The following is a 71824-nucleotide window of genomic DNA, read 5'->3' on the forward strand; positions in this document are numbered from 1 at the left end:
ATTTGGCAAACCCTACGCCTTTGGAAGTGGCTACAGTTAGCGTGTCGCAAATTAAAGAGAGGTCCATTAGGTAAACAAAGAAAGGGAATGAATTGAAATGAAATTGGGAAGGGGAAAGTTTTAGGGATTTAGGGAATAATTGAATTGAAGGTGTGGAACGGGGAAGGGAAATTGGAATCGAATTTGGGAATTTTGTGGAGGGAAGCTAAAGACAATGATGAACCAAAAAAAAAATCAAAATGGCAACGTGTTTTCGTTTTACAAGGCGGCTTGGACAGGTGTTGTCGATATGTGGCAATGGTTGACTTATGATTACTCTTACCAATTTACCAAATAAAATGAATTAATTATGCAATATTTCACTTTAATAATTACAATTCTTATTGTAAGATTTTATAAAAAGATTTCTATCAAGCACCTGGTCGTTGTAATCTCTATTGGTGAAAATAATCTGAGATAAAATCATTGCCGTGACTCAAATTGTAATTTTCTCTTTTTTCATAAAAATTAGTAAATTAATCTTTGTACGTTAATTAAAGGGCAATTTGGTCATTTTGTTAAAATTTTCATTCATTTGTACTATTAAAAATTGACATGACTAATGAAATAACTAGAAAGTGACACGTGATATGCCTCGTGTACCTTATGTTGATGTATAATGACCATTTTTAACTGTAGAACGGGATAGAATTTTTAACAAAATGACCAACTTACTCTTTAATCTATAGGGCCAATTTATCTATTTATTTAATAGAGGAGACAAAACCCATGATACTTTTACCAATAAAGAACACTTTCATCTTGTGAAAATGATGAAAGGCTTCTTACTCTAGAACTACCATATCTTTGTACTATAATAGTATTCATGCATCTCACAAACAACACAAGATTAAATATAATAACATTTGTTGAAAGCTTGTTAGCAATATTTAGTTCTTGTCTAACACGTAGAAACTTGAATGAAATTAAGCATATATTTAGATATTTTAAAGGAATAATTGTCATGGGTTGTTTTATTCAAATAATTTAAATTCTCAATTAGTTGACTATGCAAATGTTGGATATTTATCATATCCGCATAAAAGTCTTTCAAACAAAATATTTGTTTACGATCGGGTACAACCATATCATGATGCTCAACAAAACAATTATTAAATCATGCAAAAGAATTGTAATGCATGAAGGTTGAGAGTGTGTTTGACCAAAGTTAGATATGTAATTTAACTCTACAAGAAAAATTGTCAATTTTCTTATACAAAAATAATGTAATATGTATAGCTCAATTGAAGGATGATTATATTGAGAAGAATGAAACATATTTCACCAAATTTGTTCTTTACTCATAATCTTGAAAAAAATGATATAGAAGTTCAATAAATTTATTTCGATGATAATTTGATAGATCTTTTAACTAAAGCATGGTTAAGTGCAACATTTGAATGGCTAATCTACAAAACTCAAATATGTTTAACTCACATATTTGATGTGATATCGACATTAAAAGAGTTTAAAGCACAATGTACTATTTTCCTTTAATCAAAGTTTTACCTTTTTTTTTTATTTTTTTTTGTAAAAGTTTCTAAAAAAACTTATTTATAATAAGAGATTATATACTATTTTTCTTTCAATAAATTTTTATCCCACAAAATTTTTACTAATAAGGGCATCCTACTGAGAATGTAGAAAATATTTAATGTTGTTTTAGGGAAAAATACCATTAAAGGCCTGTTTTTTTTTAAATTTACCGAAATGGGCCCGGTATTTTATTATTTATCGGAATAGGCACTTTTCCCCGAAAATGCGTCCCCGTCAGCGCGATGTCAGGGGATGTGTCAGCAAAACGAGTCCCTGGGGGCGCCCTTTACTTGCGTGGACACAAAGCGCGCTGACGAGGACGCGCTTTGTTGCCACGTAGGCAAAGTGCGCCCCCGGGGACGCGTTTTGTTGACACGTATCGTGCCCCTGGGGACACGTTTTCCCAAGACGTGAACGATTAACGGTCATTTTTGACCGTTGCCCCCAACGATAAAAAAACCTATAAAACCCCCACCCTTTCATTTTTCTTCACAAACTAATCCTCTCTCAATTATTTTCTCAATTTTCTCTCAAATTGCTCTCAATTTCCTTTCAAATTTCTCTCAAATCCATATTTAATTTTATTTTGCTCTCAATTCCATCTTATATTTTTCTTAAATCCCTATTTTTAATTATTTTAAAAAAATTTAAATTTTTAAATTCTTTTAAATTGTAAAACTTTGTACGAATTTAGCAATGGCCGGAGAATTGATTCGTCTTGATAACCAGCACATATCCGTCGAACAAATAAAAATGGTAAGTGTTAAATTTATTTTTTAAATATTATTTAAGATTTTTTATTTATGCATTTTTAGATAATTATTAATTTATTAATTGTTATTAAAGTCTGTAGATCAGATATTGGAATGCTATATTCGGAATATGCATGGTCCTCCATCACCGTTGGTAGAGAATTACCTACGGGAAGCGGGTTTTTGGCACGTGGCGACGGTAGGCCAGGGATGCAAGTTGGACCCGAAACTTATTAATGCGTTGATCGAGAGGTGGAGACCCGAGACGCACACATTCCGTCTTCCATGTGGAGAGTGCACTATCACTTTGGAAGATGTAAATCTGCAATTGGGATTGCCGGTGGACGGGTACCCAATCACCAGGTCTGTTCAATCTGGCGATTGGGAGCGGTGTGCTACGAGCTTTTAGGCACTATTCTGGAGAAAATTAACGGTGGTTGGATCGAGATGGGTTGGCTACGAGACATATTCTCGAAGCCGGATGATGATTCAACTGAAGTAGAAAGAATTCGATATGCTCGGGCATACATTCTTCAAATAATTAGAGGTTATCTGATGTCGGACTTGTCACGGAACCTCGTACATCTAATATGGCTGCTGAAACTCGTAGATTTTAGAGCAGCTGGTGAATTGAGTTGGGGGTCTGTCGTCTTGGCAACATTATATTGGGAGATGTGCGGGGCGACGCGACCGAGTAAAGCGAAAATCGGAGGTTGCCTGTCACTACTACAGTCACGGGCACGGTTTCGCTTTCCATTTTTACGTCCTCGAGTGGACCACTCATATACATTCCCACTCATAACGAGGTAAATTTTATATTAGATTTTTTTCAATTATTATGTAGATTTTTAGAAATAATAGTATGCTAAAAATTTTTTTTAATTAGGGGGAACCATCCGGCAAGTTATGCTCGATTACCTACCTCTCTTGAAGATATACGACTTCTATTAGAACAACAGTCGGAAGCACATGTTAGTATTAAATAAAATTTATATTTCCATCATGAGCTAGTCGATTGGTATTTAGTATTTAGTATTATGTATATAACTAATATTTCTATCATGTTTATATAGTTTCAATAGACACCATGCGAGGATCCAGTAATTTGGGCAGTAATTCCGGATGAGTTCTTACAAAATCCAAACGCTTGGTACGCGAAAGTCGCGTTGATCAGCTATGCGACCGTGGAGATGCACCAGTCAGACAGAGTGTTACGACAATTTGAATGTAGACAACCGATTTCCGTGGCACCTGAAGTGTTTGATGATCACCACAAAATCAACCTATGGCAACTGCATACGGATTGGCCGAGATTCTGGTCCCACTATATCGAAATGTGGGAGGATCGGTGTGAGTATATACCTACTAGGGAACCGATCATCGTTCCGGAGTTAGCGTGCGTGCCGGAATACATGTCATGGTTTAGGATCCATGGCAAGCCGTATTTACTGTCGGCAGAGGAGAGACAGCGACAATTGCGTGTCCAAAGGGAACGACGTGGGCCTTTAAATCCAAGACGAATGGACGACGACGCAGGCCCATCAACGAGGCCCAGAAATTCTCCCGGGTCATCATCAGCGTCCATAACTTCATCAGGCCCAGCACCGATACAGTCACCCGACCTACCAATTCAACCGACGATACCTACGGCACAATCTTTTCAGATGATGTCAGGTGCATATCCTAGCCCTTTAATGTATCTTAACCCTTATATGTTTCCTTTTTCGAGTCCCATAGTAGGTTGGAGTCAATGACCCGGTTCATCTATATTTTCTATTATGCCGAGTGGACCGCCGATGTATAGGCCAGCATCGCACGAAGGATCGCAAGAGGGGTCGTCGGGGAGCTCTTCTTTTTACCAATCCCCATCATCGTATGGGTTTCAAACACCGTTGCCGTTGGTGATGCAAACACCTCCACATTCACTATTCTATCCAGGTGGCTCATCGTTCCAACACTGACAACCGGAGGAACCAAAATCCTCGCCGGAGCAATCACAACCCCCACTGGAAGCTGGACAAAGGAGGAATCCAGCGCGTAACTGTCAACTACCGCCATGTGGCACTAAATCCGGCGGGCACGGAGATTGATTTGTATTTTAATATATTTGCACAAACATTTTGAATATTTTGATATTATTTGATGCAATAAAATAGAAATTTATTTAAGGTATTACTTAAAAACCCTAAACTAATTTATTAAAAATTTATAAATTTATAATTTATAATTAAATTTATAATTTATTTGACAAACCTTAACAAAAACCCTAACCCTCAACTTAAAAACCCTAAACTAATTTATTAAAAATTTATAAATTTATAAATTATAATTAAATTTTGATATTAATTGACAAACCCTAACAAAAACCCTAACCCTAACCCTAACACTTTAACTTAAAAACCCTAAACCCTTAACTTAAAAACCCTAACCCTTAACTTAAAAACCCTAACTCTAACCCTAACCCTAATATGATATAATTTAATAAATTTTACTAACACACTATAGCGTTTTTACAAAATGTTTCGATTGGTACAAAAAATATAATTTTACTAACAAAGTATTGCGTTTTTACAAAATGTTTTGATTGGTACAAAAAAATATAATTTGTTTACAATGACATTCAACTATTGCGATTTGGGCATGATCGACTTGTATGGCCCGGATTCCTACATCATCTGCACAACTTCTGTTGACTGACTGTTTCTTGGATATCCATATTGTTACGTATTCTAGTCGAGCAAGGTCGACTATTTGGTTTGCAACGCAATTCTCTATCTGGTAACAGCTTAAAAGGAACAAGAGATACGAGCGGCCACTTACGTTCATCTGGGACTGGTGGGAAAACGTGTCTCCAGACGTTGTACATGTTTTCTAATTTATACACTTCGTCCACATAGCTTATTGGATCCAGACGAAAATTCTGACAAGCTACAATAACATGAACACATGGATAACGAAGTGCATCAAACATCTCAAAGTCGCAAGTCCTGTTTCACAAGTGTACACGATATTGCCCGCCAACAACACCTTGGTGCAGTCTGTCAAACTCTGTCACGCGAAACCATAAGTTGTCTTGATCGTGACACTCTGTATGCATGGTGTTCGCTCGCTCTTTGGCCTTGTTAATTTCTTGTACTACCTTACTGCACTATACATGGCCTCCCTACATCTGGTCTGCATAACTCGCTGCTCACTTTGGAAATAGCGCCGCCAAATGAAAATATGTCTCTCGCATAACCGATGTTATCTGTAGATGGCACGTTCCTTTTAGAACATAATTTATGCATGCAGCCAGGTTTGAGGTCATATGACCATATCGTAGGCCGTCGTCGTATGCTTGTGCCCACTGTTCGAAACGTATGTTACAAAGGTAGTCCGCCCATTCTCCGTTAATTGAACGTAAAATTGTCAACATCTCGTGAAAACGGTCTTTATTTATTTCATACCCTGCCAATATAAGTTCATAGCGAATATTACATACCACTTCTTCATTTACAAATAATTCAAATTAACAAACAAAATAACACAGATAGAGACTAAATACCCATGTTGGTCACTTGTCGACGTTCGCTCTTAGATGGATATTGCCTGTAGTAGTTTGAAGCAACGGGCCTTAGGCAATATCGATGGTGTGTGTGCTACCATAAGCTTCCTTGTCGATCAAATGCAGCTAGTATACCTGTACCCCGATCTGAAATAACACAGATATCAGGTTGAGGGCACACATGCCTCCTTAACCTAGATAGAAAGAAATCTCAATCATCAGATGACTCCCCCGGTGTTATTACAAACGCAATTGGAAGAATTCCCCCATCGCCATCCTGTGCCACTGCAAGCAATAGCCGATGAGTATACCTACCAAACATAAAGGTACAGTCAATTTGTACCAGTGGCTTGCAGTATAAAAATGCGTCTCAACATTGCTTAAAGGTCCAAAACAGATGTTTGAACACTTGGCATCCACGTAGCAATCGGCCGTTGTAGTACGCATGTTCCGTTTTAAGGTCTGTGATGGCACCTGGGGCGTATCTCTCTAGCACTTTACACCACCACCATATTTTATTATATGAGGTATCCCATGTAATAGCCCGATTTTAGGCTTAGTCGGAACAGTGGTTTCGGGACCACAAATCCGACGAAAAAAAAATGTAATGGCTTGAATTTTCAGAGGTGTCGGAACGGTGATTCGAGATCACTAAATTCGACAAATGGGTAGAAAATATTATTAATTTAGTAAGTATAAGTTAAATATGAAGTTAGGAAAATTTTGAAATAGTGAATAGTGCACTAGAAATAAATATTAAAATAATTAGAATCGAAATGAGGTATCAAGACCTCGGGGATTTTCAACTGAGCCATAAATATTTTTATAAATATTTATGGAGTGTTAAAAAGTTAGTATTAAAGTTTCGTTAAGAAATTTTAAAGTTCCGATAATTAATTGAACAAAAAGGACTAAATTGTAACAAATGCAAAATTTTGGGAAATGATTAAATAGCTTAAATGATAAAAGGAAGAGGGCTTAAAAGGCAAATAGACCCAAGGTCTATTTGGGCTGGACGGCAGAGGCATGAAATCAGCAAGAAAGTAAGGAGAATTAAGGGCAAAATTGGAAAATTGCAAAATTTGCTTAATAAAGTTAGGACCCAAGTGGAATTATCTAGATTTCTCTTCATTTTTCTGAATTCTCATAAGCTAAAACACCATGGAAGGGCTTCTTCAAGCTGGTTGTTCATATTTTTACTACAAGTAAGTTCAATTCTTGACTATTTCTTGAAATTTTTGTATTTTTATGACTTTTACAACTAGGCTCACTTGTTAAATTCATTAGTTTTTGATTTTATGAAAGAAGTTGAAAGTTTATATGAATATGTGCTGAAAGTATATGATGATTTAGCATGGAATTAGAGCTTTAAATTGTACTTATGCTGATTTTATCGAAAGAATTGAATAGAAAGTGAATGTTTGGGACCTAATAGTAAAAGAGTTTTAAGATAGAGTTATATGTGGAAATTCTGAATTTCAATAGTTGTGTAACAACTTCTAATGTCTAGGTAAAGTATTAATTGAGAAAATTAGATTAATTGAGGGGTTAATTGAGAAAGGACCGAATTGTATAAACTGTGAAATTTGGGGCAAAATGGAAATCTACATTTTGCACTAAAGCAGTTTTGGACAGCAGCAGTAGTGTAACTTTGAAAAATCACAAAAAATTGTAGAGATTGAATTAGAGTATGAATAAAATATGAAATTAAATCTTATTAAGTCTAGTTTCTTATAAAAGAAACGGTGTGAGCAATGGAATTGTAAATCATGAGATATAATAGATTTTGTGAGACAAGATCAGAATGAATTCAGGTTCCCTGTTCTGACTTTGGAAAATCATTAAAATTGTACAAAATGATTATGAGTTATAATTTATATGATTATAATCCTTAATGAGTATATTTTAGAAAAACAAACGAAAACATCATCTGAATTCTGTACAATGAGATAATTAATTTTAGTGAAGAGTGGTCGAAACTGTCAGACAGCGAAACAGGGAAACTTTAAAGAATAAACTGTATTATTTGGCTCAACCAAAATTCTAAAAATTTTATGCTATGAATATATGTGAGTGTAGTTTTAGGGAAAATTAACGGATCTTAATTTGGAGCTCTGTAGCTCCAGGCAAAAATAATTTAGTGACTCTGACTCGGATAAACAACTTTGAATATACATGTTAGTGAATATTGAAATTATGGTTAATGTTGTTTAAATGTGTTATACACATTAAGGATGTGGAATGGAGAGGAGGAGGAGGAAAATTGGGAAATATATAAATGATTCGTGTATAAATGGTCATATGTTTGATTATAAGCGATAAACGATGAAATATGAATGATGCTTATTTTTGTGCATTATTGGTCATGGTTTAAGCTCATGTGTGAAAATAAAGTTTCATAGTATGTGTGTATGGTATATTTAGTATATGATTTGGCATGAAATAATACCATGAATTAACACATGTTGGTAAGCCTGATATATGAATAAATGATCAAATTGAGCGGAACGCCGGATTTGAGTACTTCTGATCAAGTGACAAAGTGATAAGTGGTAGCTTTAGCTACACTTATCTGATCAAGTGACAAGTGGAAAGTGATAAGAAATAGCTTCGGCTATACTTATCTGATCAAGTGACAAAGTGATAAGTGATAGCTTCGGCTATACTTATCTGATCAAGTGACAAAGTGATAAGTGATAGCTTCACTACACTTATCCGATCAAGTGACAGTGGAAAGTGATAAGTGATAGCTTGGCTACACTTATCCGATCAAGTGACAAGTGAAAAGTGATAAGTGATAGCTTCGCTATACTTATCGATCAAGAGACAAAGTGATAAGTGATAGCTTTAGCTACACTTATCGATCAAGAGACAAAGTGATAAGTGGCTACACTTATCGATCAAGAGACAAAGTGATAAGTGGCTACACTTATCCGATCAAGAAACAAAGTGATAGGTGGCTACACTTATCCGATCGGGACAAGTGATAAGTGATCATACGTAAGACCATAGTTATACTATGGCAAAGTGAAAGTGAAGTACTCAATTTTCCGTGACTGTTCCTAATTTGATTAAGGATGGTAAGTGACAAATGGGCCCAAAAGAATTAAAGTAAATGGATAAGTGGTAGTGTATTTATATCAGACGATGTTGTTATTCAAACTAAAGTGATATTTTCATTGCTAAATTGAGAATTTCATAAATGTGTTATTGAATGTTATAATCAATAAACATTGAGTTAAATGGTAAATACGTATTAGTTTTGAATTTGATGTCATTGAATTGTACGTGAATTAAATGGAAATTGCTAGTGATATGATTTAAATTATGAGCATGAGAAATTGCGAATTGAATGAAATGGAAATGAAGCATTAAATTGCATGAGTATGTATCGGGTCTCGCAGGCCCTAATTATTATGATTATAATATTTTGAGGATATATTGTGAAAAGTTATAGAAACATGTTAATTATTTTGAAAGTTTTAATTTTGATGAAATTTTATAACTCGGTTAAATACGTTTACAAGTGTATGTGTTTTGGTAATGCCTCGAACCCTATTCCGGTGTTGGATACGGGTAAGGGGTGTTACATCCCACCCACTATGCATCTTCTCCAATGCCTTCTGCTTAGCTATCCAAGCATTGCGATAAGAGGGCATGTACCCCATTTGGATACGAATATTGGAAATTAACACCGGCACTGAAGTCCTGGGATCTGCATTCACTATGGGCAGGATCAAGCTAGCTAACATAGCTGAATCCATCTTGGGATGATCTTGTGGAACACCTATAATGGGAGTACATTAAATAATGCAACATTACATAATAACAGTATTATTCAGAAACCGTCAATACTGTACCTATAGCACATGTATGTGGACCTTTGTACTTTTTTATCTCCCACATCCCTGTCATTTTCCTTAACGAGGAGTAGGTTTCCATAAATATGTGCCGTCTTGCATGGCATACTTCGCCTCAAACTTATCAGATTTGGATTTAACGACGTGGTAGTTAACGCCGTTTTTGATGCTATGTTGTTTCAAAGCACCAATAAAACTATCCTTGTTGGAAAACTGATTACTAACTTCAAATTCACCCAAATCTAGCCCCGAACTTGTACGATCACGCAACCGGTATGGTAGATCTGGAAACTCCAATGCATCATCTGCAAACAGATCGACATTATGCATGTGGGCTGGAGGTGAGTATGCTCTGAATCGTGGATTTTCTTCTTCATCTAAACTCCTTTTAGCATCTTCAGGTTCTGTTGGAATAGGCTTCGGTTCAAAAAATAAGCCAACTTCTGCACCCTCGGGCTCGGGCTCTCGAGGTGGATCCACTTCGGAGTCATCTTCTAACCCACCATCATCTGCAGCGTATGAGGTCCCCTCACCGGTGGATGTCGTAGGGAGTACATCATCCCTTCTTCTGGGTATTTCATAACGTCCCCAATTGGATGTAGATTGCCAATCACTAGAACTTGATGTCGTTCCCCAGTACATATTTCCAGTATCAAACATCGAGCCACTGACGTACATGTCCCATCCACCGACAGAGTGTCTTGTAGGGGATGTACATTCCACACCGCTACCAAACATGGGCTGTTCCGTGTTTTGTAACCCGCTAACCGAGTGTCGGCCAGGGGTCATGTATACATCTCGAACACCGGTCGTAAGTACATCATTTGGCGATGTAAATTGTACATATAACTCAATATAAGGTGCTCCACTAGCAAGATGAGTCTGCACCATTGCCTCCAAGCTACGATCACCTTTCATGTCGAACGAGTTATATGTCACCGGATCAACAGAAGAACAAAATCGATACGTAATAGACAGAAATTTTATTGGCGTCGTTCCGAAAATTTTACGCCTAATTCTTTTACGAAGTTCTGTCAAATCTATGTTTTGGTTAAAAACCAATTGCACCGTATTCTCCAAAAAAAAAACAACACCATTCTCGGTGTGGCAAACCTCACCATCATAGTAAATAACAACACTAATACGTTCACTCATATTTAATTTCTAACCTTCTTAGCCTCTCAAATTTTTTTTTTACTTTGTAACTTATGCAATCTGAGAACATTTTTTGCCTCATTTATAGCCTCACCCCAAACATGCTACTGTAGCAAAAGCGCGTCCACGAGGGCGCGATTTCATAAATTCTTCTGATAAAGCATCCTACTTGAAGTGTTTTTATACTATTCGCTCAGAAACGTCAACTCGAAATTATTTTTCAGGACCTACTGTAGAAAAAACGCGTCCACGTGGGCGCGATTTCAGAAATTCTTCTAATAAAGCATCCTACTTGAAGCGTTTTTTATACTATTCACTCAGAAACGTCAACTTGAAATTATTTTTTAGAACCAACTGTAGCAAAAGCGCGTCCACGTGGGCGCGATTTTAGAAATTCTTCTGATAAAGCATCCTGCTTGAAGCGTCTTTTATACTATTTGCTCAGAAACGTCAACTCGAAATTTTTTTTTAGGACCAACTGTAGCAAAAGCGCGTCCATGTGGGCGCGATTTTAGAAATTCTTCTGATAAAGCATCTTGCTTGAAGCGTTTTTTATACTATTCGCTCAAAAACGTCAACTCGAAATTATTTTTTCAGGACCAACTGTAGCAAAAGTGCGTCTATGTGGGCTCGATTTTAGAAATTCTTCTGATAAAGCATCCTATTTTGATTTTATCTTAAAAAGCCATAAACACGAAACTTAATATAATTTTTAAAAAATTATAATTATTTTAATTAAGAAACCCTAATCCCTAATCCCTTATTTGTTTAATTTTTCTCTAAAACCCTAAAAACCTTAAACCCTAACCCTAAAAACCCCAAACCTAACGTGGAGAAACTGCAAAAATGCGTCCCCAGGGGCGCGCTACGTGGCAACAAAACGCGTCCCCAGGGGCGCGCTTTGCCTACGTGGCAGCAAAGCACGTCCTCGTCAGTGCGCTTTATGTCCACGCAAGCAAAGCGCGCCCCCAGTGACGTGTTTTGCTGACACGTCCCCTGACATCGCGCTGACAGAGACGCGTTTTCAGGGAAAAGGGCCTATTTCGATAAATAATAAAATACCCGACACATTTCGGTAAATTTAAAAAAAAACGTGCTTTTTTTGGTCTTTTGCCCATTGTTTTAACTCCTAGAACCCTAAAGAATAACGTAAATGCCCTTCCAACTCTTAAATCTCTAGTGAAATTTACACTGACATTTGATATTTTATTCATTTCTATTAGTAACCTATCATTTTTTTTAAATATTAAAAGTTTAAAAAAAAGTTAAAAATTCTAAAAAAAATTAAAAGAATATATGAAAAGTTAAAATTAAATCAAAATTATAATTTTAAGCACCTAAAAAGTAAATCACCTGTTCAAAATTATTACTCTAGAGTATTTTAGTTTTCTCTTATTTTGCTTTGAAAGAGTTTTCAAATATATTTAATTTCAAATTAAATTAATTACATTGTAACAAGATTTTCATTTGACATATTTAATTTATTTTAATTTAACTCGAACAATTTCACTCGATTCAATTTGAAAAAGATTCAAATTGAATTAGGATGATAAAATAAGATCCATCAACTCGACTAACTCGAATTTTTTTACTCATTTCGATTAAAAGGTCACCGCTATTCGAGAGTATAATACATACTTTAGTCCACTTATGAATTTTCAAAACTAAAACAATTAATAAAATACCTTAAAAAACAATTAATAAAATAATTTCTTTTAAATAAAATCGTTTTAATTTTTTCTAAGTCGACCCAATAATGACGATACACGACAATCCTGTAAAATAAATTATTGGTTAGGTAACATATAAATCAATCCCTTTAAAAATCATATCATGTAAAAATAAAAAACTTTAAAATAAAAAACCATGCCATGTGTCTAGCAAAGGAGGTTAGGGGATTTTCTTGAATATATGATTTGGAATGATTTGGATGAGCGATTGAGTGCGGTACGATTCGTTTAGCTTACTTTTTGTCTCACATTACAGTATCAATACAGTATTTAATCTCATCACTACCGCTATTTTTACACTAATCGCAGATAAACGTACCACCCATCCAAACTCATAGGATAGATTTTAGATAAATCAATGTTAGTCCATTTTATTGAGAAAATTTTAAAATTTAATTCGAAAGAAGCTGTGAATTCAATTAATTTTTATAATATAATAGTATTGCAAATTTTGAGTAAAAATAATTTAATTTAAAATCGTGGAAATTTTTTATTAAATAAATCAGCGAAATCAAATCAAACAAATTCAATTAATTTGATGTTTATCTTAAATAATTTCAAATCCAATCTTTAACTTTAGTTTTTATAGTTTGAGATTATTTTATTGTTAAAATTTTAATTTTAAATCTAGGCACTTATTAGTTTGATAGGACATTTGAGTAATTTAAAATCAACACTTTGATTTAGCTTAAATGCCTTGGTTATTAACACTCGCGAATCTTTGCTCCTCGTCTGGACCTTAGTCTCTGTAAGGGACTAATTGAAACCACTCACTTCTTTCTAAAAGACACAAATCTCCTTCTCCCAAAGATAGTGTATCCGCTTAGCGGATGCTTTTGAAAGACACTCGCTTTTTAGGTACGAATACTCCTTAAGTGTGAACATCCTTTGAAGACCACTAAGCCCCATGTGAGCATAACAACCTCAATTGCCATAACAAAACACATTGTGCACGTATTCTCTAATGGCAAACCCTCTATATTAGCCTGTCATATCGCACTAGCCGACAAAAGGATCTCTCCTACAAATAACCTCTCTAGGTGAATTGACCTCCTTAACATCACTACTACCTCCTCCTCATATTCTATCTTGTTGTACACCGTATCAACAAATGGAATCATGAAAAACAAGGTTTGATTGTAACACCCCTTACCCGAGACCGTTGCCGGAGTCGAGCACGAGGCATTACCTAACTTAACTTACTAGTTTGGAGCATAAAAATTTGCTTTTTAAAAAAAAATTAATTCACTTACGTTCATTCAATATGTCCCTAAAAAGGAATCTCAAGACCCTAAATCATGCAATAGAAACAGTTCGAGTCCAAACCGGGAACATTAATAATTTTTCAAATACTAAAACAAATTAAAACAATTCATTTCATTATTCACAATAAAACTGTCCACCTGCGCAACAGTCACTAATTTAATTATAAATCAAGTTACAAAACTCGAAATTTATATCCGTAAATTTTATCTGAAACAAGACTCATATATATTCTTACTATAAAATTTTCAGAATTTTTAGTTTAACCAATTAGTACAGTTTATTCTTTAAATTCTCCCATATTTCAATATTCGACAGCTCTGACCCCTCTTCACTAAAAATTAATTATCTCATTGTACAGAATTCAGATAATATTCTTGTTTGTTTCTATTGAAAATAGACTCACTAACGAATCTATACATATAAATTATAACTCCAAATTATTTCTGTACAATTTTAATTATTTTCTAAAGTCAGAATAGGAGATTTCAAAAGCTATTTTGACACTGTCTCACTAAAATTAAAATATCTAAAATATACAACTCTTTTGCTTACTCTATTTCTTTCATGTGAAAATAGACTCATTCATATTTAATTTCATATCTCACTCAACTTCTAATTCAATTTCCACCATTTTTAGTGATTTTCAAAATCACATCAATGCTGCTGTCCAAAAACTGTTCCATTGCAAATTTTTACTCTTTTATAATTTCTTTGCATTAACTATCATTTAAGCATACACAATACCAAAGCACATTCTTATGTAGCCAATTCAATAATTAATCATTATCGAATATTTACTTGCTACTTCTTAGCCATATCATAAGAATACACACAACCTGACCAACTCCCTATACATGCCATATAAATCAAAAAGATGTTTAACAAAATCTACCAGAGTAAATCTGGATAGTGTGATCGTTGATGTAAATCCGATCCTCCGAAAATATATATATACGTCAATCTACAATAAACAATAAACACACATAAGTAAGCTTACAGAAAGCTTAGTAAGTTCATAGGCTCATAATAAAATCTTACCAAAATTTCACTAACAACATTAATAAACAAATAAAAATTCAACATTTCCGACCAACCACAATCTCAAAAAATGAATCTATCTAATCGAGCTCAATATCAGATGTCAACTTTTATTCCGACATTTAGCTTCAATTACACTTACAAATACTTGTCAAATTAAGGATCGTCTTACAGAATTGAGTACATCATTTGCCCGGTGCCACAATTTGCTTGAATATTTCACAAGGCTATAACTCAGTATGATTTTCTTCACGGAAATACCATACCTACTTTTCACAACTCATTATGGTTTTCTTTACCGAAATACCATACATACTTTTCACAACATCAGTATGGTTTTCTTCATTGAAATACCATACCTACTTTTCACAACTTAGTATGGTTTTCTTCAATGGAATACCATACCTACATTACACACTTTGCCATGGATCCACCATGGACTTATTCGTCAATTCATCACTGGTTACTGAACGTATGCACTCAATCCTACATATCCTTTAATTTGAACTAACAATATCATTTTATTCTCATTTTTACCATAATCATAATTCAACAACAATATACAGATTGATACATTATATCATTCTCACATTAACAATTAATCATAAAAGTTCAACTGTATGAACTTTCCTGGGCCAATTCGTAGAAGTTGTAAAAGTTCAGAAACTAGTTCGATACTTTCTCTTTTCTGCGTTTATCTTCGGATTCCCGATCTATAATATAAAATTTTCCATTCATTAGCATATAATTCAATACTAATTTACTTCACAATTTATGCCTTTCAATTTTCGAAATTACACTTTTACCCCCAAAATTTACAATTTTTACAATTTGGTCCCTACTCAATTAACCCTTCAATTGATCTAATTTTTCTCAATTAACACCTTATCCAACCATTTTAGACTACTATAAAGCCTTTGACATTCATAATTTCAGTACAAAACCCCAATTCCTAACTCTTTCACATTTAGGTCTTAAAAATCATTTTATGCTAAAATCACTTAATAAAATCATAACATAATGAAATTAAAACTTAAAATATATATTAATTCATCATAAAATTCCATAACTTATTCATAGTAACTTACAAAATCACCCATGGAATCAAAAACTAATGAATTCAATAGTTGGACCTAGTTGTAAAAGTCACAAAACATAAAAATTTTAAAGAAAAACCAAGAATTGAACTCACATGACATAAAAATATGAGAAAAAAACTTGTTTTCAGACCTCCTATGGCGTTTTTTCTGATAAATTATGAAGAAATCTCTAAATTTTTCACTTTTATCTTTGTTTTATATATTTAATTTGTAAAATTTCTAATTTTGCCATTGTTTTTCCTTACTTTCTTGCTGATTTTTCTTGCCCAACCGTCCAGCCCATATAATTTGGGCCTAATTGCTTTTTAAATCCCTCCTTATTAGTCACATAAGCTATTTAATTACAATTTAACAAATTTTGCACTATTTTCAATTTAGTTCTTTTTAAGTAATTGACTATCCAAAAGTTAAAATTTTCTAACGAAACTTTTATACTAACTCAATGACACTCCATAAATATTTATAAAAATATTTATGGCTTGGTTTATGAACTCGAGGTCTCGATACCTCATTTTAGACCCAATTTACCTATTAAATTCTTTTTAAATCACAAAATTCAATAAATCACAAAATTCACTAATTCAAAAATTCTTCTAAATTCACACTTGACCCATAATTATTAGTTTATTAAATTTTAAAACTCATTGGTCGGATTTAGTGATCTCGAATCACTATTTCCGACACCACTGAAAATTAGACTGTTACATTGATAATAAGCAAATTCAACATGGGGTGAAATAAAGTTTCATATGAATAATCTTAGTTTAGTCGACATTGTTATTGATGCAATAATCGGGAAGATGTGAATTTAAATGCGTATAAAATGAGTTTGAGAAAAGATTTAGGATTACACACTGATGTTGATGAAGTGTAAAATTTAGTCATGGCATTTGTAATTGTTAGCAATAGAGGGTGAGTTAATTGGCAGATTATACTTATGTCCTGCTGGGGCTTCAATATCTTAATTATAATTTATTTAAATAAATGAAAATATTTCGGTCAAGTATTGGACACGTGTTATTTTCTGTAATTTATTTATTTTATTTTAGGAAGAAAGCCCGTATCCTTCCTTATCCATCGGAAATAAATTGGGCCAACCCATTTGATTATTTCAAACACCCAAAACCCTAACAAACTTTTTCACCTTCCTTATAAAAAGCCGCCTCCACCTTTCCCCTCAAAACTCCTCGATTTTTCCATTTCACAGAAGCCAGAAAACAGCAATGGTGTCTTTGAAGCTGCAGAAGCGGCTTGCCGCTAGCGTCCTCAAGTGCGGTCGCGGCAAGGTCTGGCTCGATCCTAATGAAATCAACGAAATCTCCATGGCCAACTCCAGTATGTTTACTTTCGCCCTATTTAATTCATTTTCCACTAATAGAATCCTAATCTCTTAGTCACAATGGTGTAGTAGTTTGTAGATCCTTGCAGTTATTGTTCTTCATAGATTGGTTAGGGTTTGCTAGATTCCTCAGAAAGCTTATAGAAAGAAATGATTGATTTTAGATCTAATTCTACTTATTATTAGTTACGAGCTTGGTATTACTTTCTTCGGCTATTTATTTACGTCGAATTTCGGAGTTTAGTCCATTTCTGTTCCAATTAGTCTTAAATTGAATTGGTTGCAATTTTGGCGTTTCACCGTGTTCTCTGTCTTGCTGGGAAGCAGCTTCATGATTGTCTATTCCATGTAAATCAAGCTGTTAGCTGTTTTTTCTTCCTGGGTTTCTATTACTTTGTTTATATGATTTGGTCACTGTTTGCAGGGCAGAACGTTAGGAAACTTGTGAAGGATGGGTTCATCATCAGGAAGCCTACTAAGATTCACTCCCGCTCTCGCGCACGTAGGATGAAGGAGGCCAAGAGAAAGGGAAGACACTCTGGATATGGTATGATTAATATGCTATTTAGTAGCCTGTATTTAGCGTTTTGGATTGGTGATTGGTTTTCCTTGTTCCTTGAATTTCACTGTAAGCAAGGCATAATTCTAAAAGCTTTCAGGTAAGAGGAAGGGTACCAGGGAGGCAAGGTTGCCAACAAAGATTCTTTGGATGAGGAGAATGCGGGTACTGAGGCGATTGCTTCGTAAGTACAGGGAGTCCAAGAAGATTGACAAGCACATTTACCATGACATGTATATGAAGGTCAAGGGTAATGTGTTTAAGAACAAGCGTGTCTTGATGGAGAGTATCCACAAATCTAAGGCTGAGAAGGCGAGAGAGAAGACCATTGCTGATCAGTTTGAGGCCAAGCGTGCTAAGAACAAGGCCAGCAGGGAGAGAAAGTTGGCCAGAAGAGAGGAACGCCTTGCACAGGTAACTTAAACATTCTTCTTGATTCATACATTGATTTTGTGATGGGAAAAATAACCTTATGTCCTGAATGTTTGAAGTTTGATGTCGTGTTCACTGTGTTGTTGCTTTCCTGTTTTCCGGCATGGAAATGATCTTGCACCAAACTTTTTTCTTGATGAAAGAATTGGCAAAAACCATCCATATTTGAACTTGGCAGCTTTGACAGGCCAAGCTATATATTGATGTCTCTTACTGCTGCCGATGTTGATGTCACTTAATGCATCACCAAAAACACTGCATGATTTTCGTACCATATCTAGAAGATTGACTAGGCTTTTTTAAATACTGGTCTGGCCGGTTCAACTAGTTTAAGTGTGAACCAATCCGTCTGTTGGTTCAATCACATAAGTTAAACCTGGAAATTTATAGAACGGGCCAGAATCAACTTAGCATGATGATATCTGCTTCTTCTACTTTGTTATTTGTGATTTAATATTGATTTCTTGATGATACAGGGACCTGGTGTGAAGGCAACACCCACAGCGGCACCCCAACAAGCCGAGTAAGATGCATGATGATTTTCTTGCTCTATCTTATGTTATTCGGACTTTTTTCTTTCCTTGAAAGTGTACCTTTCAAACACTTATCCACAACAACATAACATGCAGTTATGATCTTTTAAATATATAAAAAAAACCCTCAGAATATTCATAGATTTTATCTGTGTAAACAGGGTCTAAATTTGGATTTTTTTTGATATTTGCAGGGGAGTTAAGAAGACGAAGAAGTGAATAAATAAGGAATATGGCTAGACTTCATATGTTAATGGCTTTTGTTTTCTTTATAGGAGTTTGTTTGCGAAACTCTGGTTCCATTTATGTTGACACATATAACTATAAATTAGGGAATTTTGGAAACCCGGGTGCTGTTTTATTTAATCAGGATGCTTATGATATTGAGTGTATTATTATTATTCAATTACGATGCATGTGGTATGAATTAGAAAATATAGCTCGTAAAATTTGCTTGTAAAATGTCGTATATACGCGGTTTAAGTCTTGGTGACAGTATTTACATAAGGTTGAATTCATCAAATTCACGTTATTGACTTACCAAATCAAGAATGTATAATGTTGTGGTGGTTAGCATGAATTTACAAAAATAAAATTTGAATATTTTATGAAAATAATCAATTGAATTGAATTAATTTTGGTCATTGTTTTTTTAATATATTTAATTTTATTGAGAGTTTTACTATTTTAATTGTTATTTGCTTCACAGTATATCACATTATCGTTTCCTTCTTCGGTTTATTGGATGTATATTTAATATTTGATTAATTAAAATCTAATTAATTGATAATGAAACTTTCAAATATCTTTTAATTTATATTTGATTGAAATGACATTAATTTCGTGATAGATTAATTGCACTAATTCTTTACTTGGCCCGAGTCTTTTGTGGCTTTACACCATTACGACTTTTATCTTTCAGGCAATACTTCTGGACCGTAACGCTGTAAACGCATTCTCCAAGCTTGACGCTTGTTTTTGGGAGTATACTATCTAATAGAAAAGTCCAACTCTTCCTAAATTTTTGTTTGATAAAAATATACTTTGTCAAGGTGGAAATTGCTGACAATTTGTTGCTTTGCGAGGGGTGAAGTATACAATCCCTTGTCAGCGTTCTATGTTTGAAATATCTGTAGCCTCGCCATTTCTTGCTGGGTGGATCACTCGAGTGTTTCCGCCGACCTCAAAGCTAACTGGGATACAAGTAACGGCTGCCGGTTAGAACCTGCTAGATCACTCTGCACCACCTTCCCTACCAGAGTCCCCGGGCAGCAGTCATTGGCGTGTCGCGAATCTTCGTTTCTCACCGACCACATTAATAGCCTCATTGAAAGTTTTACCACCCGTGGTAACGTATTCTAGAAATCACAAGACATTGGGTTATGCGACTTATCATGACTAGACACATTACTCATTAATTAAAAAAATTTCGAATTTCGCACTCTTTCACCGAAACCAATAATTTAGTGCGAATAAAATGTATGACACAATCCTTCTCCCAATGAACTATGAATGCGCATAAGGTGTGCAACTGGTCCTCATCTCATTTGGATAATGCAAACCATACCTTTTCCTTGCGGAAGGTCATTTTATAATCTTCCCTTTTGATTGGGGGATAATTGTTGTATATAACTTGTCAAGAGAGATTTCACCTGTCATGATTAAGGTCATTTTACCTACTATAATATCTTGTTAACCATGGCCTTTGCTAGCATGTAACATGCTTGATACGTGGAGCCTCTCCAATCTATCCCGTCTATACATATGTCAAGCCTCCTCTATGCATAAATAACACATAAGACTATCAAATCCATTCAAGCATAAACGCGACTTAATTACCATATACATCAATTAAATCGCTACTTCTATCTTGACCTAAAGAAACAAACCAAGATAAGACCTACATGCATTGAAACTTGAATATCATAGATGACCAACCTATCTATGAATACCCCTCCATTGTTAAAGGAGAACTCCTCATGCCAAAATTTTGCCACCCATTATAGTGGCTCTTTGCACGACCATCCTCTCATTAATATGTGAATCACCATTCATTTCCTTTTCTTACATCTTTGCTTCAAAAAAAAAAAAAAATCTTTTTCAAAAGTTTAACCCATCGCTTAATATCAATCAACATTTCATTTCAATGGAAGTTTTTTATGCTTACTTTCCATCAATTTTGTACTATTAAGAAAAATCTAATTAAAATTGTAAGAACAAACTTTTTATTAAGAGATTGTTACATTCTTTTTTAAAAAAATATTTATATTGCAGAGTGAATATTCGTTAAAATAAAAAATTGATATACTTTAGTAATCATTAGGAATAAAATTTTATTTCGCTAATACTTTTATATCTATAGATATAACCTCTAAAAAAAACGTAAATATGTGTGATCTTTTATTTTTATTTTATAACAAAATGCAAATCATTTTGTGTTTTCTCAGTTAATATATTTTATTTTGTTAATTTTTGAATTAAAAAAATGAACATAATATCAAATATTGACCGGAAATATTAAACCAGTGTTGAAATAAGTCGTCTTGCTTCCATCTCCTTGTCTAAAAGTTCCACTTTGGCCCTCTCACCCAATAAAAAAAAAATTGCTTCCATTAAATAAAAATCAAAGGAAAAATTGAATTCAAAGAAACCAATTCAAATCCTATTCTCTCGCTTTCTTCTCAAGTCTTTTATTCCACTTCCATCTTTAATTCATTTGATCCAACGAAAAGGAATTCGATCTTTAATTTATCCATCAATTTCATGGAGTCGGAGCAGTCGATGCTTGTAGGTGGAGCCCGGTACTACCAGATGCAATCGGAGCCGTTATCATCCACGATATCATCGTCCGCTGAGTCAACTCGGATTTTCGACGAGTTACCAAAAGCTACCATCGTCTCTGTCTCCAGACCCGATGCCGGGGATATCAGCCCCATGCTCTTATCTTACACCATCGAATTCCGATACAAACAAGTAAGTTCTTTTTTCAATCAAATTTTTCTACAATTATTTTCAATAGTTTAAATTCCAATTACATGTTTTGCCCTTACCTTCTTTTCTTTCCTGGTCATACTAATTTCTTCATTTTGATTCTTCAGTTTAAGTGGCGGTTAATGAAGAAAGCTTCGCAGGTTTTTTACTTGCATTTTGCCTTGAAGAGACGGTTGTTTATTGAAGAAATTCACGAGAAGCAAGAGCAGGTGTGTACATTAAGAAACGACTACGTTTGTTTGTGTTTAGCTAGTTAATAGCTCTTTGCTTCGGAGAAAAAAAGTTTAGGATTTGAATGTGGTTTTCACGCTGAATATTATTACATTAAAGGTTAAAGAATGGCTTCAAAATCTAGGAATAGGAGAACATGCGCCGGTTGTGCAAGATGATGATGAACCGGATGATGATGCTCTTCTTTTACAGCAAGATGAAAGTGTTAAAAACAGGTGTTTGTTATCACAACTTTTCCTAGAAAATAAAAGAAAATTTAACTCCCAGCACTTATGAGTGCCTTCTTTTCTATATTTATAATCAGGGATGTTCCATCAAGTGCTGCTCTTCCAGTTATTAGACCAGCCTTGGGAAAGCAGTCTTCAATGTCCGACAGAGCAAAGGTTGCTATGCAAGAATATTTGAATCATTTTCTTGGAAATATGGATATTGTTAACTCTAGAGAGGTATGCATTTCCAAATATGCTTATACCCTGATGCATTTGTGGCAACCATTCTTTCATTTTACATTTATCTTTATTCTTCATAGGCATTAGACCTTCCCTTAATAGACTCTACTCTGCCTAGAAAATATACCATGTAATGACCTCTTGTGTTTGTGTTGACAAAATGGATAACCAAATTAAACTTAGCTTTCCTTTTTTCGTGCAACAATCATGAAGTAGATGAAGCCTCCTAACTGCTGTTTCAGTAAACTGTCAGTTGACAAAATGGACTATGTAGCTATAGCCAGAGTTCTTAGTTCATCTGTCTCTGATTTACACTTAGAATTTGGAATGTGGTTGCTAACTACCATTTGTTGAAAGTTTTGAGTTTCGTTGCTTTATTTCAGTGTTGTTAAGGGCAAGGTGCAGTCTAGGCATTAGAACGATTATATTGCTTTTGGCATAAGGCACAAAAAAATTAGCTTGCCCGAGTAAAGTAAGATGCAATATGTGTATGTGTATGTGTACGTGTACGTGTACATATGTGTATGCATATATATAAAAAAAGCTTAATATCGTAATTCTGACAATACTTTAAAGAGCCGAACATACAAAATTTCTTTTTCTTTCATTGGTCAATATGCATGATTTCCTATGGTCTCTTGCATGTTCTTGAATATTCAAACATTGAAAAGTAAGGAGTTTGTTATTTCCCCCTTTTATACTATTACAGGTACAGCTAATGAAAAATTTTAAAATTAAAGATATTAAAGAGAACTTCAACCAGAAAAGCCTCTTATTTTTTCCCCTGTTGTCTTACCAAAAATAAAGCATACCTAGGTATGTCAGCTGTGTGCCCGATCAAATGTGTCTCGCCTGAAATAAAGGACTTTTGTGTGCTAAGGCACAACATTTTGGCACCCACTTTATTCCCCTCTTTATTGTTTGTGTCAGTATCTCTCTCAATTTTCTTGTAGGTTTGCAAGTTTTTGGAGGTTTCAAAGTTGTCATTTTCTCCAGAGTATGGTCCTAAGCTGAAGGAAGACTATGTAATGGCAAAGCATCTACCAAAACTTGCCAAGGATGATGACTCTGATAAATGCTGTGCATGCCACTGGTTCAATTGCTGTAATGACAACTGGCAAAAGGTAATGCGATCTCATTTTTTGAAATCTTGGTTTATATTCAAATTAAAATGCACTTGTTTCAAAACATGCATTACACGTGCATGAGGTGCAGCAAGCGCTAATTGCCTTTCCTCTGTCTAAATATTCCTTTGATAGGAGGTAAACTGGCATGTCAGTGTGAAAGTTTTGTGCTTAAGCTAGATATATCACTCAGTCTGCTGTGCTTTCTGCTTAGTGATGTAGAATATGTATAGGAATCTCCTAATGTTTCTTAATGGGTGTGATGCATTAAATTCAAATAAGATAATATGATTTGAGAAGAGGGTTTCGAGGATGGGTTAATTGTTCTCATATATTGATTATGCTTGAGAGCATTGGCACTGTTGTATATTACCTTGCTAAGATGTTCAGATTTGTGCCTTAATCCTGCCATATAACAACCGTCAGGTTGGACCATAAAGTCACACTCCTTTGGTATCATTTTGGCATTTTCAAAATTTAGCTTATTCAATTGTCCATCTTTTTTCCGTTCTTATGTCTAATAATTATTTTACAGGTGTGGGCTGTACTGAAACCTGGATTCTTGGCCTTGCTAGCAGATCCGCTCGATACTAAACCTTTAGATATAATTGTTTTCGATGTATTACCTGCCTTGGCTGGTAACACTGAGGGCCGGGCATCATTAGCAGCTGAAGTAAAGGAACGTAATCCTTTACGCCATGCTTTTAAGGTCAGTAGAGTACTTGCTGTTCACTTGGTGGAAAGTTTTTCCTGCCAATGGGCATATTAATATATTTAACATTTTAGTAGTTATGTGTAAATTTAAGACACTGTTTTTCACAATCAATAACCTTTTATTGTTATTAACATTTTCTTGTTGTGAATTGTGATTTGGATAAAGATCCCTCACAACAACAAAAAAACAATTCTTCGCTTAGAAATCCTATAGTGCTATTCTGCCATCCTAGGATATACTTAATCCTAAAATTCTAATCATTAACCTTTAGTGACATCACATTAAGCATCAATCATTTAGTATCGAGATGTTTGTGGGTTTTTTGCATTGAAGATTATCTTGAGGGTGTAAGTTTTTCTCCTCTACAAATTAAAAATGAACTATTTATCCCTATAATGGTGGGATAAGGTGTATCTCTGATGAATATATCTAGAGAAGTCACTTTCTAACAGATAATTGGAAACTTCAAAAGGTCACATGTGGTAGCCGGAGCGTAAGGTTAAGAACTAAAAGTAGTGGTAAAGCTAAAGATTGGGTTGCTGCAATTAATGATGCCGGGCTTAGGCCCCCTGAGGGCTGGTGTCATCCTCATCGCTTTGGCTCTTTTGCTCCTCAAAGGGGTTTGACAGAAGATGGTAGTCAGGCTCAATGGTTTGTGGATGGTAGGGCAGCTTTTGATGCTATAGCTTCATCAATTGAGGATGCTAAATCAGAGGTCTGTCCTTTTACTCTTGCAGGTTGACATGAGTTGTAGTCAAAATGATTTCTTTAGCATACCAAAACCTATTGTATGATCCTAAAATTTATGCAGATATTTATTTGTGGCTGGTGGCTTTGCCCAGAATTGTATCTACGCCGTCCTTTTCACGAGCAGGCATCCTCCCGGCTTGATGCTTTGCTGGAAGCCAAAGCTAAGCAAGGGGTTCAGGTATCATAATCTTCCATTTATTTATGTATTTATTAAAAGGTCATTTGTTACTAAGAAGTCAATCCAAACCTTTTTCTTTTGTAAATTAAAATGGACATATTATCTTGATGGCTGTTTATTTGAATTACGACTCCTATACCAAGTTGCATGTGTGTTAACCATGTGTTACTTCTTTTCTTCCATTAACTTTTGTCTGTCAGTGAGCTCATTCAGCGTTTGATAGTTGAAGACTTTTGATTTCATTTAGAGCCCCTTTAATGTTTACAAACCTGATTTAATTTTACATGTTCAATTTTGTTCTTTTAAAACAAAGTAATATCTTCTTGTACTATATAGATCTATGTACAATCCTAGTATGAAGATGTTGAATGTTTAGCTTATTACTTTTTTAATTATTAACTTAATAATATGTCTTTGCCTGCAGATATACATCCTTCTCTACAAAGAACTTGCTCTTGCTTTGAAAATCAATAGCGTCTATAGCAAGAGAAAGCTTCTTAGCATTCATGAGAATGTGAGGGTATTGCGTTATCCTGACCACTTCTCTACTGGTGTCTATCTATGGTATGGATTAATTGGAAAATCGAGTGTGTACATAAATTCAAGTTGTGAAAACATTAATATATCGGATTTTTTTTAGAATCTAATATGTGTTTCTTTTACCTACAGGTCCCACCATGAAAAAATAGTGATTGTTGATTACCAAATTTGTTTTATTGGTGGACTTGATTTATGCTTTGGTCGCTATGACACACATGAACACAAGGTGGGAGATAATCCTCCCTCAGTATGGCCCGGAAAAGACTACTACAATCCAAGGTAAGCTTTATTTTGAGCAAAGATTCATTTTGGCCTTTCATGAATATCAAATGTTATTGGTTATTTTATACTTGGTTTATACACCATTCTATTGGTGCTGTTATACCATGGAAGACATCATTACAAGTATATGGTTGGATATTTTTGGCTGATTTTTCACACTATCGTAACTTAGAAATGGCTACCTGCCTCTACTTAAAGTATCTACCACTAGCAAGGTTTTTGGTTTCTGCCGCAACAGATGTTCCCCAACAGTTTGCTGAATTTTTTTGGTTCAAATGGGGTTACTTTTAAAGATTGTTCAAGTAGATCATGACTTCCAAAACCTCCAATAGTTTGTAACCACCTATTTTATCCCCTATCCCCTTCTTCCCAATAATATTCTTCAAAAGAAAAGGTTAAATATTCAAGGGAATGAGTAATTATGAGCTGATGTGTAGCTGTTTCAGTCTAACTGATTTTCAATCCCATTTTCATCAGGGAATCTGAACCAAATTCATGGGAAGATACAGTGAAAGACGAGTTGGATCGAGGAAAATATCCTCGAATGCCTTGGCATGACGTACATTGTGCACTTTGGGGACCATCTTGTCGAGATGTAGCACGACATTTTGTTCAGCGGTGGAACTATGCCAAGGTTATATTTATGTAGAATTATTGTAGTGAACAATAGAAATTGCAATACTTTGTTACTTAACAAAGGTATGCTGAATTTATTTATTTATTTATATATATAGAGAAATAAAGCTCCATATGAGGAAGCAATTCCACTACTTATGCCTCAGCAACATATGGTGATTCCACATTATATGGGAAGAAGCAAGGAGATTGAGTTTGAGAGTAAGAATGTTGAGGAAAATAATAAAGGCATCAAAAGACGGGATTCCTTTTCTTCTGGATCATCTTTACAAGACATTCCTCTACTTTTGTCTCAAGAGGCCAAGGAGTTGGATAGCTGTACTTTGTCTCCAAAATCAAATGGGTTGGACACTACTGCCAGTAAAAGTGTTTCTTTTGCTTTCGGAAAGTCCAAAATAGAACCAGCAGTTGCAGACACACCTATGAAAGGCTTTGTTGATGACCTTGGCTCCTTGGATCTTTATAATGAAAAATCTTCGGATGTAAAATGGCAGCCTGAAGCTGAACTTTCAGACTCAGATTGGTGGGAAATGCAAGAACGGGCTGCTCAAGGTGGTTTTGTGGATGAAGCTGGACAGGTTGGACCGCGAACTTCATGTCGGTGTCAGGTTGGTTGTATTCTCATCGAGACTTTTAAGAAGTTTTGCATCTGCCTCATAGTATTTGTTTGCTTTTCTATATTTTGGATATCTCAATTTCATTGTCTTATTTCCCAACTAGTCCTATGCACTATATGGGTGAAAAATTAAAAATAATATAAAAATTACTCAACTAATTATTATTATTTAAAAAAAATCATGATTATTGATAAAAATATTTATATATATAAAAGTTATTGATATAAAAAATTGAATGAAAAAGTAGGGTGGTTTTTATTTCCTTTTAAAATTAAATTACTTATTTAACCTTATCATTGTATTACTTTTCTAATAAAACTTTGTTTTATTTGGCTTTTCCTAACTGAGTTGCTGGTTTAATCGTGATACCAATCTCAGATTTTAAATTAGTATAGATAGATGCACAGAGTATTTCATTGAATTTCATGTCATATACTTTAATAAGCAGCATATTCCTGTCGCAAGAGAAGAAAAAATATAATGAATTTTTTCATTTGAAGAGACTTTCGGCTTATAAGAAGCATCAATCATTGTTGATATATGATTTTCAGATTATAAGGAGTGTCAGTCAGTGGTCCGCTGGAACCAGCCAAATAGAAGAGAGCATTCACTGTGGTTATTGCTCCCTCATTGACAAAGCAGAACACTTTGTTTATATAGAGGTATATGCTGATATTTTAATTTCTTTACTGCAGTTCACTAGGAATCTACTGATTTGACGGCTTATTTTCCTTACTGTTGTTCCATATTTGCACGACCTTTCCCAGAACCAGTTTTTCATATCAGGCCTCTCAGGAGATGAAATTATTCGGAATCGTGTCTTAGAAGCATTATACCGGCGTATTATGCAAGCATACAATGACAAGAAGTGTTTTAGGGTTATTATTGTCATACCCCTGCTTCCTGGTTTCCAGGTTTTCAGTTTTGGCCGATACTCTTTTAATTTGAAGATTATATAATTGAATTATGTTTGAACTCATTTTAAAACTTAACAGGGAGGTCTTGATGATGCTGGTGCAGCATCTGTGAGAGCCATAATGCATTGGCAGTATCGTACCATTTGCAGAGGACAGAATTCAATACTGCATAATCTTTATGATCTTCTTGGACCTAAAGCTCATGATTACATATCTTTCTATGGTCTTAGAGCACACGGTAAACTTTTTGATGGCGGTCCTGTGGCTACCAGTCCGGTATGTTTTTATCTTCAACTGTCATTTGCCAGTTCTGCTTAATTCTTTTTACAGGCATATCATGTCATAGCAACTTAACAATGAAAGTTCAAAATGTATCATAATCATGTTTGCTGATTTATTTGTTGCCTTCCATTTCCTCAGGTATATGTGCATAGTAAAGTTATGATAATTGATGACCGTGCTGCCTTAATTGGATCTGCTAATATTAACGATAGAAGTTTACTCGGCTCAAGAGATTCAGAGGTATCTCAATATTCTGTAATGTTTTTAAAATGTTGTCTGAAAATATTAAGCTAGTTGGGGGTTGAAATGTTAATGGAGATAAATGACAAAATATAGTGTAATGGAGAAAACAGTTCGCTTGAAATTTGGTATTAACATATTTAAAGGGGATCAGTAATAGAGCAGGTAAGATCTAAAACATGAAGTTGCGGTATGTCTTTTTATATTTGATAAAAGAGTGATGGTTTATGGGAAATGGAACACTTCTGCACTTATTGTCCCCAACTGGGATATAACATATCTGTATCACTTCTTCAACAAGATTAATGTCACGATTAATGTTTCAGATTGGCGTGCTTATTGAAGACAAAGAATTTGTTGATTCATGGATGGGAGGAAATCCTTGGAAGGCTGGAAAATTTGCTTTGAGCCTTCGCCTTGCATTGTGGTCCGAACATCTTGGTCTTCACCGAGGAGAGGTTTGTGAGCCATCATTCAATGTTTCATTATTTTACATTCAAGATTATGCTCGTTGAATTGGTCTCGGGGATCAGTCATATATATTTTATAGTATCTTGTATCATTCAGCTGATCAACACGTTGGTCCTTTTCCTTTTCATGCTCCTTAGATAAATCAAATAATTGACCCCATTATCGATTCGAGTTACAAAGATATATGGGTTGGGACTGCAAAGGTAAGAACCGGAATTCCATTAATTTTCAATACTTTTTCATTTTATATTCTTAAATGTTCCAATTAAAAGAAATCAAAGAATTTCTGGTGGTTATGGAAATCAGCCAGGTAAGTAGGGTTAGCCAGCCTAATGAGACTAGATGGCTCACATGGTTTTAATATGGATTACAAACTCCGAATAACAAACAAGGAATCATTTATGTCACAGATGAATACGACAATCTACCAGGATGTGTTCTCCTGTGTCCCAAGTGATCTCATACATTCCCGGTATGACTACATCTCTTTCTTATGAACCTTAATTCTTTTTTTTTTCGGCTAATCCTAATAACGACACGAATGGCATGTACCATAAAATGCAGGCTTGCGCTCCGACAAAGCATTGTGTATTGGAAAGAAAGACTCGGTCACACTACAATCGATTTAGGAATAGCCCCTACAAAATTAGAATCATATCACAACGGAGAGGTTAAACAAGTAGACCCCCTGGAAAGATTAAAATCGGTAAGAGGACATCTTGTTTCGTTCCCCTTGGATTTCATGTGCAAAGAAGATTTACGACCTGTATTTAATGAGAGTGAATATTATGCATCTCCCCAAGTTTTTCATTGAGTGAGGGAGAGGATATACAAAAAGCCTCAAATTCTTTTTTCTTACTATACAGAAGACAGGCAAAAAAGAGAGACTGATTATACATTTGTAAAACCTCCTTAAGGAAATATGCATCTGAATCATTCTTTGTGTAAAAAGTCTTAAATACCAAACAATGCCTAATTGAACCAAAGCTTTCCTCTACATACCTGTTCATGGCTTCTTGTAAATTTTCAAGTTGAGCCGGATATGAGACTAGTTTGTTATTTACTTTTTATTTTAATCTCAAAATAGAAACAAATCCTTCCTATTTTTCTTTCACATTAAGATTTGAGGAAATCAAACTAAACCATGTTTATTATTATTATTATTGTGGATAAAGCTGTTCGGGGTGGGTTCAACTTTGAATATTTACAAGTCTATCCATTTACAAAAGTAAAATTTCAATAATCCATAAATAAATAAAATTTAAAAAGCCAATAAGTTGATCCACTTTCTCTAATGATTGATTTATTTTTGAAGGATTAAAATTTCAAACGTTTTACACCAAAATTGTTAAAATTAGACTTGGGAAAGGGCTTTCACTTTATACATTCTAATAAAGATTAATGTCAAGCTGAATGCAACTTTATAAAACCATAAAAAAATCGACCACTCTATCTATCCACCTTCTGTATAATTTTTCTTTTGGTTAGTATTAACACTTTACTTAGCAGTAAATTGGTTATAGGGTTACAATCAAGCGTCTTGCTCTATGCTCCCAATATTCCCACGGCAGCCATGTGTTTGGTGGCTTTGTTGTGGCTAAAAAACATACATTTCTTTAATACACATCATTGTTTAGTTGATCTTTTTATTCCTTTAACCAAGCTTTCGTATTCAAAGTTCTATATCCCTAACTGCTCCTTCTCAGCCATTTCCATTAAACAAAATATCTTTTCTTTTTAGTTGTAAAATATATAGATATTTTAATTTGAGATAAGAAAAAGATATTATTTATTAAAGACAATGGCAGGCGTGAAATCGATTATAAAAATTTATATTTAAGTCTTCAATTAAGATTAATCTTAATTCAATAATTGAATAACCTATGCTTCTAACCCTCGGCAAAACAGTAACAGTATTCTTTAATCTTTTATGTTAAATTGCTTCTGAAATGTCCAAGCTACCCATTTCCTGTGCATTATTCAGCAACCAAACCAATGGCACTTTTGTCCTTTTCGGAGCCTACCCATGTTGGTATCAAAATTTACATTACGTACGTACCAATAAGAGTTGCAATAGTTTGACGCAATAATAAAAATGGAGTATAAGCAACTTCACTGCTTGATATCATCCCCAAGGATCATCAGTCAAGTTCCGACAAAGTGACTAGAGATTCTTGCCATCGACATTGGTGTTACAAAGGAACTGTGAGATTTCAATCATATAGCTGACAGATTTATTGATCCAATATAACATATATATATACACTTAGTTTGATCATTTTCTTTTCTTTGAAGTATATAGAAGAAGAGATGATGTTTTTCCCATCGTTTCTCGATGGATTGGCGAGGACGGTTTCAATGAAGAAAGGGAAGAATACTTGTAGTACGGAGGATGATATCGGACGAGAAGTGGCGGAAACCTTGGCCAAGGATGCCAAGAAGAACGATTTGATGTTGAGTTCCTCTGCTACTTTTAAGTCCAACAAATCAAACAAATTTGCCTCAATCTGTTCCAAGAGAGGACAAAAGGGGATCAACCAAGATTGTACAATAGTCTGGGAGGTATCTTAAAACTCATTCCATGCGATGTTATGATCGTTATTTTACGATTTCAGTTATTTTCACCATTGATATTCAATGTTCATACTTAGTTGTTTTTTGATTCTTGATGTAGGAATTTGGATGCCAAGAGGACATGATTTTCTGTGGTATTTTTGATGGTCATGGTCCATGGGGTCATATTATAGCCAAAAGGGTCAAACAATCAGTGCCTCCTTCTTTGCTTTGCAACTGGCAAAAGGCCCTTGCCTTAACCTCACTTGGCCAAGAACTCAACACCGAACCGAACCGAAGTACTCGTAATCATCAGTTTGATATTTGGAAACAATCTTGCTTGAAAACATATGCTGACATTGATCAAGAGCTTAAACACCACCCTGGGATTGATTCATTCCATAGTGGAACAACAGCTTTGACAATCATTAAACAGGTAGATGTTAAATTTCCGGCTTCATTTACGATTTTCCGAAGGTTCGAGTAGAATTTTTTATTGATATGTTGATGATTAGGGTGAACATCTTGTTATAGCAAATGTTGGCGATTCAAGGGCAGTGTTAGCAACCATATCAGATGATGGCAATTTGATCCCATTTCAGCTCACTATTGATTTCAAGCCTAACATTCCCGGTTAGAACTCTGCATATTTCTCCCTATATGTAAATTATGGGTAGTTTATTGATTAATAATGATGAATGTAACAGAGGAAGCTGAAAGAATAAGACAGTCACAAGGGCGAGTGAGCTGTTTAAGAGATGAACCAGGGGTTTACAGGGTGTGGATGCCAAAAGGGGACGCCCAAGGGCTAGCTGTTTCAAGAGCCATCGGTGACCACTGTGTGAAAGAGTTTGGGCTAATTTCAGTGCCTGATGTGACACAAAGGAATATCACAAACAAAGACCAGTTTGTCATTTTAGCAACAGATGGGGTAAAATAAATCCCTTTTGGTTTATGCCTTTGTCGCTGCGATTAGATTAATTTAATGTTGTGGTGGTGATTATTAGGTGTGGGATGTTATATCCAATGAAGAAGCAGTGGAGATTGTTTGTTCCACAGATGATAGGGAGAAGTCAGCGAAAAGGTTGGTCCAATGTGCGATGAGAGCATGGAGATCTAAGAAAAGAGGGATAGCAATGGATGATATTTCAGCCATTTGCCTCTTCTTTCACCCCAAGCTGTTTCAAGAGGTCAACCCCTTCAAGGCCTCCAAATAGAAGCTTGCTGAACTGCTAGGTTTTGCTTTGCTTCTTGCCATTGGCTATCTGTTTTTGGTGATTCAATAGACCCATTTCAGTACTGCTGAATATATGATAGAATGTAATTCTGTAAACCCCTTCAGATACTTTGACTTCAACACATAAAATGCCATAGAAAAAATGAAAAAATTGAAGCATACTACTGCCAAACAGAATAAAGAATCCCAAAAAGTTCCATTTTCTTTCCAAACAAACCATTACAGATTTGACAGTAGAGAGAGACATCAATTGATTGATTCACGAGTTGAACCAGATAACATAAAACCAATTTAACCAACGATTTATCATTTGATATACAAGCAGGGTATTGGTATTTGACGACTAAGATTCCGTGTGGTATTTGCCCAAGATATGAAGTTTCTATGGAGAAAACTTTGATGGAGTTGCTGAGAGCCTAGCCACAAGGGCTTGGCTTCCAAAAATTGGCGGGTATATTCCACCTAAGTAGGGTGGAATCCACTCGCCTTAAATAGGTGTGTTCGATGTACCAGGTGTTGGCACGACCCGCCGTCTCTATACGATCATTGACGAGTCATCCTCCACCCTGACAGGACGGGTGAAGTTCTTTTGCAGGAGCTCGTCCTTATTTATAAACTTAACTTTACTCCTTATGCTCAAGTGTTGGTCGATGTGGGATATAAATCAACTCCCCACACGCGAGGGAAAAAAAAAGGAAAAGCTTACCGAGGAAATTTGTACCCAAAGCCAACATCTCGCGAGTGTGAATAGGAATGATAAAATAAAAAAGGGTTAAATTCTAAGGATAGTCCCTGTATTTATTGATTTATACGGATTTAGTCCTCTACTTTTATTTGCTCAAAATTGGTCTCTTTACTTTTCGATTTGCTCATTTTCATTCCATCTATTAACTTTTTTCTATTAAAAATTAGGTACAATCATAAATTTAGCTCTTTAAATTTTAATTATTTTGTCAATTTAACCCCAACATAATTTTCTTATTAAAAAAGTATATTTAAAAATATAGAGTAATTAAAATTTTTATAAAATGTTCCAAATGTGTCAAAACACTTAAATTTAATATTAATCAGAATTTATTATTCAATTAATTATGAGTTTATTTTTAGGCAATTGGAAAACTAATAATAAACGTAGAAAAAAATCCCTCCCTTTCAACTCTTCCCACTTTCTTCCTTCATTTTCCTTCAACTCTCATAGCTTCCCCTAATAATCGAAACTAATAAACAAAACCTTCATTCTCCCTTTATTCTAAAAAATCAAAACCCAAAGAAAAGAAAGAAAGTCTTCGTGTCCTTTCTTTTGCATGGTGTCTTTCAATTTTCCAAAGGCCCACAACCTTCTCTGGTGCAAGGGTATTGAAATCCATGAAGTGTCATTTTCATTCGATTTTTGTGAAAAATAAAAAAAAATTATTTTCGAAAAAATTCAATATTGCGAAGAAAAATATAAATATCTTGTCACCTAATCAAACTTTAAAAATAAAGTTACAAAAATTATTTAGAATTCCAATTAGGTAAACATGCAAAGTAAAATGTGGACTCAGATATTTCGTTAAAATAATGTAGCGGTGTTATTGTAAGTCACTTAAGTTGTTAATAATTAAAATTAAATTATGTAATTTGATTAAGTCAAAAGTTTGTGGTTTATTTGAAAGTTGAGGTTAAGTTTGTAAATTACTTAATATATATGAGAAAATTTATATTTTAATATAATTATTTATAACTTTTAAATAATTAATGCAACAACAATAATAAAAAGAGCCAAATTAATAAAAGTTGTAAAGGTTGAGGGCTAAATTTATGGTTGTACCTAATTTTTAATAGAGTTAACGGAAAAAGTAAATGAAGCAAATCGAAAAGTAAATAGACCAATTTTGAGTAAATAAAAGTAGAAGAACTAAACCCACAAATCAATAGGTACATCAACTATTCTCAGAATTTAACCATAAAAAGTTATTTGTTGTTCTCTTAACATAATACTAAAATCAAAGTTTTTAATTTGAGTTGATTGAGTTATCGAATCAATTTAAATAAATAATTCAAGTTGTTTAAGTTCAAATTGAATTAAATTTTAACCATTCAAATTTAATTTTAGAACATTGATTTTGAGGTTTAGACCTTTTTATTTCGATGTAAATATTCCTTGAATTCTTGTAAATTTTAAAATAAATAAATTAATCTCTTTAATTTCTTAAAATTCTACCATTCACAGTTAATAAATTATATAATATTAAAATTTTTCTTAAAATCCAAAACAAAGCATAAAAATTATAATAAAATAATAAAATTTAAAAATAATTCATAGAATAATTTTAAAAATAATAAAATTTCAGAAAATTAAAAATAAAATTTTGCCAAAGCTTTGAAAAATTTTCCAAAAGAAAATCAAAATAATCTTTAAAAATTCCAAAAATCCAAAGATTTACTAAAATTTGTAAAAATAGAAAAATTATAAGATTAAAAATATAAAAAAGTTCTAAATGTTTTTTTCCCTTTTAAGAAAATTTCTAATGTACATACTTTAAATTATATGTACTTAGTTAGATTGTCAACAAGATTTTAATCCGACTTGGTTAAATTCTTTTAATTTAACTCAAACAAATTTTAAATTGAATTTGATTATCAACTCAACTAACTCGGATTTTTTCACTGCATTCTATTCGGTTGGATTGGATATATACCCGTATTTATGAACCATGATTGACAATTTTATATGATATTCATTTACTTTAAAATTGGAACCAAATTTAATGGTTTTCGATTTTAAGTAATTATGATTCTAACAATATAAAAGTAATGAAGGAAGTATAATTGAGAGGTTACCGGCTCACTCTTGAGATTAAGGTTTTTCTAGCTTTCTCAACTCATTCTCTTAAGTTTTTTTACCCCAATTTGCTTAGGGTTTTTAATTCCCTTGTTTGTTTGTTTTCATTTTCAATCCACGTGACTAGAATCTTGGAACTTGAATACTTTGCCTTTGCAGAAGGGAACGAAAAGCCATTGTATCACAACATTTTTCCACTCCTCTTAGGCTTTTTACTTCTTATTCTGAGTTTGTCACCATATAATCACTAGAGTTTGGGAACCAAAATGAAATAAAGAAGATTAGAGGTGCAAAGAAACTGGATAGGTTTCTTCGAGGGTTATCACGTTGACCTTGAAGCAAAATCAAGTGGGTTAGCTTTATGATGGAAGCACGAGGTTACCTTTGATGCGGCGTTCTCCAATAGAAATATTATTGATGTCCACGTTGAGTTGGGCTATGGGAAAAAATAGAGATGTTCCTTCAAAAATAATGAGGAATGAAACTAGGGTATTAAGGATAACCAGTGGAGACTTCAACAATTTTTTAACCCCAAGAGGAAAAGAAAGGTGATAAAGAAATTGATTACCATTAAGGTTCAGTTATTCAATAATTGGGTTGATAGTAGTAAATTGTTGGATCTGGACATCATAAGAGGGGATTTTACATGTGAAAAAAGGAAAGGCTCGGTCATAACCCTATTACAATTATATTGCACAATACTTGAAGAGGAAAGTGATGAGTTCACTCTTAATGTGTAGCAAAAACGTGTGTTAGAATCAAATTATGGTGGACTAGATGAAAAGTTGAGGAGCACTAAAACTTAGTTGAGTTAATGGAGTAAAAACAAATATGGAAATCTTAGACAAAAGATTATGGAATGAAAGGTCAAATTAGAAGCCCAAATGAGAGGCCAGGCAAAAGAGATCAAACAAGAGATACAAATTCACAACTTAATAACCTACTTGAAGTCGAGAAATGCCATTGGCATCAAAGATTAAAGGAAAGGTGGATTCTGGAAGGGGAGAGGAATAACCATCAATCATAGAAGAAACAATCGAATTCGTTGCATCAAGGAGTACAATGGGGGTTGGTCGAAGAGCTCATTACAAAACATTTTGAAAACTTTTCCAACATCAAACAATGCCGAATTTAGAAGGAAACGACATGGTAATCTTAGAAATGAAATTAAGGAAACAATTTTTAGTTTTTTACCTTTGAAAGCACCATGATTGGATGATTGCTCTGGATTATTCTATCTTAAATACTGACAAGATATAAATGAAGGTGTTGTTAATGTAATACCTCTTACTCGGTTCGAAAGCCTAGTCGGATAAAGAATGCCACGTTCGTCATTAAAGTGACTTAATCAATCATATGAATAAACTGTATTTAGAAACGAGTCAAAATCATGCAAATATTCATTTCAAGCATTAATGGACCATTATAAACAAGACCGAGCTCAAACAAACCTTAAAACATTATTAGAGGCCTAAAATAAAAAGATAGGAAGCCAGGTCATAATACTTAGGCCAATGTATCGACACATAATTTGTTGTTGTAACGATCCGAAAGTTAGTGGTGTCGAATAGTGCTGTTTCGGGACCCCATTTCCGTAAATCGAACCCGTAAATATTTTTATTAAATATTTATAGAGTTTTTTTAAAAGTGAATTGAACTCTGGTTTAGTAGTTTCATTGAATTAGGATTTATTTAATGTACAGAGACTGAATTGTGTAAGTGATGAAAGTGTAAATTATTATTAAATTACAAGGTAGAATTAAGCTAAGGGACTTATAAGATAATTATATCACTTGTTTAATAAGTGGTGGAGGGTCATGAGACAATTATATATATATATATATATACGTATATGTTATAAAGGTTAAATAATAATAATTGTTATAAAATCATATTATAATAAAAACAATTGAAAAGAAAAACTGTTATGTTAGTGGATTGAAAGAGAACATCCATTCTCTTTCCAATTATCAACATTTCGAAACAAAAAGGGAGAAGAAGAAGACGAAACCGCCAAAAGGCTTTTAAAGTTTCAAGCGGTTAGTCAATTTTTATTTTTATTTTGTAATTTTTATATTTTTGGAATTCCTGTAGTTCAATCTAGTTGACTTATGTTGTATTTTTCATTATTGTTAAAATTTGAGAATGTTACTTTAGTTTTTTTTTTTGAGATAATGTTACTTTAGTTGAATAGCTAAATTTTTAGGCACCAATTTGATAAATTTTTAGGTTAGAAGTGAAAAATGACTAAATTGTAGAGTCAATTGTTGATTTTGAGCAATAGGGACCAAATTGAAAAAAATTCAAAAATTTGGGTAGAAATGAAAAATAGGGAGTTAAATTTGGCTTAGAGTGAAATTAGTATAAAAATTTGAAGTTAAATGTGGAAATTATGTTTGTCCCAATTTTAGGGATTAAATTGAATAAAATGCAAAAGTCGATTTAATTAGCAATTGAATGTGAAATTGTTTGTATATTGATGAAATGTGTTGTTTGTTTTAACCTGTAGCTAACGTCGACTCGGATTCTTCAAAAAAGAAAGGAAAAGACAAAGTCCTCGACAAATAACTCGAAGTTTATGGTTTGTGTTTCTATAATCCAAACTAATTATAAATTGATGCATATTGAATTGTTCACTCATGGTAAAAATATGAGGTCAAAATTCTTGTTCACTTGGAATAATTTGAATAGAATAATGATTATGAGAATTGAAATGAATATGTTTGATAAAATGTGTGTATTTTTATTAATTATGAAAATTGAGTATAAATTGGGATAATTATAGCTACCATATATGTTGAATAAATGTTTACTTGATTGAAATAATTGTTAAATTGAGACATTGGTTGGTATTGGATTACGAAATGAAAACCCTATTAACTGTTCGGGCAAAGTCGGATATAGTTGGTATGCCATAAGATAGGAAAAATTTAGGGATTTCTTCGACTACGGGTTCATGAGGCAATAGGTGCCAATTTGCTTTGTTTTAATCGATGAGACACTGGGTGTTAATCTATTTGTTAGCACTAAGCGCAATTATTTGCTTCAAATTTATCCGATGAGGCACTAGGTGCCAAACTGGTGTGTTAGTTGGATCCGTGTATCTGTTTGAGTCCGAGTCATGTTAATAGGGATATAAAGAATGAAATGGTTTATATGATTTTGATATGGAAAAAAAAGAAATTAGAAATGGAAAATGAAATGTGAATTGTGGATTGAATTGAGAACATTAATATGTTATGTTCCATGAAATCATGAAATTTTATTTTGAGATGAAATATATCTTAAATGAGTTGTATGATTATTAACTTGCAAATTGTGATAGACTTATGATGATATAAGAGAAATAAGAAGGTTTTGAGTACATGATTATGTGAAATAGCATATTTGGATTGATGATTTGTATGTTATTTTTTTTCTAAATTTATGTCCTTTTATGTTTTATAGTATACTTATCGTTTGGATTATATAAATACCACTGAGTTATACTCAACATATGTTTTCGTTTGTCCGTTCGCAAGTTAGGTACTATTCGATTCGTATGTCGATTCAACATCCAGCGGCAATCCCGAACTCAAGTGTTGGTGATGCTCTTATTTTGATTTTGACATGTACCTAGGAAGTCTTTTGGTTATAAAGTTCATTTTGTATCTTGATGGTCTTGCTTATTATTTTTATAAGTGTATATATATATGTGTATATATGAGAAGGTAATGGTATTTGGTTGATGGCTTGTTATATTGCTTGAATTGTATGCTTAATATCCTTATGGTTGAGGGAAATGTCTTGTTGTGCTATATGTTCTTGGTTGATGCTTAGATGTGGAAAAATGTTGATATGTTTTGATATATTTGATGTTAAAACATGAAGATGATAAAAGGTTAGTTGTGCTTAAGTAAGTGATTGAAAGTGTCATATAATGTTAGTGAATTGGTATGTTTGAACATATTCATTTTGGTTGTTTTAAATTGTAAATTGAGGTGCCTTTGTGGGCATATTAGTTCGACACTTAGGTTAAATGGTATATGACATGTCTTGACATAATTTTGTGTGTTTTGAAATGGGTAATTATAGGTGCAAATAGTATGGCTTGGTAACCAAGCAATGGTAAGTGAAATGACTTGATTTTGAAGTTATTTTAGGTGTATACGGCCTAGGACACGATCTACCACATGGTCGTGTGTCCCATACGGTCACCCCACATGGCATGTAGCCTATATAATTTTGGTGCAGGTTTGTCCACACGGTCTCAAGGAGTTACACTGCCTAGTGACACGGCTGTGTGACCCTATATTTGAATCGTACACGACCTGGATACACGACTGTGTTTTGGCCACACAGGCTGAGTTCTGTCACACGGCATGGCGACATGACCGTGTGACCCCAATTTCACACGGCATCAAGTTGTTACACGATTTACTCACACAACCATATGACCCATCCACACGGTCGAGGGACATGGCTGTGTGTTTCCTATTTTCATATTTTTGTCATCTTTTTAAATTTGTTTCAAATTAATCCAAAATGATTGCCTGCTTAGTTTTAACCTTCTATAAGCACGATATTAGTCTGTAATTGATTGAAACATATTTTAATTTATTTAATTATGATTTGTTTCATATTTAATTGAGTTTTTAATGTACAAGCCCAAATATGCCTGGGGCCCAGATAAATATACATCAGGCCCAACTAAACCTAAAATGGCCCAAACATTAACCCAAACAAAAAACTTCAGAAACCCTAGGTAGCCTCCTCTCTGCAGCCGCCGCAAGCCACAACCACCCCCGCATATCGCGCCCTCGCTCCCGCATCGTCATACCATCGCTACACGCGTCATGCATTCTTCTCCAAGCACGCTCCTGCAACAAACAACCACAACAGAAACTACCACGCAACAGGAGAAATAATAGGGAATAATAGAAAAAATAGGGATTTGATGTTGATTGTTTTTCTTTTCCATTTCGGCTATTTAAAGCCGTGAAAAATCTGTAAAGGGGGGGAATTGAGTGTTAAAAGACACAAGAAAATAGAAAGCAATACTGAGAACAACAAGGTTTTTAAGGTGAATCGGGTGTTTATATATATTTTTTCCTTCTGCGTTTTATATTTTAAAGGAAATAACAAAGAAAAGAGGAGGGGGAACTCACCTCTTTGGCCGGAAGCAGTGGTCGGCGCCACCTCCGTCGCGATCGGAGCCGTGGCGCACGGTTGAACGGCGGCGCTAGGGGCAAGGGCTGAAAACCCTAGCAGAGCACCAGAGGAGCTTTCTTTTTTTTTTTTAGTTTTTTTCTTTTCATTCGATTGTAATGATTTTAAAAGAAAAATTTGTTTTAAATACTGATTTGAAAATGGCACCGTTTTGTCTATGCCTTGACCCGCGTGGTGACCCGACTCGAAGGGAAGGATCCGCGCGTTTGGCTTTAATGGTCTAATTGTGAATTTAGCCCCTGGCTTTTGCAATGCGCCCCAAATTAAACCTGTTTGTTGTTTAAAATTTGGGCCGCCTATTTTAATTTTGCTTCAATTCGGTCCCACGCTACGCAACATTTTGGGGGGGTGGGATTAATTTCCCTTTTAGTCCCCATTGTTGCTCGCGCGTCTCAATTTGGTTCTTTTTTTGTTTACACATCAAACCTTTTGACGCGAAGAGAGATGACAGCCAAGCACCCCACCCCGGTTACTCAGCCCAACATGTTCTTAAAAATTAATTCCAGTTAGCGGAGTTTTACCTAACACATCACACAACCTTTTGACGCGAAATAGGATGACAACCCAAGCACCCTACCCTTGTTACTCAGTCAGTCACGTTTTTAAGCTGCACTCATAACCACGGAAACATTAAACGACATTTTAATAATAACTTTTTTTTGAGGACTTTAGAGAAAAAATAATCAAGTGTCAAAAATAAGTTTCAGTAATTACCTTAATAGTCATCAACATATTTTAGCATGCAAACATATTAAGTGTATATTTTGTATTTAAACTTGATCAATTTTACGAAAAGCAAGATAAAGTTAACTTTATGAATCACAATTATTTTTAGTCTGATAAGAATAAAACAGTGGAGATGGCATCAATTATGGAAAATTCGTAATTTTCTCAGAAAACAAGAATCATGGTTGTAGGTCAAACAGTAGGCAATTCTTGGTAAAAATCTTGGGAAGGAAAAGAGGCAGGAGATTCCAAAAAAAAAAATATGGACAAAATAAAGTCTCAAGCAGCAACACCAGCAACAATAACCGAAATCACAACAGAAAATGATAGTAATAACGAAGAGTACCTCCCCCCTACTGAAAGCACATTGTCCTCAATGTGGACGAAAAGAAATAAATAGGTAGAAAAGTTTAGAAAAACTCCCCGTGTTGTTACTGTCGATCGCATATGATGGCAATGAGCTCAGTCAGTTGTTGGCCAAAGGTTTCAAGTCGGGCCTCAATGCGTTCTAAATTTTCGCTCTGTTTTATCTAAGCAAAAGAAGAAAAATTTATTAATATCCAAATAAGTAATAAATAGTATAATAAAATAAAGTAATAAATAAAGTAAAAAAAATAATAATAATAAAAATTGGGTTGCCTCCCAACAAGCGTTTGTTTAACGTCGTTAGCTCGACACCGTTATTGGTTCTATAGTAGTTCCAAATGGATTTTCTTAACCGTGTGGGCTTGAAAATTCTTATAAAACGGCTTCAACCACTGGCCATTGACTACGAATCGCCTTCCAGATTCTTCACTCTCTATTTCAACCGCTCCATGTGTGAACACTTTAGTAACAATAAAAGGTTCTTGCCATCGTGATCGAAGCTTACCTGGGAATAACTTTAACACGGAGTTATGAAGTAAAACTTTTTGTCCTACCGAAAAATGCTTCTGAGTTATTCTCTTATCGTGAAACAACTCTGTTTTGTCTTTATAAATGTGAGCATTCTCGTAGGCATCATTGCGAATTTCTTCTAACTCTTGGATGTCTAATTTCCTTGCCTGTTCTGCGGGTTCTAACTGCGGGTTCTAACTCCAACTCTGGTGCCTGTATAACAGAAGGTAACAAATTAGTATTTGGAGATAATAACTCATTAACAAATTCAATTTCATTAAGTTCAGAATTATCTCCATAAATTGGCTCAAAATTCTCTTCCACCAAAGAGTCAATTATGTCGATACGATTTACGCTCAATATTTCGCTTGGATGGCTAATGGCGTTGTAGACATTAAACTTTACGATCTCCCCATCAAACTCCATCGTGAGAGTTCCACTTCGAACATCAATTTTAGTATTTGCTGTACTAAGGAACGGTCGACCCAGCAGGAGATCTGAAGATCCAGGAGTGCTATCCTCCTCCATTTTGATCACATAAAAATCTGCAGGGAAAATAAGCTCGTTAACTTTTACCAGAACATCCTCAAGGACTCCTTCTGGATGCACAACAGACCTGTCCGCCAATTGAATGATAACACATGTTTTTGTCAAAAAACCTGCATTAAGTGATTCATAAACAGAATATGGCATTACATTTATAGAAGCCCCTAGATCACACATAGCCTTTTTAATTCCCAGATAGCCTATTTTGCATGGTATTGCAAACATGCCCCTATCCTTGCATTTTCTTGGCATTTTCCATTGTAAATCATGGATACATTCTCACCAACATTCACCCTTTCATTACCTGTTAATTTTCGCTTGTTGTTGCAAAGTTCTTTAAGAAATTTAGCATACCGCGGTATTTGCTTAATGGCATCCAACAGCGGAATGTTGATCTCGACATTTCTAAATGTTTCAAGAATTTCCTTGTCCTCTTTACCTCTTCGACATTGGATGAATCGTTCTGGAAATGGAGGTTGAATTTTAGGCAATGGAGGCTTCGGTCGGACCTGTTCATCTTTTTCAGGTTTTTCCTAGGCGATTTCTTGGGCAAGATTCCTGTCAGGAATCGATTCCAGTACCTTTCCGCTTCGTAACGTTACTGCATTTGCATTTTGTCTAGGGTTTGGCTCTGTTTGTGACGGTAGCTTCCCTTGAGAGGTTAATTTCTCGATCGATGTGGGCAACTCTCTGATGGACGCCTTGGTTTTCTGTTGGAAATCCTTCATCTCTTTTTGGAAATTAAGATTTTGCTGCTGAAAATCAAGAACATTAGCTGCTAACTTATTGACCATGGTTTCTAGAAAATTACTTGAACCTTGCGGCTGTTACGAAAATCGATTTTGGGATGGCTAGTTATTTCGTGGATTTGCCCCATAACTTAAGTTAGGATGGTCCCTCCACCCTGGGTTGTAGGTATTAGCGTAGGGGTCGTACTGCCTTTGTGGCGACCCAGGGAAATTTCCCACAGTATCCAGATGAGCCGTGGTATCATCATACAAACTGGGACATGCATCAGTTGCGTGATCGGGTGTAGCACATATTTCGTATAACCGAGTTGTCTTCGTTTTTTCTGCAATAAGAGAATTCATCATATTAGTAAGTCTATCAACTTTATCCTCTAAGGTTGAATTACTTAGCTGGTGAACCCTTCTAGGGAGTTCAGTATTGGCTCGAAACTGCTAAGAATTTGCAGCCATCGTGGAGATCAAGTCTCTCGCTTGTTGGGGAGTCATGTTGACCAATGCTCCTCCACTAGCAAGTCTACCATATTCATCTCCATGGGCTTCAAACCTTCGTAAAAGTGTTGGAGGAGAGATTGCTCTGTTATACCATGTTGTGGACAGCTTGCATACAACTTTTTAAATCGCTCCCAATAATCGTAAAAGGACTCAACTTCTTTTTGTCTTATTCCAACGATCTCTCTTCTTAGCTCAGCTACCCAAGATGCTGGAAAAAACCTATTCAGAAACAAACGAGATAGATCAGCCCAAGTTGTAATAGATCCAGGGGGTAAATAAAATAACCATTCCTTAGCAGAATCTTCTAGGGAGAAAGGGAAAGCACGCAATTTAATCTGATCCTCAGTTACCCCCTGAGGTTTCATGCTAAGACAAACCATATGAAATTCTTTCAGATGCTTGTGGGGATTTTCATTTTGCAACCCGCGATAAGTTGGCAGTAATTGGATTAAACCTGACTTCAACTCAAAATCAGTATCCATAGTAGGAAACGCGATGCACAATGGCGGTTGTTCTGTCGGAGCTTCGGCCAGTTGCCGAATCGTTTGAGCCATTGGTTGGTGTGCTAGATTTGGGTTTTCGTTAACCCTAGCGTTAAGCACTTCTTCTGGTGAGTCGACTTCTACTTTTTTGCTTTCAAGTGTTCGAGTAGGGTTTTCGTTAACCCTAGACTCAGCTTCGTCGCTGACTTCGATTTCTGGTGGCAGGTTACTTTGAGTTCCAACCACCGCTGACTGCTTTTTCCGTAACTTTGTCTCTTTGCGATTGGCTCTAGCAGTCTTCTCAATTTCTGAATCGAACGCAAGAGTACCTGGAGCAGATCTGGTCATAAGAAACAAAAAAACAAGATTAGTACGTTGCCAGTCCCCGGCAATGGCGCCAAAATTTGATGCGGTCGTTGAAAGCACCAAAAATATCCTATCCCTAATAAATAATGAAAAAGAATAGTAAAAGGGAAGTAGGGTCAAATCCTCAGGGACTGGACTTGCAAAATATCTTGTTCCGTGAAATCCCAAGTAGAGTCTTGCCCAAGACAACCTGCGTTCCTGAAAAAAATAAAAATAATAGCAGAATTAAATTGTTGGATCTAAAAACGAAAAAAATAAAATAAAAACAGAATTAAGAATATTGAATTGAAAATTCGAGAAATTAAAAATAGAGTTAAGAGAAAGAAAATTCTTATGGAGATTCCAGCCTCCAATTGTCTCATTCCGCCTTGGGTTCAATCCTCGGCTTTTAGATGATCCTTCCCAAACCGAATAAGCCAGTTATAGTGGAAGAGGACGCCTACGACCACCAGCTCCAAGGATTTAGACTTACAATTTAGTGGAACCTGACTCTAGCCAACAATCGCTTCTGTGGGATCGTCTTATGCTAGATCAACGCTTCTCAATGGCGAATCCCACACCATTTTGTCTCTTGGGCTCGCCAACCTCTGACGCTGTAAGCTAACGAACCGACTGTGCAACCTTCCCAAAACATACAAAGCGGCCGTCTTTGCATACGTTGAAAAACTTACTTTAAGGGACTTAGACGCAGGCGTCACCAGTAAAAGTGAGAAACGATAAATACTCAGCGAGAGGCTAAGTACGGATTCTAAGCCTCATGAACCCTTTTGGGGATTTTTGACAACTTTCGGCTAGATGGGTTTAGTGGCTCATGGTTGTGGTAGAAAAGAAAATAAATAAAATAAAAATAAAGATTTTATTGAAAGGAAATATGAAAAGAACAAAAGCCTAGACTTTTGGGGAGAAAGTGTTTACTGAAAAAGAAAGGTGGGATCCTTTTGAGTCACTTTACCCCCTATTTATAGTGCTAGGGGAGATATTCTAATCCTACGTAAATTCCTAAAAGATAAATACATTTAATTGAAGATAAATAAAGATAAAATAAAATCCTAAAAATAATCTTTAATAATTATCTCAACATTAATTATCCTAATATAATTAAAATAGAGTTTAATAAAAGAAAATCTCTTCTTTTTGCATTTCAACCCTTGTGTCCTCCATGCTTGCACTTTTGGCACCAACTTTTCCTTGTGTCGCACATTGACCCATTTTATCTCTAAATTCACGCTTTTGGCCCTTAATTTCACTTTTGCCTCAAATTTAGTCCCTATGAGATAAAAGATCATAAATAGCTCAAATTAGTAGGATCATACTCAGAATAAATACATAATTAATACATAAAAATACGTTATTCTAGAGTGTTATCAATTTTGATATTTTTATCTTCACAATTTTCACGTATACATACACATGTTTTGCATGCATATCCTTAGAAATTATTTTGAGCTTGTTGTATATATTTCTTTACCTTCCTTTTATATGTACACTCGTATTTACGTGTTAAATGCATGCTCGTACATATGTTCAAGCTTACTTGTATATTGTGCTCATATATATATTTTGTAAATACGTATTCATATCGTTCTAAATTAAAGTTTTTGCTTCATATTATATATTAACTTTTGATATACCCTTTTAAAAATATATTTTGGTTTTAACCATTCATCAAGGTTATTTTCTTGATTTAAAGGTTTTTTTTTTTGAATAAAAGAATTATTTGAAGTTTGGGATTTTCGAGGGAAATTGAGCCCTAACGTTTTGGGTTCTGATTTTCTTTGTCAATCTTAAATGACCGAGAATATTCTTTATTCAGAATGCATGGGCATAAAAATCATTTTTGGGAACTTAACTTGTCGTGCCCTAACGTATTGGGTGTGGCCTGTTACTTTATCGAAATGAATATTTTCGCATAAAATAAAAGTGATATTCAAAGTTCGGGGATTATGAGGAATTGTACCCTAACGTATTGGGACTCGATTTCTTTACATAACTTGAACAATTGATTATCCTTTTTCAAATTTCATCATTTGAGTTGATTTTAAAATTTTTTTTAACCTTCGACACTAAGACATTAAATGATCAATTTGGTACCGATTTTGGGCGTTACGAGGGTGCTAACCCTTCCTCGTACGTAACTGACTTCCGAACTCATTTTCTCAAAATTCGTAGACCAACATAATTTTTAAGGTGGGCCGATCACACCTTAATAAAGGATCGGTGGCGACTCCAGTTTTGTTTTTAAAGTCGACAACTAAATTTTTGTTTTCAAAAAACGGTTTCGACATTTAAAATTATAAATTGTTTGTAAATGTTTAGTATTTAGTTGTAGCATCCTATTGTTCGGGTCCGACGATTGGACTGGGTGAGAGGTGTTACAGTTGTCTTGAGACACAAGGCTTATGTTTTGAGACTTGCAACCACTAAAACCAAATTTAGCTACTAACATTGAATATCTCAAGACTTCGCCCTTCATGTCCTGATACATGCACCAAAACATGAATGTTCAATTCAAATTTAATTATCTTGTCTCAAGACATATTCATTTTGTCTTAAAATGTAAGCCCAAAAATGAAAAAATGCAAAAAAAAAAAAACATTTTGATTCATGCAAACATGCCTTTAAAAGCATTCTAACATACGAGTCATAAAACTAAAAACAAACCAACACATAAGACATACTAAAACAAGTCCAAAACAACTAAATTTGACTCTATAAGATTTCTAAATCAAAATATGATCACATAAGTAAATGAAAAAACAACTTTACCACTAACAACAAACTGAAATAAGTGTTTCCAAGTTACTAAAATATATCATCACATGTGCCAAAATGTCAAACATCCCAAAACAATATAAAACTCCAAAATAAAAGTTCCATAAGATATTTATGAGACTATGCCAAAAATAATAGGAAAGTGTAAAGAGATCAGATGAGAACTCTGGGTGTGATATTGATCAACATGGAGATACACTCTCTTGTAACCCGCGCACGGAACACAAATCCGCACATTGAAATTTCCTCGAAATTCAATGGTGCACTTCTAATTTCTAACAAAATTTTATGCACTTCAAATTTAGGCTTTACATAGTATTTCGACAATTGATATTCAAGGCATATTACTAGTGAAAAGATATTCTTAAAAGAATCTCAAAATAGCCATTAAGGGAGGTTAGCTTTGGAAGATGAGATATAAGGTAGAATCATTGGAAAAAGATTACTCAACATTGAACGCTTCTTTTATGTTGAAGAATGTTTTCCTTACTAAAAGGCCTCAAAGTTAATCTAACCTAATCTAATTAGCATAAACCAATTATGTGATCAAGGCTTGCTAAGACTTGGAGGAAGAGTTGTTATCATTGTGGAGATTACTTAATAGGTAAAAAAAACATTGAGTGTCTAGTAGATGTTGCAACATGTCTATGTAACAAATCTCTTAGGGTCGTTACATATAAATCTTATAGGGCCTATGCAAATTGAGAGCTTAGGCGGTGAAATGTTTTTTATTTTATTTTATTTTTTGTATTGATGATTTCTCAAGGCTTACATAGGTTGAGTTCTTAAGGGAAAAACCTTATAGGGCCTATGCAAATTGAGAGCTTAGGCGGTGAAATGTTTTTTTTTTTTTGTATTGACGATTTTTCGAAGCTTACATTGGTTGAGTTCTTGAAGGAAAAACCATAAGTTTTTGAAAAGCTTTGTATTAGGCTAGTGAATAAAAAAGGTCAAAAGATTGGGAAAATTCTCAAAATCAGGAGTAACCATAACAAAGAATTTGAAAATGTTGAGTTTTTATTTATTTATGTGATTAAGTAGGAATAGTTTATGAGTTCTTTACACTAAAGACTTCAAAATATAATGGAGTAGCAGAGAGGAAAAATAGTACTTTAAAAGATATGGGTTGTGTTATGCTAGTTTCAAAAGGATTATCTTATCGATTGTAAGATAAAGCAATCAACACATGTTAATATGTTTCCAGTAAATCCATCTTTTACCCTAAACCAAGATAAATCCCTAAAAAAAATTGGAAGGGAAGAAAAATATAATTTCTTACTTTCATATGTTTGGAAGCCCTTATTATATCCTAAAGGACAAAGAACCATACGATAAATTTTTACCCTCAAATTGATGAAGGGATCTTTTTGAGATATTCCACAAACATCAAATATTACAAAGTCTTCAACCAAAATTATAATAAAGTTGATCAATGTGGTTAATGATGTCCTAATAGATAAGCAAGTTGAAAAGGAGACTAAGGAAATAGAAGAAATTTTAGATGTTGCAATAGAAGAAACAAGTGAAAATTGAATAGAGAAGCATTCTACAACTTGGAAAACCACCTTACTGATAATATTATTGGTAGTTTAAATGAAGGGATAAGGACTAGAGTAAAGTCTAGAACCAACTATTGAGACATGGCTAGATTTTCTTATTATACTTCTACCTTCAAACCTACAAAAGAGGGAAATACTTTAAAGGATGAGTGTTGAATCTAGGAAGCGTAAGAAGAACTACAATAGTTTGTAAGAAATGATGTTTGGAAACTTGCGCCTCATTATAAAGGAAGTAACATCATTGGCACTAAGTGATTCTTTAAAACAAGGCTAATGAACAAGGCAACACCACTAGGAATAAAGCTAGATTAGTTGCTAGTTACACGTAGGCTAAATGAGTCAATTTTAAAGAAACATTTTCCCTAAGAGGTCCTTCAAATCTATTAGATTATTGCTTATTGTAGCCATTCACTTAAGCATCAAGTTGTACAAGAAGGATGTTAAAAGTGCTTTTCTGAATAGCTTCTAAGTGAGGAATCCTATGTCGAGCAACCAAAAGGTTTTACTAATCCACAAATGCTTTGAATGAATTTAAGCAAGCCTTTAAGCTTGGTATGAAAGGTTATCTATGTTCTCATGTGACCCAGGTTATTTCCAAAAGAAGTGTTAACAAAACACCTTTTATAAAAAATATTTATAAGAGGTATCATAATAGTGCAAATATATGTCGATGACATAATATTTGGGTCTACTTTATCTATTGTCAAGGAAGACGTTATCAAGCTCATAAAGTCTGAATTTGAAATAAATATGGTTGGAGAACTAACCTATTTTCTTGGTTTTAGGTAAACAGATCAAAGATGAAATATTTATTCTTCAAGAAAAGTATGCCAAAAATTTTTGGTTTAAGAGGTGCCACGCTAATTAAGACTTTTATAAGAATAAATTATAAGTTGTTTAAGGATTTTTTTGGGTGTTGTAAAAGACCTTAGCACATACAAAAGTATGATTAAGAGCTTGGTGTACCTTACTACTAGCAAACCAAATCTATGTCATAGTATGAGAGTTTGTGCTATATGCCAAGCTAATTTTAAGCAATTACATGTGAAGGTCGTGAAACGTATCATCAAGTATGTGAGTAGATCAATTGATCTTGGTATTTGATTCTCAAAAGACACCAATTTAAGCTTATCAGGGTATAGTGATGTGGACTAGGTAAGGAACGTTAATGATCGAAAAAGCATATCATATGCTTATTTTTATTTGAGTAAAAACTTAATCTCATTGTATAATAAAAAATAAAGTTCAATCTCACTATCAATTATCGAAGTTGACTAAATTGCAGCTGGGAGTGTGCACAACTCTTGTGAATGAAACAAATGTTGGAAGAATATGGTATTAAAACTAAGGTAGTAGTACTTGTAACGGTGTGTTTCAATGTATGGTTTTGGGCTTAATATTTTTAAACTATTTTTCATATGTATTATATAGGAAAATATTTAGTACACTGTCAGTGAAATTTTTAGATTCTATAAGTAGGGTTAGGAGTTGACAAATGCCCAATATGAGTACAATAAAATATTTAAAAGGAGTTCTTGATAATTTTTAATACTGCTTGTGGAATAAAAAAAGTATCTTGTCGGTGTACCAAATACTAACCTATATTATATTTACATGTAAATATACATCAATTATATAATATAAATATATTTATATGCAAACATAAATTTTGAATTTATTACTCAATATCTTAATTAAATGATTATATTTTATTATTAAATGTAATTATAAAAAATAAAAATAATTAAGATCAAATATTAAAAAAGTAGTTTAAAATATTAAAATTTTATACTAAATGATACGAATTGATACACACACTTCTACAATTCAATATTAGTCGAAACATTAAAAACGCATTTGAAATTTGGACCTAATTAAAGACCAAAATAATATGTACTAGTGTAACACCCCAAACCTGGTTTAGATGTTATGGCTGAATCTGGAGAAGTTACATTAGTTTGTTTAAAAAGCCCAGAAGTTAAATCCTAACTTTAGAAATCGAGAATTTCGAAAATAATATTTTTAGCAAAATACTTACTTGTTATTCTGGAGAAATTACATTAGTTTGTTTAAAAAACCCAGAAGTTAAATCCTAACTTTAGAAACCGAGAATTTCGAAAATAATATTTTTAGCAAAATACTTACTTGTTATTTTGGAAATTTCGCACAAGTCTTATTTATTTTACAAAATAACTCAATCTCGTTTGAAAACTTTTAATTTCAATGAGTGTTTAGAAAATATAAATAGGTCAAACATTCGTTTAAAGCTATTTATTCGTTTATAGAAAAGAACTTAAGAAATTACTTAATTTTGCAGCGAAAATTTTTTAGAATTTTAATTTTGAAAATCGAAATCCATTTTGTTAACTTGTGTGATTTTGCAGTATCACGTTCAAAAAATATCAATTACCAACGAATTAAACAAAAACCCGAACAAAGCCCAAAACAGTTTACTATCCTAAAAGTCCAAAATATATATTTACGAAAATCACCATATTTTAATTAACTGAAAAAACAATCCGAGCTCCCGCATGCCGTTCGGTCCTAAGTTAGAAGATTACCTGAAACATATTAACAAACGAGTGAGCTAGAAGATTACCTGAAACATATTAACAAACGAGTGAGCTAGAAGATTACCTGAAACATATTAATAAACAAGTGAGCTAGAAGCTCAGTGTGTGACTTAACCCATATACAAATTTTTTTTTTACTACAACATGCACAATTGCAAATATCAAAACATAGTTTCACTTACAGTATTCACGTATGCAAATAACATATCAGAATTTCATATATCCAGAAGCATATATCAGATCAAAGTATCGTAATTTCAGAAGCATATACATATATCAAATCAAAATGTCATATCATATCAGAGAAAATCCTACTTTCATCCGTTACACACTATCTTCAACCAACCAATCATACCAATTAGGACTACATGAGTCCGTCCATCCAAGCACATCGAAAAGTGGTGGTATGCCACTATTAAATATGCAACTGAGCTGCCAAACGTATAATGCGGTTTAACCGCCAAAATTGCAGTAATACTGCTTGAAAACACTTCCTCCATCATCAAAGTCCACCCCAATGATTATGCAAAATCATAATAACATATGTACATATCACATAGTCGAATCAAATATCATATCAGAACAAATAACAGAATACAGATGCCACATGTGCTTTACAAAAATAGTCATGCTTTCAAAAATTATTGATACATAGAATATACATGCAACTTACTTACCGAACGTATCAATACATATACCTCACTTCAGGTCTTTTTTAAGCAAATTGGACCCCACGGAAGGTTTAATTACAAATTACAGATTAAACCGAGCCTAAATGAAGATTTCAAAGAAAATGGGCCACATGTTTGTGTGGTTTCACACGGCCCAGGTGACCATCCCATGTAATCACACACACCCGTATACCCTTACACTACCGTGTGACATGGAATAGTTTCGATTTTTCTTTCTTCTTTTTTTTTCCAGATTTTACAGATTACACGTGGTAGTTTTGGGTTAGAAACACACACCTGAACACTTCCAGTACGTCATCCCAACGACAGCAATTACGAAATCTACACACAAAACACAAACTGAACCAATTTGACGAAGGCTGTGTGAAACCGGCCGTATGGTTGGCAGTGTGTGAGACACGACCGTGTGTTTGACGAAGGCATGACCATGCGCAAGACACGGCCATATGGTGGTGTGGGTGTGGCCGTGTGGGCCACACAGGCTAGGCTAAGTTGGGTGTGTGGGCCCACACGGGCATGCCACACGGGTGTGTGGGTCTTGGGTCAGACCGTGTGAGCCATACAGGCAAGGCCAATCTGGGCGTGTGGGTCACACGGGCATGTGGGCCCATATTTTAGAAAATTTCCCTAGGGTCACACAGTTCATTTCGATCGACTGTGGGCCTCCCATAGGGTCGGTAAGGGCTAACCAAACCCTAAAATTATGTGATCTAATAGTCTGATAATCTGCTCTGAGTATGATACTGATATGCATGTCTGATTATTCTGTTAAATATATATTTGATAACTGTATATGAACATGTAAGCATGATATTTCTATATATATGATTGGGGTGGTAATTGTATGTGTGAAGGAAGTGTTCTGTATGGCAACCATCGCCTATATTCTAGAAGTTTGACTGCATATTATCTGATATGTCTCTTAATAGCACAATATGGTGTGTAGGGATGAGTGGGTATTTTTAACCCCACATGGTATGATGGGATGGTCAGAGTTGGAGTGTAGAGGATGGGGGCAGGATTCTATGTATCTGGTTCCGTTATCTGTATTTGTAAAGGACTTGAGTCTGAATCTGAATCCGAATATGACTGTGTATGTGATATCTGTATGAATAGCATGTCTAATTATGTTGGGTTACATACAGAGTTTATGAAAACTTACATATGTTTGTTTTTTTCTGTTCAAGTAATCTACAGACTTAGACAGATTGGTGTGACGGAACCTCACGGTGACCACGAGTTCATAATTGTTTAAGATTTTAATTTTTATTTAATTAAGAATTATTTTTGGGAGTTTTGTAATTAATGGACTCTCCAGACTGTTGATTTTATTTTGGGATTTAAGTTTTCGATTTAACACTTTATCTGAGACGATTAGCTAAAAACATGATTTTTATTAAAATAAAGGTTTTTTGAAAATACGAATGGATTTTCCAAATATAACGTTTTTATGACTTCCACTGTATTTTATGTTTTGGCATATAAATTAATTAAATAACGCTTTCGATATTGGTTATAAACGAATAAGAGTTACCAAAATTTGAATGTTTTATCGAATGACTCAGTTTTCAAACAAAACCCTTCTTAGTGACATCTTTGGATACGACCATAACGTCTAGGTCGAGTTTGGGGTGTTACAGGATCATTATACTTCTCGAGATATTCCCTTATCAGTACAAGAACATACAAACTCAACATTAAAATCAGTTAAAAGTCCACTTAACTCCACGTCAACCGAAGAAGAAAATTATGTTACTACAATAGAATAACGACCAAAAACTTAACAAGGGACGACCAATAAGGCTGACAACGCAGAAACATAACGAACCACAAAACAAAAAAGAAAAAAACAGAAGAGACAAGGAAAATTGTGAAGGTTTATAGGAAACAAAGGAAGAAAGGAGGATGTGGAGATAGTGGGAAACATTGAACGACAAAAATTAATGAGTATTTTTAAACAAAAACAAAATAAAATAATATCCTAATCAAAACCCCTTAATATCCAATTATTAATCACTTATCTGATTGTTAAGAATTTGAATTAACCTACATGTGCCTAGTCAAGTGTAGGAATAAAAACAATAAAACTCAAGGGAAAGGATTTGAACACAAGACCTCTCACACACAAACATAACACAACACTTAGCCACTTAATCAAATTAATCACTTTACAAAATTTTCCTCAATCTTAACTCAAAAACAAGATGTGACCACTCTCTCGATTTACTAAGTAAATTCCTGCTAACCCGATTTTTAGGATGTGGCAACTAGTCGATACATCAACACCAAAACAATACTAATTATTATGGTTAAAACAAAAGTTGCAGAGAAAATCATCGCAATAAATATATGGAAATATCAACATCTATTTTGTGACAAAACTATTTCAAGGAGTTATCTTTTGCTTATTTCTCTTACGGCTCATCGTCTCAACTCCAACTAGGGGTGAGCGTTCGATCGAATCGAATGAAAAAGTTTCGAGTTAATCGAGTTGATGAATCATATTTTATCATCCTAACTTGATTTGAAATTTTCTGGAATCGAGTCGAGTGAGATGGAATTCGAATCAAATATATTTGTTCGAGTTAAATTTTTAAAAAATATTTTAGGTCCTTGTAATCACTGCCACCCACCGTAATCAAATTTGTTATTAACTTTCATCCCCTTATAATTTATTTATTAATATTTTATATACGGATTAACTTCTTTACTTGCTTAGTTGCTTCAATTATCTTCGATTCTTGTCACTATGTATTTTGAAATTAAAAATATGTTAAATGTAAAAATGTGATTTTTAATAAAATTATTTTAAAGATAAAATGTGAAATTGATACCAACATAAAATTTTAACACGAATATTTTATGGCATCATCAATAATTCAATTTTAACAAAAATATATAAAAATTCAATATAATAAAAAATTCAATAATATAAATAGTACAAAATGTGAAATTTAATTTAATAATATAAATAGTAGATATAAATAAAATTATTATTATTTAGGTTTAGAAATTTTGTTTGGATGATTTTAATTTTTTTATTTGGGGGTAAAGGGTGAGAAGTAATAGTTTAGGGAGAAAATAAAAATTTTTGGAGGTTGAGGGAGTAAAATTTTGGGGGGGAATAAATGGGAGGAGTAAAATTTTGCGAGGGAAATATTAAAAAAAAATGGGTTGGGGGGGAATGGGTTTGGGGTAGAAGGGGGGTGGGATGGGAGGGGAGCAAAAGTTATGGGGGAAAGTGGGAGGGAGTAAAAGTTTTGGGAGGAAAGGGAACAAGTTTAGGAGTTTGGAGGTAATAATGTAAATTATTATAGTTTGGTATTCAGTTTATTCGAATTATTCGAGTTATTCGAATTTGAAAACCAAACTCGATTTGAACTCGAAATTGGAAAAAAAAATTTCGAGTTGACTCGAATAACTCGATTCGTTTAACTCGAAATTCAAAATTTTTTTCGAGTTAAATCGAGTTTTGCTCACCCCTAACTCCAACAAGTAACCTATGCATATTAGTATTTTGGAGATATTGATGACGTGCTTGATCTTAGTGTTTTATTCAAGTGTTTAAGGTTTTGTTGGACTTCGATTTTTTTTCTCAAGTTAAAGATATGTTTATACTATTTAAATTTCTAATTAAATTAGTATTATGAATTAATTGTATACTAATTTAGTTGAAAAATGATTAAAATTATTATTTGTACAAAGTAAGTTATATTATTATGAGAACTATTCTTAAAGATATTTTATATAAAATAAATAAAATACCACACATAATGAGATTTGAACCTAAGACATATTTATTCGAATATTCAACTTTGTCATTTTAAACTTATTATTATTATTATTATTACATAGATTTTTAATCAACATTTTATATAATTTTTCACCGAGTGTGACATACTCATGAATATATAATTTAGAATGCATTACCATATGAATATATAAAGAAAAAGAAAAAGAAAAGTATTAAAAGTAATCAAATAAATTAAAAATAAATATTTAAATTTATTGTATCATGAATTAAAATTTTATTAAATTTATACAAAATACTTTAATAAAATTTTAAATTTACCACGATTAACTTATGACATCATAAGGGTAGATTTAAGTCTTAATTTCCTAGTTTAATTTCTTGGAAGCTTCCGATTCGAGAATTTCTGAGGAGATAAATAAAAAAAATAGAACCCGACACAGTTTAAGTTGTGGAGCAGACTGCAGTGTCAAAGTGTGACACGTGTATCTTTAACCGACAGTGGAACGGCAGATGGATGTGGTGGACTTTAGTATCTTTTATTTAATCCACTTAAATTCCCATTTTCAGTTCCGTCAGAAACCACGCAAATCCAAAAGTTATCATCTTTTACATCACAACCCACTCAATAACTTTTCCAACAAACCATTAAGTTCCATCCACGTAACCACCTAACCCAGTTCTACAAACTCCCGTTTGCAGACAGCAATAGCTAAAAATCAGTTTAACCCCACGTAATCGTTTCAGGATAGTCATAAGTAATACAACTGATCAAATCCAGTGATAAGTAGAGGTACTTATCAAGTGATAGGTTGTTGTGTAACGCAGATACCCTGCAAAAAACGCATCGAAAAAAGTTAAAAGAACTCAACTTCTCTCTCTTCGTTATCTTTTTCGCTTTTTCAATTTCTTTTTCTTATTGGTTTGGCAGCTTTTTTTCTTTTACTGTTTTCGTTGAACGCTTAGCATGAAATTGGAACCGCTAACCCTAGAAATCTGTCAAAAGTACGACCGATTCCTCACCTTAAACACCACCACCAGCCGCTAACTTCCAAGAGACGCCGTCGTTTCAACCACCTCTTCTTCATCTTCTTCAATTTACCTTTCATTCATCCTCAGACTTCACTTCTCTCGCTTTTGCTCTGTTTATATTTCTTTTGGTCAAAATAAAAAACCTTAGCCCCTAATTTAAATTCTCAATTTCTCGATTGATTAAGTTTTTTTTTTTGTTCAAAATAATTGGGAAGAAATGTCTTCTCTCAGCAGAGAATTAGTGTTTTTGATTCTCCAGTTCCTTGAAGAAGAAAAATTTAAAGAGACCGTTCACAGGTAAGCTCTTAAATTCATTTTTCATATATATGTATATATGTTTGGTATTGTCGTTTTTAATTGGAGTTTGTGTCGTTTTTTGTGGTGGAGCTCACAGATTAGAGCAAGAGTCAGGGTTCTTCTTCAACATGAAATACTTCGAAGAGAAAATTCTCGCCGGAGAATGGGACGAAGTTGAGAAATACCTCTCTGGGTTCACTAAAGTCGATGATAACCGGTATTCAATGAAGATTTTTTTTGAGATTAGAAAGCAGAAGTATCTAGAAGCTTTGGACCGGTAATCTCTGTTTCCCTTTGTTTCTTTTTTTTTTGCTTAGTTAATGCCAATGAGATTGGGTTTGTTGTAATTACGTATAATAATATATTGTTTTGTTATTTTTTTGTTGTGTTTCAGTAATGATAGAGCTAAAGCTGTTGAGATTTTAGTGAAGGATTTGAAGGTTTTTTCCACATTTAATGAAGAACTTTTTAAGGAAATTACCCACCTTTTAACACTGGGGAACTTTAGGTAATGGTTGAAGGTTGGTATTGGATGTAAAATTATAGGCAGTTTAAGACTTCCTAAGTTTTTTGTTTGTGATATAATGTAGGGAAAATGAGCAGTTATCAAAGTATGGTGATACTAAATCGGCTCGGAGCATAATGCTGATTGAGCTTAAGAAACTAGTAGAAGCAAATCCCTTGTTCCGTGAAAAGCTTGTTTTCCCTACTTTGAAGGCATCACGGTTGCGAACTCTGATTAATCAAAGGTGATTTTTACCCATCGTTACATTAAAATTTGGTCGTATTTATGGCATGGATGATGTTGAATCTGACTGATTGTTTATTTGCAGTTTGAACTGGCAACACCAGCTGTGCAAGAACCCTAAGCCTAATCCAGATATAAAAACCTTGTTCACTGATCACAGTTGTTCACCCCCAAATGGGGCTCGTGCACCTACTCCAGTAACTTTTCCAGTTGCTGCAGTTGCTAAACCTTCAACATATGCTCCGGTAGGAGCACATGTATGATCCTAATGCTTACTATAGTCTTGAATCATGGATGTTCCTGATGCATGTACCTAGTACTGAACTTAGAATGCTTTTTGTCTCATATTATGGCATTGCAGTCTTTTCCACCTAATCCTACTGCTTTAGCTGGCTGGATGGGAAATGTCAATCCTTCCTCATCAGTCCAATCTGCCCTCGCTGTTGCTGCTGCTTCTGCTTCATCCTTGCCTTTTCCTCAAAATCAAGGTAACATTAATGTTTTTATTGTTGTTGACATTTTGGCTGTCAGGTTCATCATGGTAGTCGAATAAACATCTTTAAGTTTTCATATATTTCCTTCTGATATTATATTCATTTGAATAAATTTTTCTCTGACATATATCTATTCTTTGTGCTTTCTGCCCTCTTCGTTAGTAAAACTGTGGGAATGATCTTGATGAAAAGGGAGTTGAGAGACTCCAGGGCTTTGGTTGTATACTCATTAAAATTGATTTAAGTTTGATTTAAAGAGGGTCATTCTGTTTAGTCTTAAATCTTGGTCTTGTATGATTAGTTCCTTACCTGATCTGATTTTGAATTTTACCTCAGTTTCAGTTCTGAAACATCCGAGAACACCATCAAATACACCTGGAATGGTTGAGTATGGGAGCACTGATCATGAGCACTTAATGAAACGGTTGCGGTCTGCACAATCTATTGACGAGGTAAATCTGTTGTTGATAAGATGCTTCCCACATAGGTTACTACTATGCTCTAACTTATGATATCAATTAATTGGATCCTTAATATGTCCAGGTCACATACCCTGCTCCTCCTCAACATGCTTCATGGTCACTTGATGACCTACCCAAGTCTGTTGCTTGTACCATTCACCAGGGATCCAACGTGACAAGCATGGATTTCCATCCTTTTCATCATACGCTACTTACTGGTAAAATTGTTGAAAACTTTACAAAACCATCTTGCCTGGAGTATTTTAAATCAAAATTAATTCCTTTAGTTTTGTTGCAGTGGATTGGATTTTCTTACTTTGCTTTATGTGTCTTTCATAATAGTTGGTTGTAGCAATGGTGAAATTTCCTTATGGGAAGTTAGCAAGCGAGAGAGGTTGCTGACAAAACCATTCAAGATATGGGATATGGCTTCTTGTTCAGTTTTACTTCAGGTTGATCTTGCATCTTTGACCCAAGAAAATCATGTTATTACTGACAGTAGTAGAATTAATTTGACTGAGATAAATATATCTGACTATTTGACCAGCTGGTCACCTGTGTCCAAAAATGCTTGTTACTTCACAGTTTTGGCACTCAAATTGTTTCTGTTACCGGAGAATTGGCCCATCTCCTTTTTAAATTACTTCTTTCTTCTTCAAAACTATACATTGGAGTAAGAACCATGTCCTCCCGATTCAATCAACCGAGTTGCATTTTTTTAATTGTCTCACCCATTCCCACCTTCTTAAAATGTTCTTGAAATAGGATGAGGTTTATACTTTTGCTTGCTACTTCTTGAATGCTGGAATTTTGGTAATATACATCTGTTAGGATTATAATTGATATCTCTTGCAGGCTAGTATTGTTAAAGATTCATCCATATCTGTAAACCGTGTAGCTTGGACCCCAGATGGAAATTTGATTGGTATGTGCTGTAAGAGTGATTTTCCTTTAATGAGTCCAGTTTTGGGCTTCTTTATTGAAATTTTCTTGTTGCAGGAATTGCATTTACAAAACATCTTGTTCATTTGCATGCATATCAAGGGTCTAATGAACTTCGTCCACACCTAGAGGCATGTTTCTAATTCATTTTCTTATTCTTTGCTTAAGGAGGCATTACTCATAACAGTAAACTGATATCTATCTGATTTCTGATAGATTGATGCCCATGTGGGTGGTGTAAACGATATAGCTTTCTCTCATCCAAACAAAAAACTCTGTGTTGTTACTTGTGGAGATGATAAGCTGATAAAGGTGAGGAAAGTAAATAAAATAGACTGTTCTTTTTCTCTTTCTCTTTGAACTTCATATGTTCTCAGTTTCAGTAGCATCTGTTGTAGGTGTGGGATTTGGCTGGAAACAAGCTTTTTAGTTTTGAAGGCCACGAGTCACCTGTTTATTCTGTTTGTCCTCACCAGAAGGAAAATATTCAGGTAGGTTATGTCCTTTAATGAAGTCCGGAAGATAATTTATGCTTTAAGGGAAAGTGCTTTATTGTGGATAAGCTGATATTTAGATATAGAAGTAATTAGTATGTTCTGCAATTGGCTATTACCTGTTCCTCAAGTATCCATGAGAAATCAGAGTGTACTCTAATCTCTTAGAAGAAAATAAGACAACTTTTTGTTTCAGAAATATGTACAATTACTAAATCTGTGCCATACATAACAGTAATGTGTACAATTGTACAATAAATGATAAACTGTACTATTCTTGTTACTTTGAATGCTGGAACTTCATCTCTACACAAGATTAGAAGGCCGTGGTGCCAGTGCATCTTTTGTCATATCCCTTAGGTCTTAGAAAATTATTTGCATCTGTCCAATTTGTCTTGTATTTGATCTGTTTCACATTTTATTAACCAGCTTTCAACAGTTCCAAACTTGATAAATATGCTCTTCAATTGTAGAATTGTTTGTGCATTAAGCTATTGCATGAACTTCTATCATATTCTTGCAGTTTATATTTTCAACTGCTATTGATGGAAAAATTAAGGCTTGGCTGTACGACAATATGGGTTCAAGAGTTGACTATGATGCTCCTGGACAGTGGTGTACCAGAATGCTCTATAGTGCTGATGGTAGTAGGTATGTAGATAAAAATCAAAGTATTATCTGCAATGGTTGGTCTTTCTTTCTTAAAGTGACCCTACGTATCTCCTTAGCCATGTAAGAGAAGCAACTAATTAACAGTCCCCTCTCTAATTCAGATTATTCTCTTGCGGGACAAGTAAGGATGGGGATTCATTTTTGGTTGAATGGAATGAAAGTGAAGGAAAAATAAGGAGGACATTTTCTGGTTTTAGAAAGAACTTTCCTGGTGTAGTACAGTTTGACACAACTAAGAATCGCTTTTTGGCTGTTGGTGATGATAGCCAAATTAAATTTTGGGATATGGACAATACAAATATTCTCACCAGCACAGAAGCTGAAGGGGGGCTTCCGGTTAGCATATCATTTTTCATTTGAGCTTCCCTTTTTATGCATCTTGAATCTAACTTTGACTTCAATTTCTTAATCTTGATTTGGGATGGTTTAGAGTCTTCCACGACTGAGATTCAACAAGGAAGGAAATTTGCTTGTTGTTACCACAGCAGACAATGGATTCAAGGTTCTTGCAAATGCCAATGGTCTTAGAGCATTAAGGGCAATGGAGGCTCAATCTTATGAAGCATCTAGAACACCACTTGAGATGAAGGTTTTATCTTCCATCTTAATGCTAACTCACTTTGCATTTGTTTATGTCTTGAACTTCTATTGACAACTTTGTTTCTTTTCTTGATTATGGATTAGGTATCTAGTTCTTCTATGCTTACAAGCATTGGTCCTGTTGTTAGCAAGGTCGAACGTGTAGACAGCCCTGCCAAGCCTACTTCAACTCTTGTATGTTGCACATGCACTTACTTTTTGCTGGTGATCTTTTTTGGTTAGCAAATGAGTATTGTTAAGCATCCAACCTAAATATAACTGGTAATAGGTGAAGAGGTCCAACTTGAATATGAGACCATAGGAAAGCCAATACTCAATAGATGTGGGGTAACACCACTTAACACTGTCCGTCATGTGTAGCTTAATAAGGGCATACACATGGACAGCTTCACAAGGAGTTGTCAACCTTACAGTTTACTTGGGGTAAGCAGGAAGATCAAAAGACATCTGAGTTTTAATACCACTTGTTAGGATTTTCATTCATAAATGTATTCACACTGAGATTAACACAAATTCAAATATTATCATGTTAAGAATCTAACCTAAAACCCACTGGTAACAGGTGGAGAGCCTAACTTGAATATAAGACCACAAGAAACTCAATAGATATGGGATAACCACTTAACAAGTATCAATTGCTTCACACGTTAAAGAACATAAAATATTATTAAGATAAATTTAAGAGATTTTCAGACCTTTTGCTTGCTGCAATTTAGTTTGCTTGTCTTGGATGCAATTTTACAATATTTTAAACTAGCATCTAATTCTAATTACAATTTCTTGTAGAATGGAGTTGAACCAATGATTAGAGGCATTGAAAAGCCAAGAAATTTGGAGGATGTGTCTGATAAAACCAAACCTTGGGAGCTAACCGAGATTGTTGATCCTACTCAATGTCGAACAGTCACCTTGCCAGATAACTCAGAGATTGCTAGCAAGGTTTTAATTTATTACTTACTTTTTGCTCTCTTACATTGTCATTTACAACTATCTTGTTCAGTTATTATTTTTATGATTATTAATTTGCCTGTATATCAAGGTTCCTAGACTTCTTTACACAAATTCTGGTGTTGGGGTTCTTTCTTTATATACAAATGGGGTTCAAAAACTATGGAAATGGAGTCGCAGTGAACAAAACTCTAGTGGCAAGGTGATTTATGCTTTGAAGACACATATTTCTTCATTGAAAAGACATGCATATTTTTATATGAAGGTTCATGTTCTGTTTTGTGCATATGGTATTGGCAGAAAAAATTTCTTGTGTAATATTTTCTTTTATTCTTTTCTGTTTCCGTAGGCCACTGCTAGCATTATTCCACAACTCTGGCAACCAAATAGTGGTCTTCATATGACTAATGATGTTCCAGAGACTTCTGAAGATGCAGTTCCATGCATAGCGCTGTCCAAGAATGACTCCTATGTAATGTCTGCATGTGGTGGAAAGGTTTCCTTGTTTAATATGATGACGTTCAAGGTATATTAATGTTTATGCCAGATTTTGAATTAGATTGGAGTTTCTTGCCAACTTTGATTCCATCCTTGTGATATTCTACTTGATGTGATATTGCATTATTTGCAGGTGATGACAACTTTTATGCCACCTCCTCCAGCTTCGACCTTCTTGGCATTTCATCCTCAAGATAATAACATTATAGCAATTGGAATGGAAGACTCAGCCATCCATATTTACAATGTCAGGGTGGATGAGGTAGATGATTCATTATATCTTTGTATCTATCATCTAGCAGTACCTTTTCGATATTCAATATGAAAAGAGCTGCTTCTCTCCTGTAGGTCAAAACAAAATTGAAAGGTCACCAAAAACGAATCACTGGTCTAGCGTTTTCCACCAGTCTTAACCTTCTAGCTTCTTCTGGTGCTGATGCTCAGGTATTCTTCATCATCAAACCTCTGTGTCTGGTTGTGGTACTTTATACCTACAGTTATTTCAAATGAAAACGTGGAAAAAGAATCAGATATTCTTCTTTCTGTACTTGTTTTGTTCGGTTTCATAGATGATAAGAGTAATTTGAAGGTTGAAATATATCTGATACTCGAAAAGGAGATTAGGGCATCTAAATACCTTAGTGGTACCCATGTTTTCTTGCTCAGAGAAGAAATTAATTTCTGTTGCCGGAAAAAAAACTTCTCTCATTCTCTTGCATTATGCCCTAACCAATTTTAATGCTTTCTGTTTCTCGTTTGTATTTTTTCTTCGAGTTGGTAGTTAGATATGACCAGTGGTTCTTATTGTCCTTTATTATGGTGTTATTGGCTTCTTTCTTTTGCAGCTTTTCTTTTGGAACATGGAGAACTGGGAAAAGATGAAATCAGTTGCCCTTCAACTGCCACCTGGAAGGACCCCTCAGGGTGCCACTCGTGTGCAATTTCACTCTGATCAAGTTCGCTTGTTAGTATGCCATGAAACTCAACTTGCAGTATTTGATGCTAACAAGATGGAATGCATTCAACAGGTAAAAAGCGCTACAGCTTGGGTAATGAATATAGTATGCTGTGAACAAATTTTAACGTTCTTTCATATTGCAGTGGATGCCCCAAGAAGTACTTTCTTCACCTATATCTAGCGCAGCATATTCTTGCAATAGCCAACTAGTTTATGCTACTTTTACTGATGGCAACATTGGAGTGTTTGATGCTGATAGCTTGAAGCTCAGATGTCGTATTGCACCATCTGCTTATATCTCTCCGGGAATGTCAAACAGGTAATGCTTTACAACTTATATTGCCATGTAATTACATTTGTCTTGTTTTTGCATTGAAAAGCCTTGGATATCAGCACCTTGGTTTCCGTTAACGTGAAACATGAATGTGAGCTCTTACTTTCACTTTCAATGTTCTACTGCAACAGCCAAATTGTACACCCGCTTGTTGTCGCAACACACCCACAGGAAGCCAATCAGTTAGCTGTTGGATTGACCAATGGTTTGGTTAAAGTTATAGAACCCTCGGAGACGGAGAGGAAGTGGGGACTGCCTGTGCCTGTCAATAATGGAACAGAAAATGGCAAGACGGCAGCACCATCCACCATTAATACTTCCGAGCAGCTGCAGAGATGAACATGAACGTCCCTTCTGCTCTGTAATTTGTAAGTCATCCACCTATAATTGGTAGGGTTTTTTTTCCCTTCCATTTGTATGTGTAAATATAAATGTTCGAAGATAGGGGAAAAATGTTAGATCACAAGAACAAAGATATATTCATGTATGTATATTGAATGCTAATCTCTTTGATGAATGTGACTTTTAATTGTTACTTCACTTTTTTTTTTCTTTTTGCATAATTAATTGTTACTTCATGTCATTTCTCAGATAAAATTGGCATTTAGTAGGCTGTTTACTTCATTTTTTTCACATGGAAAAATTTATGGACGAAAAGATTTATTTAGCATTTTATTTTATTTAAAAAAAGAAAGAAAAATACTTAATACATGAACAATAACTTAAAGTATACCTTCCAACTAAAAATTTGTCTAATCATTTTCCCTTAGACAACATGTGGCTATGGCAAAACAAAGGATCAACCTTTTCTTAGTCAAACAGGCAAAAATTGACAAGAAAAGCAAGATATGCTGATATGGATGACCTTTCACTTAATTAGTTTCTACACTCAGCTCAGGCCATGCTTACTGGTTAGATTCCCTTTGCTGCTTTTGTTGTTTACATTTATTTCTTTAAGTTATGGTTCCATTGATAGCTTTTAACTTTCAGAATTCAATCATTGTATTGAACATAGTGAAGATTATGTTAAAGTAGGCGATCAATAATCCCAAAATTTTTCTTAATTGCGAAATGTTTTAACTTGTATATTGTATATACATATATTATCTCCATGTAGTAAACTCTTGGAAGTTTCATAATTGGATTATATATTCAGCGTTTAATGTAAAAGCTGTGCTGTGCCTTTGCCAAATTGTTTTCACGAGGGAGTGTAGACTCTGGAACTGCTTCTACAGTTTTTCTCTAATGATTCTTGTATACAAAACAAGAAGACTGATGTTGTCTTATACTAGAAGATGCTTCAGCTTTGTAGGGTCCAAAATAATACCTTTCTTACTCGAATTTCGGAGTAAGCGGTGTTACAATTATGCATTCAATACAGATATGTTCAAGTTCTTTAATTCTGAAGTATTTGAAAGGCTCTTACAAGATCATATCCCCAACTTCATTTTTGGATACGCATAAAAAAATAGTAACTAACACGAATATTTCAAAAAGAATTGTGTTTGATTTTACCCCTAGGTTAAAAAATTTTAACTGTAGATAGGATGATAGTACACCTGGTTCGGATCTTGTCATTTTAGAGTTTGGACTCATCAACAGCAATCTGAAATGATGGATGGTTCATCATCTTCATTATTGGTTGTACATTTTAATAGGGGATATGAGCTGAGAACTCCCAACATCTCATGTTCCTCAGTGGGGACAACAATTCATTCTTTATCCCCTCCATTATTCATATCAATATTTTTGTCAACAATTATGCAATTGTTTTTTGTTTATCCCCTCCATTAGATTTTGTTACCATCTAAATGTTGATTTAGATATTGCTTCCAGCTACTAACCCTGTTTTCTTTCCTTTCTTGTTAAAAGCAAAGCTTGTAAGTATGTCTTTTAAGATCTTGAAAATTTCAGAGCATGCACTTTCTCAAATTTACCTTTTAAGATAGTTAGTTAAACGATTAGATTCGGATGACATTTGAAGATATCAATAAACTTTTTAATACTTTACAATTTACGAGCAATAAAAATAAAATTATTTATTCGGGTTAAATTTAAGTTTAACATTATTATTTTTAAATTGGACTATAACCTAATCCCACTTAACTCATAAGCATAAATGTAAATTTCTTGTAAAAGTAAAATGGTCAATACCCTTTAAAACTTTAAAATTATAAAATTAACAAAATTATACTATCTAAATATGTCATTTTATTATTTTTATCTAAAATTAAGTTAATTAATATTTAAAAATAGAATTCATGTTATATTAATTTATCTCAAAACTAATAAAAGCTGTATACGAAATATTAATGGATTTATTTAGATTTTGAATTAGTAATTTTTCTCTAATTATGCTAATAAATAAATAAATCAATTAATTAAAATGTAATTTGTTAATTTATTACAAGAAAGATTTTATTGATACACATAATTAATGGAGATAAAAGGAGGAGAGGGGCAGTGATGAGGAAGGTCGGCTCACCCATTCTAGGGTCGAGAGCTAGAAAAATAGAGGGACTCACAATGAATGCTTAGTGTATTAGACTTTTGAGAGTGGAGAGGAGTCCCTTTACTAAGTGATATCTTGAGGTATTTATAGGAGTGATGAGGGCCCAATCGGGTCCACAATAGGTGAGGGCCCCAACTGAATCCAAATTGTGGTAGGGATATAACAATAGTCCCCCTCAATCGAGAGATAGGTTATAAGGTGATCATGTCTCGAGACCATCCGCAGGTTATCCCTGTGGGTGACATTTGTTGCAAATAAAGTAACAAGACGGAGAGTATAATTTATTGGCCGAATGATTCAAGACCATATGCATACCCCTTTTAATAATGTGTTTACAAATGGTATTTTTATTCGTAGTTGACTTGTATAAAGTTTGTTTTATGATTTAGTGAGTGGTATACCCATTGGCTCGACAATTTAGAAATGAGTGGTATAATAGTCAATAAGAAGATCCAAAATTATGCAGTGGAGATGTGTTGTATGTATATCACATATGCAATTGTTGGAAATGTAAAATAAAGGAGATTCGAGCCATCTATTGGCAATATAAAATGTGAAAGGTGTGACTTATTCGCTGGTAATACAAAACATAAAAAATGCATATTATTCGTTAGCGATATAAAACTTAAACGGTGCAAAACCGTTCATTAATAATATAAAATGCAAGAAGTGTAGAACGTTTGTTGAATATATGGGTTTGTCATTACGAACCCATTGTCGTCGAAGACAAAGCTGGTTCCGAAGGAGTAGCAAATGACGGCAAGTAAAAAAATATCTTTAGCTAAAGATGAGCAGGACTCGTTAGAGCTGCTGGCTGGCTGTGGAGTTAATAGCCCCCGTTTCCTGGGTCTAATGACTCATCGAGCTCACTTGTTGAAGCACAACAACAATAGCAACTCACAAACAGGTACTGGCAATAACGTTGTCGTTACTTGAGTGTGCATCACAAGATCAATCTGCAATCGAGCTTGCCCAAATTGGAAGTTGGAGTTGTGGGTTTGGTTTCAATAGAAGGGTTGAGCCAAAAGAATACATATATTTTTTTTTAAAATTACACATAAAAATGGCTTAAATAACATTTGATACTTGACTTCACACTTTCTCATAATTTGGTACTTAGATTTTTTTTTGTCTAATTTGATACTTAAACTTATACTTTCTCCTAATTTGAAACCTAAACTTTACATTTATTCCTAATTTAGTATTTAATATTTTTTGGTCTAATTTAGTACTTGGATGGACAATTTTTTCGTAATTTGTTACCTAATCTTTTGTTTTGGTCCAATTTGGTGCTTGAACTTGTCAAACTTTATACAAATGCTCCATTATACTAACAATGTTATTTTTTCATGTGGTAGCAACAATAATTAATATATGATTGACAGAAGATAATTGTATTTCAAATGTTAAATTACTTTTATTTTAATTTATTTTCAATTACTTTTATTTTTTATTAATTTAAAATAATGAATTTCTTTGAGTTTGGATTTTTAAAACTATTGTTTTCTTATTCAATATTAATTCGTTAAGCATAAATCAATGCATAAGTTTTTAACACAAATTTCCTTTAATAGTGACGATATTTTGTGGAATTGAGGGCTTTATGAAGACTAGATTAGAGGAGAAGCTAGGGGGCTGGCAGTGGCCTTGCCCCCCTAAAAATGAACATATTCAATTTAGTCCCTTTAGAAATAATAAAATTATAAGTTATTCTATGGTAAAATTGCACTTTGGACCCAAAAAATATGAAAAAGTTTTGTTTAATCCCTTCAAATATGATAGAATTATAAATTAATATATGATAAAATTAAATTTTGATCTTTAAAAAAATTTATAATTTGCTTCCGACCCCCTCTAAAAAAATTTCTAGCTTCTTCCCTGGACCAAACTATGCTTTTAGCATGCAGTTCCTCTTGAACCATTCTTCCCATTAACAGTCAAAATAATCTTAACTCAATGAAAAATAAAATTTGAGCGTATTGTTTAGCGAAACATAAGAAACTTTAAATAAATGTAATAATTATTGTCATTAAATTTCATGCCATCTACCACATGTCAGTCATACATTACTTGTTTTTATCCCCTCGTAAAAGAACTAACATAATTAGTGTTTTGGGAAAAATTTGTATAACATTTGACAAATTTAAGTACTAAATTAAAAAAAGTATCAAGTTTACCAAATTAAATAAAAAAGTCTAGATGCTAAATTAGAAAAGGAATTTTTTCCTTCGATTTTTGTAGGACTTTTGAATTATCTACAAAGTATTGAGTTTAGATTCAACAATAATTAATATGCAAGATGCTATTTAAGGGTTGAATGGTTGATTGATTTTGTTGTATATATGGTGAGAAAGTTATGAATGAATGAATTAATTTTTCAATGTTGTTTTAAAAATTTGCAAAAATTTGCAAATATATATATATATATATATATATATATATATATATAGAAGTTAATAACACAGTAACTATTAATTGGATGAAAGTTTCTTTTGGTGGATCTATTTGTTAGGGTTAAATGGATAAGGACATTATAGTTTAAATATCACATTTTACCAAAAAAAAAGTTTAAATATCAATATGAGAAAACGAATATAGTTTAGGTGGAAAATTTTCAATTAAGCCAAAAAATAAAGATCAAAAAGAGAAATTATTGACACAATTCGTTGAGTCAAGGATCATGTAACTTTTTCCAAAATTGAGATGCGAAGCGAGGATCTCTATTAGAGGTGATTGAAATCGGTACTCCATGCAGTCTCATTATCTCAGAAATATAAAGCTTCGCCAGCTTCTGCAAAGAATAATCAGTACGAACTTGTATGAAGTGGGTGGACTTGGTCAATCGATCCACGATGACCCATACAGAATCTTTCTTAGTAGGTGTGAGGGGTAACCCACTAACGAAGTCCATAGTCACTCTCTCCCACTTCCAAAGTAGAATCTTGACTGGCTGCAAGAAACCCGAAGGTAACTGATGCTCAGCCTTAACCTGCTAGCAAGTCAGACACTTACTTACAAAATCTATAACCTCACGCTTAAGACCTGGCCACTAATATGACTCACGAAGGTCTCGGTACATCTTATTTCCGCCAGGATGCATAGCATAAGGGCTACTATGTGCCTCTCTCAGTATAGACTGCCTCAATTCAGTATCTTTCAGTACATAGATTCTCCCACGAAAAAAGAGCACCCCTTCGCTATTCAGTCCAAAATCCTCGGTATTCCCACTCTCAACCTGTCAGAAACGAAAACCCAACAACTTATCCTCTATCTGTTTACTCTTAATTTGCTCTATCCACGTCGGTTTAACTTGAAGTTTAGCCAATAGACTACCATCATCAAATAAACTGAGGCGAGCAAACATTACCCTCAGGTCAGTTATAGCCCTACGGCTCAGTGCATCAGCCACCACATTGGCCTTACCAAGATGATATTCAATAGTACAATCGTAGTCTTTAAGTAACTCAATCCATCTACGCTGCCTAAGATTCAGCTCATTCTGAGTGAGGAGGTACTTGAGGCTCTTGTGATCGGTGTAAATGATACACTTCTCACCATACAAGTAATGCCTCCAGATTTTCAGTGCGAATACCACTGCGGCCAACTCCAAGTCATGCGTCAGATAGTTCGCCTCATGGGTCTTAAGCTGACGAGACGCATACGTTACCACCTTACCCTCTTGCATCAACACATATCCCAAATTGACATGTGAGGCATCGCTGTAGACAGTAAAATCTTTTCCAGACTCTGGCTGCATCAAAATAGGGGCCTCAGTTAATACAGTCTTGAGCTTCTCAAAGCTCTTTTGCTGCGAATCAGTCCAGTTAAACGACATACCCTTACGTAGCAGCTTAGTCAAGGGTGCGACAATCAGAAAAAACCCCTCCACAAATCGTCAATAATACCCTGCCAATCCCAGAAAACTGCGGATCTCAGATACAGTCTTAGGCTGTTTCTAATTCAACACCGCCTCAATCTTTCAAGGATCGACCCTAATCCCCTCATTAGAAACCACACGGCCTAAAAATGTTACTTCCTATAACCAGAACTTACATTTACTGAACTTGGCATACAGTTGTTTCTCTCGCAAAATCTGTAGAACCACTCTGAGGTATTCATCGT

The 71824-nt window shown here is 34.2% G+C and overlaps 5 protein-coding genes and 1 non-coding gene across 14 annotated transcripts in view; 5 read left to right on the top strand and 1 right to left on the bottom strand.

Moving 5' to 3' along the window:
- Positions 1-253, bottom strand: part of LOC105778118 (uncharacterized) — a 3131-nt gene extending 2878 nt beyond the window's left edge. For all 5 annotated transcript variants that reach the window (XR_008189642.1, XR_008189643.1, XR_008189644.1 and 2 more), the window contains exon 1: positions 1-253. This exon is cut by the window's left edge and continues 571 nt beyond it. Coding sequence is in view for 1 of the 5 variants with exons in the window: in XM_012601722.2 (XP_012457176.1) it covers positions 1-67 (67 nt within the window). In the remaining 4 variants the exon portion in view is untranslated.
- A 16914-nt stretch (positions 254-17167) lies between these two features.
- LOC105777632 (60S ribosomal protein L19-2) lies at positions 17168-19289 on the top strand. The gene is made up of 5 exons (XM_012600985.2): positions 17168-17355; positions 17784-17906; positions 18019-18332; positions 18827-18873; positions 19078-19289. The coding sequence occupies exons 1-5, from the start codon at positions 17244-17246 to the stop codon at positions 19100-19102; spliced, it is 621 nt and encodes a 206-aa protein (XP_012456439.1). The 5' UTR covers positions 17168-17243; the 3' UTR covers positions 19103-19289.
- A 2148-nt stretch (positions 19290-21437) lies between these two features.
- On the top strand, positions 21438-30303 carry LOC105777144 (phospholipase D zeta 1). 2 transcript variants are annotated; one of them, XM_012600229.2, is made up of 20 exons: positions 21438-21856; positions 21982-22083; positions 22205-22320; positions 22410-22551; positions 23508-23678; positions 24214-24387; positions 24866-25108; positions 25205-25321; positions 25746-25885; positions 25991-26140; positions 26621-26777; positions 26878-27387; positions 27948-28058; positions 28164-28310; positions 28392-28589; positions 28734-28835; positions 29162-29293; positions 29444-29509; positions 29717-29778; positions 29871-30303. In XM_012600229.2, exons 1-20 carry the CDS (start codon positions 21647-21649, stop codon positions 30118-30120), a joined length of 3300 nt encoding a protein of 1099 aa, XP_012455683.1. In that variant the 5' UTR covers positions 21438-21646; the 3' UTR covers positions 30121-30303. The 2 variants fall into 2 exon arrangements, with proteins under 2 accessions (XP_012455683.1, XP_012455686.1); XM_012600232.2 differs by having other exon boundaries at positions 21827-21856; positions 22230-22320.
- A 1057-nt stretch (positions 30304-31360) lies between these two features.
- On the top strand, positions 31361-33312 carry LOC105778625 (probable protein phosphatase 2C 41). 2 transcript variants are annotated; one of them, XM_012602350.2, is made up of 6 exons: positions 31361-31511; positions 31602-31868; positions 31981-32295; positions 32375-32492; positions 32567-32790; positions 32867-33312. In XM_012602350.2, the coding sequence occupies exons 2-6, from the start codon at positions 31617-31619 to the stop codon at positions 33074-33076; spliced, it is 1119 nt and encodes a 372-aa protein (XP_012457804.1). In that variant the 5' UTR covers positions 31361-31511; positions 31602-31616; the 3' UTR covers positions 33077-33312. The 2 variants fall into 2 exon arrangements, with proteins under 2 accessions (XP_012457804.1, XP_012457803.1); XM_012602349.2 differs by having other exon boundaries at positions 31609-31868.
- An 11292-nt stretch (positions 33313-44604) lies between these two features.
- LOC128034347 (small nucleolar RNA R71) lies at positions 44605-44711 on the top strand. The gene has a single exon (XR_008190474.1). It is a non-coding gene; the product is annotated as a small nucleolar RNA R71 (small nucleolar RNA).
- Positions 44712-57594: 12883 nt separating this feature from the next.
- Positions 57595-66391, top strand: LOC105777312 (topless-related protein 2). 3 transcript variants are annotated; one of them, XM_012600508.2, is made up of 26 exons: positions 57595-58041; positions 58139-58318; positions 58436-58549; positions 58632-58790; positions 58875-59046; positions 59151-59277; positions 59620-59735; positions 59827-59962; positions 60087-60196; positions 60600-60669; positions 60744-60817; positions 60903-60998; positions 61085-61177; positions 61704-61831; positions 61954-62188; positions 62283-62441; positions 62537-62626; positions 63239-63391; positions 63492-63602; positions 63750-63926; positions 64032-64160; positions 64247-64342; positions 64744-64926; positions 65000-65175; positions 65322-65558; positions 65961-66391. In XM_012600508.2, exons 1-25 carry the CDS (start codon positions 57962-57964, stop codon positions 65527-65529), a joined length of 3372 nt encoding a protein of 1123 aa, XP_012455962.1. In that variant the 5' UTR covers positions 57595-57961; the 3' UTR covers positions 65530-65558; positions 65961-66391. The 3 variants fall into 3 exon arrangements, with proteins under 3 accessions (XP_012455962.1, XP_012455961.1, XP_012455963.1); XM_012600507.2 differs by lacking the exon at positions 65961-66391 and having other exon boundaries at positions 65322-65730; XM_012600509.2 differs by lacking the exon at positions 65961-66391 and having other exon boundaries at positions 58875-59034; positions 65322-65730.
- The last annotated feature ends 5433 nt before the right edge of the window (positions 66392-71824 follow it).

This window comes from Gossypium raimondii, chromosome 10 (genome assembly GCF_025698545.1).
Source record: "Gossypium raimondii isolate GPD5lz chromosome 10, ASM2569854v1, whole genome shotgun sequence".
In the NCBI taxonomy this organism is placed as follows: Eukaryota; Viridiplantae; Streptophyta; class Magnoliopsida; order Malvales; family Malvaceae; genus Gossypium; species Gossypium raimondii.

What these genes read in the sequence shown, in the direction of transcription:
- LOC105777632 (XM_012600985.2), top strand. Translation starts at nt 17,244, where the DNA reads ATGGTGTCTTTGAAGCTGCAGAAGCGGCTTGCCGCTAGCGTCCTCAAG. An exon ending in GGGAAGACACTCTGGATATG is followed by an intron (nt 17,907 to 18,018) that starts GTATGATTAATA and finishes AAAAGCTTTCAG; the next exon opens with GTAAGAGGAAGGGTACCAGG. An exon ending in GAGAGGAACGCCTTGCACAG is followed by an intron (nt 18,333 to 18,826) that starts GTAACTTAAACA and finishes TTGATGATACAG; the next exon opens with GGACCTGGTGTGAAGGCAAC.
- LOC105777312 (XM_012600508.2), top strand. Translation starts at nt 57,962, where the DNA reads ATGTCTTCTCTCAGCAGAGAATTAGTGTTTTTGATTCTCCAGTTCCTT. An exon ending in CTTGTTCAGTTTTACTTCAG is followed by an intron (nt 60,197 to 60,599) that starts GTTGATCTTGCA and finishes TATCTCTTGCAG; the next exon opens with GCTAGTATTGTTAAAGATTC. An exon ending in CTTCTGGTGCTGATGCTCAG is followed by an intron (nt 64,343 to 64,743) that starts GTATTCTTCATC and finishes TTTCTTTTGCAG; the next exon opens with CTTTTCTTTTGGAACATGGA.
- LOC105778625 (XM_012602350.2), top strand. Translation starts at nt 31,617, where the DNA reads ATGATGTTTTTCCCATCGTTTCTCGATGGATTGGCGAGGACGGTTTCA. An exon ending in CTTTGACAATCATTAAACAG is followed by an intron (nt 32,296 to 32,374) that starts GTAGATGTTAAA and finishes GTTGATGATTAG; the next exon opens with GGTGAACATCTTGTTATAGC. An exon ending in TCATTTTAGCAACAGATGGG is followed by an intron (nt 32,791 to 32,866) that starts GTAAAATAAATC and finishes GGTGATTATTAG; the next exon opens with GTGTGGGATGTTATATCCAA.
- LOC105777144 (XM_012600229.2), top strand. Translation starts at nt 21,647, where the DNA reads ATGGAGTCGGAGCAGTCGATGCTTGTAGGTGGAGCCCGGTACTACCAG. An exon ending in TCTACTGGTGTCTATCTATG is followed by an intron (nt 25,886 to 25,990) that starts GTATGGATTAAT and finishes TTTTACCTACAG; the next exon opens with GTCCCACCATGAAAAAATAG. An exon ending in AGCGGTGGAACTATGCCAAG is followed by an intron (nt 26,778 to 26,877) that starts GTTATATTTATG and finishes TTATATATATAG; the next exon opens with AGAAATAAAGCTCCATATGA.